The 72,089-nt window shown below is 41.3% G+C and overlaps 1 protein-coding gene and 1 long non-coding RNA gene across 3 annotated transcripts in view; one reads left to right on the top strand and one right to left on the bottom strand.

Annotated features, from left to right (window-relative positions):
• The window catches only part of ZNF704 (zinc finger protein 704), an 86,711-nt gene extending 52,126 nt beyond the window's left edge, over positions 1–34,585 (top strand). Inside the window, exons 3-9 of the mRNA XM_054641840.2 lie at positions 11,068–11,171; positions 15,272–15,504; positions 18,939–19,039; positions 21,341–21,602; positions 26,213–26,317; positions 31,956–32,050; positions 33,666–34,585. Of these exons, the coding sequence (XP_054497815.2) occupies positions 11,068–11,171; positions 15,272–15,504; positions 18,939–19,039; positions 21,341–21,602; positions 26,213–26,317; positions 31,956–32,050; positions 33,666–33,777 (1,012 nt within the window). The 3' untranslated portion in view covers positions 33,778–34,585. The remainder of the gene's footprint in view (positions 1–11,067; positions 11,172–15,271; positions 15,505–18,938; positions 19,040–21,340; positions 21,603–26,212; positions 26,318–31,955; positions 32,051–33,665) is intronic.
• Positions 34,586–37,403: 2,818 nt separating this feature from the next.
• On the bottom strand, positions 37,404–69,076 carry LOC143695335 (uncharacterized). 2 transcript variants are annotated; one of them, XR_013184436.1, is made up of 3 exons: positions 68,888–69,076; positions 51,506–51,737; positions 37,404–38,905 (listed from the first exon to the last, which is right to left on the bottom strand). It is a non-coding gene; the product is annotated as an uncharacterized LOC143695335 (long non-coding RNA). The 2 variants fall into 2 exon arrangements; XR_013184437.1 differs by lacking the exon at positions 37,404–38,905 and adding an exon at positions 39,658–39,791.
• Positions 69,077–72,089: the final 3,013 nt, after the last annotated feature.

Raw genomic sequence — 72,089 nt, 5'->3', positions numbered from 1 at the left:
TAGATCTGAAGGTCTGATATAGATACTATAATGTCACATAGTTTAAGTGAACTGTGGCATCTTGCTTGATGGCCTTAGTACAGTGTAATGGAAAGTAGAGGTGCTTGGTACTGTTTTTCCTTTCATGACAAACGTTTTCAGTTCATGCTGTCACAGCAAGAATGATCATTCCCAGCTGCAACATCACTAGATCTATGTGTGAAACATCCCTTTTCACATTGGGACTTCTACCCATGGTATAGTTTAAATCAAAGCTCGAGGTCTAGTGTCGGGGTTTTTAACTCTCATTATTTGGGATGCTGGACACTTAACAATACTACATGAATGAAAAAAAATATGACTTACCTGCAACCACTTCTCCTTGTAAACACCTATCAGTTAGAAAATTGTACCCTAGGAGAACATCCTGAGCTGGGAAATACAGAAGGATTTTTTTTACAGACTCAGAAGGGGCCTTCTACCTCAGATTATTTTAAATTCATCTTCAGTGGGGTTACTAAGGAGGAGCATCTTCAATGCAGTAGTTAGTGTTGAGTGGTGAAGAAATATATATGGTCATGGAGTCTAATACCTGCTATCAATGAACACTGGCTGCTGTCTAGAATAGACAGTCTAGATGGTCCACACTTTCTCATTTTCTTGTTGGTATTACTCTGCTGTACATAAATACATAAATTTTGGTGCAGTTATTCCTGCCTGGGATTTCTTTGACAGTCACATGCACATGCTGTACAGTGTACATGCAGGGGACAGTGATCTTGGAAAGCCCCAACTTCTCCACACACCAACTCTGCAGGTGGCTTGCTCAGCCAAAAAGAAAAAAGAAAGCTGCCAACCATAGTGATGCTTTAACATGGATGTGTAGGTAGTGTCAAGCACCTTTGGCTCATGCCTGATAGGTCCTACTCTGCCCAGAAGCTTTAGTGTCATTTCCTTGCTGTTCATTCATCTACTTGAATCTTACTGTTTTTCTAGTGTCTGTTTTCATATCCATCGTTTTTTAACGTATCTTTAGTTCTTAACTGTTCAGGAAAAGTTTAACTCATGGGATGAGGAGATGGCTCTCTAAGAGATTATATTTGACTCCTTTGGAAGAAACTAAGTTGTTTGGACCTTTGAAAAGTTTGAGGAGGAGTTTAAAAAGCAAGAAGAAAGATGGATGTTTGATTTGATGTATTTCTTCTTTATAAGAGATGTGTCAGTGAAGAGATGGCTTTGTGCCCGAATTGTTTCAAAGTCAGTTGTCCTTATTAAAAATACTGTTTTGTTTAGACTTGGAGATTATCTGGCGGTGATACTTCACAGTTCAAAATGTCCAGTTGAAATTTCAAGTGCTAAGGAAACAACAGAAACCTCTCATCTGTAATTGTGAGATTTTTTGTTTTAAAAGCAACCTATCTGAAAAATCTGAAAGACCTAGTGGTAAACTGTGTGTCACCCAAAACAAGTTTATATGGTGTAGAGTGTGGTGATGCTTACTGCACAATGTATTTTTAATGTGGTGGGATTTATTTCAGTTTGTAAACTAGCATTCTCTTTCCTAAAACAGAAGGACTCGGGTCTCCTTTAGCTCTTCAACACATTGCAGTGTGTTGTCAGAACATCAGTTTGTCTCTTGAGTCATCATGGCATAAAATTGGTGAAGGCAGTTTCTTGACACTGGAATAGCCTCGGGGGCTTCACTTTGTATCTCTGGTGTGTAATTCAGTAAAACTCTGGGTTGCTACAAAGTACATCATTCACATCTCTAGCTGACTGAGACATTTTCATTCCAAAACTCCTTCTCGTCTCAGCAATAGTTCAGGGTGTATCCTGAACTGTGGTTTGATAAATATGGAAGGAGCTTGATGTAAAGAAATGCTGAAGTTACTGGATATATCACATCAAAAAGACAATTGATAGGAAGTGATGTCATAACAAATAAAGTAATGATGAGCTTGGATCTTCTGCTCTCCATGTCTGGTAGCTTGAAAACAGAACAGTTGCAGAAGTAACTAAATCAAACCTGCTACAAGGCACTGTTTGTCTCCTGAACAATGTAACTAGATTTCTCTGCTCCTTGCCCTGGAATGTGACTGAAGCCCAGACATGAGGACAGTCTATGGAGGAGGGAGAAAATGAGGAAGAGTATAGCTGATAAAAGAAGAGCCATAGCTGATAGAAGATGTACTGAAATATCTAAAATGTTCTTTTTGTGCTTTTTTAATCTGGTCACAGAGTGTAAGAAAATTTGTAGATCATGGGGATAGGATGATGACATCAATTGTGGGAATGTCCCTATTGCATCTTCCTTTGACACAGTCTGTGCTGGCTGCAGGTACTGCAAGTGGTCTTAGAGTCCCACATATAAGGTATGAGAGTTTATGTGGTTTGGTATTTGTACCATGCATCCTACTGCTCTACCTGAAAAGTATCTGGAAGTGCTGTTATCTCAATAATGATCTTGCCTGAGAAAATGAAAACCAAGAAAGGAAAAGCATTAAAATCTGGCCTGTAATTAGGCTGGGTGTAAAGCTAAGTTGTGTATGTTACTGTATTTAGAAAGAAACATTTTCATCACCTGTTCAAAACAAAAAGTTGATTAGCACCAAATAATTCCAACATCATTAGTTGTAAACAAGTGATGAAGTGAGCACCCGTGGGATTCTACTGTTCCTTACAGGTGACTGAGCTATCCTTGTGAGTCAAATCATAGATTTCAACAGGAAAAGGAAAATAACAGTGTTCTTGTAGATGATGTTGACATGACCATGTTAACAACACTTGGAGCAGCTTTCATGATGGATGTACTCTGATTAACAAGAGATGAACACAGACTTGTAGGATGGTCAGGGAAATGGAAGGAGAACCCATCTGAGAGGTGTACCTGGATGCTCTCCATGAATGTGTGCATAGACAAAATAGCTTTGAATTAGCTGCCACAGGTACTGTAATCTGTGTAGCCTTGCAGAACTGGCCCAAGGACAGGAGATGAAGGGAAATCAGGACTGGAGAGGGCAAAATGAGCTAACTGTGTGCCTTCCCTGTTCTGGAGCAGGTTTCTAATGGATGGAGAAGGACAGAAATTTGGTTTATGGTGCTGTGACTGTTTGGCTTGTGCATGCCATAGAAACGATGGCTTAATGGTTCCACTCTTTGGGAGGTACAATCTCACTTTGGCAGGAAGCAGGGGATCCTCTCAGAGCTGTTTCTTGCCTGGAGTCTCCAGATCTCTTTCATCATTTTCCAGAGTCAGTGGCTTTTTATTTACAATTTTCTTTGCTTCTTGCTTGAAAAAAAGAATTATTTCCAAATAATTGGAAAGCGCAGAAAGAATGACATGTAAATATTAACAATAAACAGAAACTGACCCTTGGGTCATTTTTGAGACTGCTAGATTTCAGGAAAGTGTTCACATTAGTAGCAGAACAACATGCCTGTGGCTCTTTGATTTGGTGAGATGAGGATTTGCAGGTTTTTTCAGGTGTTTCATCAATGTATATTTTATTAGAAAAAAAATATACTTTAATGTGTGGCAGAAAAAAGTTAAATATTATTTTAAACTTGACTTACAGCAGCTGTTTAGAGACAAATTGTGCTAGGCAAATCACCCATGTATGTGCATTAGGACTGTGTATATGCAGTAATATTATAAAACATATTTAGGGAATATTCATACAGTGTAGGAATCACACTGTTTACAATAGATAAGGGGGGAAGAAGGAAAAGCAAAACATTTTTTATTGTGCATTTTCTCTTTGGGAAAGACAAAGTTCCTGTAGCATCTGCTGTAAGGATATCTTCAGCTAATCATTCTTCTCAAAAACTAAGAAGATTTATGGACTTTTTGTTTTGTTTCTTTTCCATATTTTTTCATGTTCAGCATGTAATTTGTATTGCATTGAGCAAATGGTCCAGCCCTTTTCCCTGAGGAAAGCATCAGAAGTGTGAAGTTTTCTTTCTGTAAACAGTACCCTGTCAAAGTGATCTCATTTATGAGTGGGGATGTACCTGTGAACAAACTAGAACAGTAGCATAAGGCACAGGCAGGAAAGGCATGGAACATGAATATTTTGGATAAATTTGGAATAACTGGTCTGTTGCTTCAGGGCACTATTGAGGTCTGGTTTGCAGACAGAGTTATTTGTTGCATCAGCAAGTGGCCTTTAAAGTAGAAAAAATGGAACAGAAAATCTTCCCCAAAAATCCTTAAGATTTGTGGATGACCATAAGGGATAACCGTTCTCTGCAGGGTTCTGTTATTCCTTTCTTAATTTAATTTTTGCTTTGCACTCATAATCTATAAAGAGATTACCCTTTATTTGGTTGTTCTGTTTTGAAGCAGACAATTTCTGTGTCGTACTTCTACTTAATCTTCAGTCATTGCCCCAAGGGCTCTTCACCAGATAAGTTTTCCTGATAGGTTGCAGCTGTTTGAAAAGTAAAAATTATTCATTGGATCGATCTTTTCAATATATAGAATAAATTGTTCCTGTAAACTGCAGCTTATCTCCCAGTGTGGAATTTGGCTTGCCTCACTGTTCCTGTTTATGCAGGGCATTTAAAACTGGAGATCTTATCACAAGCCAATAATGAGAGCAGTGTTTTACTACCCATCCTCTCCCTCCCTACTCCCAGCACACTGTATCCCATATTTTGTAAATCAGATAGTAAGATCTAGAGTTCAATCCTGTTTCCATATGGATAGGTTTGAAATTTCAGTTATCTTCAAGGAAGTCAGACAAGTTGCTCAAAAAGCAGTAATAAAAAGGTTTCTATGAAAAGGGCATTTTCCATCTGTTTTGCAAAACTTAAGCAAACTTTTCTGGGCAGCCTTAGGATGCAAAGCAGCTATTCCTGCCACTGGACTGCAGAGGGGGCAGCAGGAGCATGCCCATGGGATGTGTTTACATCAGAAATCACAGTAAATTTGACATCCTGTTTATTGCTGATGCAGCTCTGCCAGCACTCACAGAGAGACCTGGTGTGGTGGTAGCCTCCATGGCAGCTGGGTGTCATCACTGGATTGTACCTCCTCAGGGGAGGAGGGCACTGGGAAAGGGTGCTCCAGGTGCTCCTGGGGACACACCTGGCCTGGGAAACCATCTAGCTTGAGGAGGTGGCTGGAGCAGCAGAGGGAGAGACAAGGGAGAGCCCTGTGTGTGGGAGAGTCCGTCAGCCAGCCCTTGGAACAAAATACTGCAATTTCTTGGGTATCTACATCTACAAATTGGTAGTAAAAATGAATGGATTGTCTTCTGTCAAGTTTCAGTGGTTTTAGTGAAAGTGGAGACAGTGGAGAAATAGGTGTTTTTAAAAACAGGCCCATTCTTTGTGGAGCAGTGCTAGATGCAAATTCTAATAAAACACTTAGAGAAGCCTGCCTGTGTTACACACCGCTTTCTCTTCAGTTCTGTTAAACTGTATTTTCTACTCCAGGATGCTGAGAACCACTCTGTGAATGTCTTCCATCTCTTAGGACTGATGTGCAAAGGCTTTTTATTCTCTTTAAGCCTCACAGTCCAAATGGAAAGTCAATGTCTCAGTTACTGAGGACTCTGTCAAGTGCTCTCAGGTTCTAACACACCAGCCAGATTTCCAAAGGCCGTTAGGATGACTGAACCACAAAATCCATTAGCTTGGCCAGGAGGAGGTGGGGAATTTTGACGTGGTCTTTGATGCATTTTTCTTTTTTTCCTTGAGAAGTTCATGTATATATGTTTTTTAGGAAAAAAATTCTTATATTTGTATTTTCATCTGAATTAATTCTATTCACTGTCAGTATTAAAAAAATTGCTTGTGTATAACAAGGACAGCAGAAACAAAGAAGGGCCTCCATTCTGCATACGAATTAGTCTGCAAATATGAAGCTAGCATGGAAAATGATAATTTTATGTTTGACCACAATAAGCAAAGGCAGAAATCCCTAACTTCTAATTAGTGCATTATTAGTGTATCTCTCTTTTAAATATCAAACACTAGTTCCCTTTTTAAATATGTAAACAGTAATGCTCTCAATGTTCTGAGATATATCATTCTAGTACTATACTGATTTTATATAATATTTGGAAATATTTTCCTTTGCTTTTTGCTTTATTGTGAAAGTTGCGGCTTTTACTAAAGAATGCTGAAGACCTTGGACTATTTGTATGGATTATTCTCTCTGTCATTTGTGGGTTTGTGTTTGGCAAGTGAGTAATTTTTAATCTCCATAATCATCAACCAAACACAAGAGCACAAAGTAAGATAATTTATCTGTACTGTCAGTATTTTGAGTTATTACATGGTAACCAAGTATTATGGTAAATGCGAAATCTTGTATGGACTAAGAATATTTTGAAGCATAATGTAGTTCTTTATAGAAGAGTGGTTGTAGTTACTTGAGATACATGGAGTCACAGTCATGTACATGGATTTTCTTGCTGGTTCTTTGTTGGGATGTTGGTTTTTGCCTTTAATGATGAATTGAAGAAAATGAAAATATTTTTATTTTACCTATAAAATGTGATTTAGGATTTTTACTTCAGAAGTGCTTCTGTTATTACTCGTATACTGATGACAATGATTCATTATATAATGAATCAGATTTTTGGTGTCGAAAGCTTCTAACAACGTGTTTATCAGTATTGGTGCAGTGCTCAGTATGACATTATCAGTGTGATGTGGCTGTAGTCAATTGACCAGACTCAGGTTTCAGAGGTTTCTTTATGAGAATTTAGCACATGTAAGTATGGGAGGGAGAGAGCAATTTAAATATAGTTTTATTTTGTCCCAGTTATAGCTTATTAATGCACACATATTTATATGGTACTTCTTACAAAAGGTCTCCAGGTGTTTTGTGAACCACTGTCATAAGCTGAATTTTGGGTGGAGGACAGTAGACAGTTAACATGGAATAATAGCATTTTTGTGCTTGACTGCTTCTCTTCTTATCAATCCTAGTTAATGATTTTTTTTTTTCTTTTCTTCAAGTAAACTTGGTTGTGCTCTTCAATAGGGTCAATTTTATCAAAAGCACCTGCTACCACTTTCTCTGCTCTGAGAATATTCTCCAGTACCCTTAAAATATGCTTAGGTAAAAGCATTAGACTTAAAATGCAGTCTTTCCAAGAGGAAAGACTGTAGGCTTTTTGATCTAAGCCAAGCAAGTAATAAAGAGTAGTGTAAAGACTGAAAAACTAGAATAAAATTTGTATTTCTAAAGATTTCTTTGAGAGCAAGCCTGAAGAATAGAAAAAAAAAAAAAAATAGAACTGTCATATAGGTGTGTCCAGATGGGAATAATACATAGGAGGGAGTTTGAAGGTAACAGTGGCCAGGAGCTGGCAGAAGAAATGGGACAGCAGGAGATTGGACACTGCATTGATTTGGAGCATTTGCATAGCCTCGGACTTGTCCGGGACACTCTTTTTCTCATCTCTTGGAGCTTAAACCCAGCCTTTCCTTGTAGATAGCTTTGACTGGGGAAACTGTGTTAGGTGGTTTGATTGATAAATTATTATCAAAAAAGCAATCAATCCATCAGAAAATCAAAGAAAGGATTGATCAAGGGTAAGTGTAGTAACCAAGTCTGATTGGCCTTGACTGTTAAAGAAAAGGACACTTAATTGCCAGGCTGGCTAGATCGGTGTGTTGCAGGGATCCAGTGAAACCACTCCCCCTGCTGAGGAAGCAGGGAGACATGAAACAGAGACCTGGGGTGGTGGTAAAATGTCTACCTCAAGGACCTTTAACTTCTACTGCTAATATCTCAGCTGATTCATTGTAATTCGGCTATTTCATGTGTTTGGATTTACAAACACTTGGAAGGAAAGGATCCAAAACTGCTTGGTTCTCAAATGCAGGCTGGGCTGACACAAATGCATCCATCCAGAAGTTGGGAGATGGAATTTGGAGACTGGGATGTGAGTTAGAGAAAAGAACAAGTCTTCATAATTGACATGGTACATGATCTTAAAACTGATTTAAATTTTATTACACCTAAAAACAGTAACATCAGGGCTTATGATTTCAGTGCACAGAAAATCGCCTTAGCAATGGTGAGATAAATGTTTTGGGAACAATTGATGCATAACAAGTTATTCTCCCCTCTGAGTCCAAATAGTGTTGAACAGCTGTGTGCAGGTTCAGCTTTCTAGTAGAGAAAGCTGGAAAATATTGGGAAAATCTTAAGGCCTGAACTCACATGTGATGCTGACTAAATGCAGATGGCTTTAGTGGTTGCTGTCTTCAGTTTTATGCCTTGCCTATATCTCAAAGGCTGCTGCTGCAGTACTGGCTGAATGATTTATGAAATATGTGTGTTTACATCTATGAGCCAAACTGTAAAAATGGAACAGAGTCACATAAGCCAACACTTGTAGATGCTAAAATTCTTGTGGCTGGGAAGTATGAGCAGAGTGTTCTTGCTTGCTGGATGCAGTTGAGGAGCAGTAAATAGTAAAAATGACTGTCATTCAGAATGGGCAAAGAGAAAGCCCAAAGTTCATTTGGGCTGCTATCCTGGTAAATTGGATCAGGAAGAAAAAAGGATTCCAGTAATTGCAAGAGTGTAGTTTAGCATGGCTGGAAATGGCAAGGATTCCCATGACTATTCCTAGTCTTTGCCTGCTTGTGAAAATTTCCCCTTTAAGTACAGATGCCAGTGCTGACAATTTTGGGACATTGTAAAATTATTTGGAGCAAGGGCTGGATTTTCAGAACAGCAGTGATTATCATTGTAGAGGGGACAAAAAAAAAAATCAAAATAACTAGAAGGTAGTTATAAACTGCTTGGGGAAACTTTGTGATTAGCTCCGGGTCTAGACTCTGACATCTTGACTCCAACTTGGCAGACACTTGCAGCAACTGCTGTAGTATGATTTTGCAATCCTGGAGAGGCCTGGATGGGAACATGTTAGTCCTGTTGCCACACAGACAGAAGAGCTTTGTTGGAAGGCTGATTGCAAACACTAGGGATCAGCTTCTCCATCTTATCAGGAACTTTTGCTCATTTTGTCCTTGTATGTTGCAGAAATGCAGATAGTAATGATTCATTCACAGCTGGATAGTCACAGGGACAGTTGGTGTAGTCTGGCAGGAATGGGCTACAGAGCAGGTGAAGCCTTCTCAGAAACTAGATTTTCATACTGGGATATTAGGCAACTGGAAAATCATCTGGCAGTGTTGGTCTTGAGAAAGTGTAGCATCTCCATGTCAGCCCTGAGGAAGGGTCTTCTGAGCCCAGAGGAATTTGGCATTCTGAGTGAAACAGTCCTCTGCAGGCATGAGGAGCTAATGGGTGACAGATTAAGAATTCAGCTGATTATAGCAGACATTCCAAGACCTTTCCAATATTTGATGATGACCATATGGCTGCTGTGCTCTTTGCAGAAGCCTTGGCTGGAGGAAAGAAGGGTTTCTACAGATATAATCAGAATGTAGCAGGAACCATCATCAGTGGTTCAGCTCCAGGCACTGATGTGTTGCAAAAGACAGTTGTGAGAGTTAAGCTGTTGTGCGGCGTGGGAGAGTGTTCATCAGCATCTGTGTGTGTCCTTGCATCAGCCAGAAAGCAGCTGTGAACCTTTTCATGGGCAAGGTCAAAGTTTGCTCACTAAAATACCAAGAGCCTTTCACTGTAGTATAGTTTCCAGTTAATGAATCTTCCACCTGATGGGTGAGATAGGATTCCAGAAAAGGGAGTGCACCCAGCACATCCTGTTCCTCTTGGTGACTTACTGACCAACAGTTGATGGGAAACAGCAGGTACTGGCCACTTATTATCTTGGGCTTTAAATTAGACTCAGCCTGATCTGCTCAGTAGAGCTCCTGACAAGGCACAGAGATATCTCCAGAGACCCAGAAAGCAGAATATGGGCTGGGGGGGAAGTGTCCTTTTGTAAGAACAAAATTAACTTGATCTCTAGGAATTGAGAAGATGATTTTGGATGATCAGTCATATGTTTGAAAGCAAACGTTTTCAAAAAATTGTCTGTTTTGATTCCACCCACAAGGTGGAAATCCCACAAGGATTTCCAGCCCACAAGGGTGGAAAGCAAAAGTCTGCTAATATAGTGGGATTGGTAGTTTTATTTTGGTGCATTGACTTCTCAGAAATTTTACATTGTGAGAGAGTTACTCTTGGGTAAAAAAGACAGAACATAATTTTTACAGACAAAAAAAAAATTTCCTTCCTTGCTTAAAAAACCCCCCATGACTCCTTGAGCAATGGATCACTGTATCCTGGTTCCTGGTGGCATTTACCATTGTCCAAATCTTCTCTTCCTTTCCCTGAAAAGCTGGCTGCTCTCCTTTCCCTTACTACTCCTTCTCCATGTCCTTTCTTCTGACTTACACAGGTTCCCATGGAGACCAGGCTGAGGCAGCAGTGGGGCCCCTGTGCCATCATGCTGGTTTAGGCACCCATCACACCTGCAAAACAACCTCCTCTCCCTCTCTCCCTCTCTTCTTCTCCCTCTCTCCCGTTCTCTCCCCTACCCTCCTACCCTTCCTGCACCATTTTTATGCCAGTTTCCTAATTTCTTAAAATATTTGGTTTTTGATCTGACCAGGAAAAATTTAGGATCAATCTTTTGCAGAGAGCATGGGAATGTTAGTAGTTAAGCAGAAGCAATGAACTCACATCCCTTAGTTCCAGTTCACAGTTTTTCTTTACCCTACAGAGACTAATGTATGTTGATAATGTTGCTAGTAATCTCACCCAATTTGCATCTCTGTCTTCATCCAAGAAAACCACCTTAAGAACACACTTCACTCTAAGAATATGAATAGCTGAAATTCTGAAAAATAAAAAAGGAACAAAGTCAAAGTTAGAGAGTCACAGTAATCCTGAAAATTTTATACAAAGATGTATTCTCTTTTCCTACTTCTTTTCCTGCTAACACTGAGTTAGTTTGCTTATAGAAGCCTCTTGATATGCTCAGGTTGCCAGAAAACCAAGGTTTGGAGAACTCTGTGCAGTGGCTTGTTTTGTTACTGTGCTGTGCTGGCTTAGGATTTGGGCTGGTATTTAAAAAAAAAAAAAACACTAAAAAAGAGTTAAATTTTTGTTGATGTGTTTCCTGCCTCCCACTCACTGTGTTTCAGGAAATCTTTGGAAGAACTGGACATGGATAAAGTAACAGCAGCCATGGTACTCACCAGTTTATCCACCAGCCCTTTGGTCCGCAGCCCTCCTGTCCGACCCAACGGTAAGCCTTTGGAGCCCGGGGCTGCGGGAAGGGGGGCTTGTTCCCAGGAGCTGTGCCCATGGTGGAGAGCAAATGGTGAGTGGCTGGCTTCTGCTATGTTGGGGATCATACTGAGCTTTGCTCCAACCTAGTCCAAGTCTGGTGCAGCACTGGCAGAAATGAAAAGAAACATTTTCTTTAACTGTAGAGCAGCTCTGGTTTATGAAATGGGAGATGCCCATTCCATAAATGGGATATGAGCACTTCAAAAAGTCTCTTGATGCCTCTGAAACACTTAATTTTTCAAAGAGTTTGTTTGCATTTGCACACTTACAGTCCTAGAATTGTAGAATGGTTAGGATTGGGAAAGACCTCTAAGATCACCAAGTCCAACCATCAACCTGGCACCACCACCATGTTCACTTCTAAACCATGTCCTGAGTTGCCATATCCAGGAAACATGAGAGCAGTTGTTCTTGTCATCCACTCCATGGAAATGAGATCAGATTTTACCCAAAGCCACAATAAGGCAAAGAACTTCCAGATCTCTTGGCTGAGAGGCTGTGCAGTAGCAATCTGCACAGCAAGCAGTCTGCTTCTCTGCACCTCCAGTTCCTGTGCTCTGTGTAACTCTCTGATGGTCTTCCATCAAATCTATAATTCCTGTAAAGACTATTTCATTCATGGTATAGCAGAAGACACCCAAATTTCAAAAAATGTAAAAAGTTTCAGGTAATGAGGAGATCGATTATGAAATATAATTGATCTATGCAAGATTGACTGGAGTTACAATTTTTATTACATTTATTACAAAATACAAATTTTTAGGAGTGTTTTATTTTAAGGAATTATTGAATTAGGATACCCTTGTTAAGGTACCTCAGCATTGTTTGTATGACTGAGTTTTCTTAATCACTTGTTACTGCTAAAAAACCACTAGATCCTCTCCTACTGTCAGTCATTGGAAGATTGAGAAATACTTGCTTTTCTTCGTGGAAACAGGCATGATCCACAGTATGATGTTCTTAAAGGAATTCATAGCAAATGTCAGTGCTGTGTTTTTTCCATTTATTTTCAGAAAATGTAAGTTTTATCCATTTAGTTGGAATTCTGGCCGTGAACACCCATGGCCTTTGTTCATGTGCTTTCCAGTGTTGAAAGCCAGAAGTGTTTATTGGAGTGCCACTGCTCTGAGGAGCCCTGGGAAACCTCAGGCAGTGACATCCCTGTGACAGTCACACCTCAGGACAGGATGTTGCCAGCCCCTGGGAAATGCCAGCAGAAGGGTAAAAGCACACCTGCTCTCCAGCTGCTCAGCTCACAGACAAAACCACAGCTGAAGATGGATCTGTGCTTGATGTGGCAAGCAGGGATTTGGTGTGGCCAAGGCATACACATGTGCCCTGCTGCATCCCTGTCCTGGGGAGCTGCTCTGCTGTGGGTGAAGCAGTATCTGCCACCTTAGGCTGAGCAGGTGACACTTGTCAGGAGCAGCAGTGCACATTAGCTGCAGCTGTCGATTGGCAAGATCTTCCAAACAAGCCCTTTTGAATTGCTAATAGCAAATGGTGGCTGTTTAACTGCCTTTGATATTTCTCAGCATAGTCTGAGTGCTCTTTGATATTTCTTCATTTAGCTTGTCTGCTTGTTTCCCAAAATCTGGGAAGACTAGCCTGAAAGTGTAGTTCACATGTTTTCAATAGCTACAGACAAGATTTTGAAGCTGGTTTTGGGCACCTTCTCCCTGAATATCTTAGTTTTGCCTTAGTCAAGGCCTACTAAAGACTTGAATAGAAGTATAAAGACTGGATAATTTAAAGCTTATTTGGTCTTGCAAGGCTAGGCTCTGATCCTAGTAATACAAGCAACAAATGTATTAGTGATTAGTTTTTTCTACACGCTTTTCCAAAAAAGGGCAATAAGTAGCAGTATAATTAAAGGACCATTTGTTAAAACAAATGGAATTTTGCCTAGAAGTAAAAAATAAAATTACATTAGCGTTAATATTAAAGTCAGATCCATGCTGGAATTCCTGGGAATGATCACCCATGTAAACTGGATCAGAGTTTGGCCCTTGTTTCTCTGCAGTTGAATAATATTTGGTCTGGTTCTCTTTCACGCAACTCCAGCAGTGTGAAAAGAGCCCCAAAATAAGAGTAAGTTGCATTTATTTATATATTAAACTTCTTTACATTAACAGATTTGTTAGTATGAATGAGAACCAGTGTTTGGTTTTTTCCTGTTGTTAACCTCATTCAGTATTTTCCAAGCTACTTAAAAAATGCTCTTGATTTACATCTCTTTCTCAGCAAGGTGAGGAGAACTGTACACACTGAGAATACAAGTAGCACCATAACTGTTTCAGAAAGTAGTTGAAAGAGTGTTCCTGTGTTTTTCTGAAGACATGAAAATTTTAAGCTATGCTAAGGTCACAAGTTGATACCAGATGCAATTTTTGGCTTTGGCACAAGACTGAAGTACCAAATATATAAAAGAAACAAAACCCACTTTCATTACAGTCACATGAAGGTTGTAATCATGAGACAAAACATGACATTTTCATGTTAGCTTCAGAGCTGCCAGAACATGTATGTTTGTCCTTTTCCAAAGAAGAATTGGTCAGGCTGGAGGGAGAGGATCAATTCCATTTATGCTGTGTGGTCCTGATCAGTAAATCAGTACTACTGGAGCAGCTGCCTACTCAAGGGGGCACTGTGTTCTGGTTTTTTGAGCAGCTGATGTTAGTCATTAAGGATTTTGTCCAAAACCAACTCAATTAGGAGAAAAAAAAAAAAATCACTGGTTTGGGGGTAAGCTTTTGATAACTCACTTTCTTGCCAATATTATTAGTTAAATTTATCTGTAAGAAATTGAGAAGGAATGACGGAGTGACTTCTGCAGATCTTTTAAAGACAGGCACCGGCTTGAAAGGACTTGTCTCACACTTAAATACTGTTTCATGAACAGCTAAGATGTTACTTGCTTGCCAGTTCCAAAGTCAGGTGTTGCACAATACTCAGGCACCCACGGTGTGATTGGGAAGAGCTTCCAGTGCCTGAGTTAGGGAGAAGCTGCACCTAAACAGTCCCTGCTCATTTGCCCAAGCCCTGTGAGAACCTGAGGGCTCTGGCAGAGCTGCCTGTGGCTGCACCCTGGGTGTGCTTGGGCCATGGGTTAGGTGACCTGCATGCTCTCTGCTGCCAGCAGCCCTTTAGGGACAGTGAGGGTGACATGCCAGCATCTAAAGCCTGAGGATCTCTGCATGTGAATGAAGCATTGCTCGAGCTGTGCCTCAGGCTGCACAGGCAGTGCTGGTGCTCCCAGCCATGGTGCTGCATGCAGAGTGTTAGTGTTAGTTCCAGTGTCTTCTTAGCCTGTAAGGGATGGGGAGCTGCAGCACTGAGGAGGCAGTTCCTGCAGTGGGTGTGCAGGTGATCCAGTGTCTGTGTGGTCACTTCTGAGATGTGCAGATGCCTGCACAGCTGTGGATCCCAAGGGATACATACCCCACCTCGTGTGGAGGCTCAGATTGGGCAGAGGCAGGTGTATTGAGAGATTGTAAGAACAGAGTGTAACTATGGTTTTCTTTGGTGTTTTAGTACTGGGACAATGGTCATGTTTTTGTGGATCTGCTTAATGTTTTGGGGCTCAGAGTGTGTGTCCCCTTCCCAGGGGATCTCCTGTTGGCAGTATGGTGGCTTGGAGCTTGCTTTGGTGCCACACCAGAGTTCTGTGTTCCTGTTGAAAGTTGAGGATGTATTTAGAATCATAGAGGTCAATTTAAAGGTCAATTTAAATGTTTTCCTTAAATCATGCATGCAATATATGATGGTTTATCACTGTTTATGCTTCAGAACAGGTTATCTTTTCAAATGCAACATTTCTTTTTAGAAAAATACTTTGCTGCTTTTGTTTTTTTGTTTTAAATAAAAATCAAATGTGGAATTTAATTCGTGTGCAGTGGGTTAGATATGGTTGTCCTCTCTACATCCAATGCTTTCACATTCCTTTACTGAATTTGCATTTAATTACCAACATGGCATCTAAACCTTAGAAAAAAGAGCTCCTTAGCTCTCTCACAATGATACGGTTGTGATAATAGCTTTTGTTGTTCTTGACAGAATCCCTGAATGGATCTTGGAAAGAAGGAGGATTTGTGCCTTCTAGCACCAGCAGCAGTGGATACTGGAGCTGGAACGCTCCCAGTGACCAGTCCAACCCATCCACCCCATCTCCACCTCTGTCAGCTGACAGCTTCAAAGCTTTTCGGACGCCTTCCCAGGCAGATGATGGTATTGATGAAGGGGAAACAAGCAACCTTCTCTTTGATGAACCCATTCCTAGGAAGAGAAAGGTTAGCCTTATGTTAAATTCCACATCCATGGGTAGATAGGATGTTGGTAGGTTTATTTTGTTGTGAGAGAGGAACAGGTCATCCAAATAGCTCTGCTTGTGTATCCTCCCTTGGCATGCATTTAACATAGGGACTTCATGTAGTCACTGTGTCTCATTCAACGTGGTCACCTCCTGCACATACATGCTGCCTTCAGCACCACATATTTCCTGCCAGATGGTGAGGTGCTACAGAGCCTCCTGCTCAGAAAACACTAGAGGGATTTCCAGAAGGTGTTGCCTCTGGCCATTCAAGGGTTTTCTGTCCTACTTTGACAAATTCTCTGTGTTCAGGATGCAACAGGCAGCCTTTACATGTCATCACAAAAACTGACTATGGCCTTAATACTCCTTGTTCCCTGAAAGTGCTGTTTGTCTGACAGTGTGTCAGATACCTTAATACTGTGAAGGTTTCTCTGTGCAAACATATGGAGTGAAAATGGAGAGAGAAAGCTCAAACCCGATGGCTTTTGGTATAGTATTAGCATTAGCCAAATTTATCCTCAGTTGGAGTGCAAAAGCAAGCTAAATAAAACATGACATTAAAAAAAAGGTCCAAAACTAACCCCAAAAAAGCACCATTGCTAGCCAGCAAGCTTCTCTGGAAGAAAAAGAAAACAAAGAGATGGCACTAATCCAAGTTTCCTTCCCTCCCAACACAGCAGGATAGATTTTACATAGCAAGATGTAAAAGGCCTTTTGTAAGGAGAAAAAACAGAGAATTTTTTCCCTTAGTGAATTTGTTTCTGGCTCAGTCTGTGACAGTTAATTGCTTCATCACCAGCAGGAAGAAGTTTTAATGATAGTTTAAACCTGTTCAGATTATCCTCTTGCTCCAGAAGCTGCTTATTTGCTGACCCATGCAATTGTTCCCTTGTTCATAGGAAAGGGTTGAAAATGTTTGTGCATCTTACTAAGAAGGAAAAAATATATTTTGGAGGACACCTTTGTTATAATAAATTAGAAGTTGGAGCTGAGCGTTGCATTAAACAGAGAGACAATTTGGGGGGGGGGGTGTGGGGCAGGAGGAGTAGGAGTGCAAAAATGTCCTGGTTTGCCTTTTACTTCTCAGTTAACCTTCATCTTATTAGCCCCACTCTTACTGCTCAGCTGTGATGAGACAGATGGGTTTGCAGCTGCCATCTTTATTGTTTTCTAAGTTACTTTCAAATATTTCTATTTATGCACTCACCATAGGTCTATTACACTATCTGCTCTGGTTCATAAGGATCTGGCTTTATTTGGCAAATGTTTTATTTAGATAAACAGTAACATTCCATGACAAACTTAGTTTTATAAATGAACTTGCTTTCCTGCAGGTTTTTTCTTCATTCTGGTTCCAGGTGGTACTTGATCTGAGTACATATTAGCACCTTTAGAAGCTGAAACAAAAATGTTCAGGTTATTTCTTCTTCAGGGCTGCAAAAGTCAGAAGGAGTAAACCTGGAAATAGAGTGATTGGTAACCTTACTATTTGCTTCAAAGTTTCCTCTAAGGTAGTTATTCCTCACCAAACCATTTATGTTCCATTATTTTCTTAAATAAAACATTAAACCTGAATAGGTAATTTTTGGAAAGGAAATGGAAGAAATGTAAGCATATTCTTTATTTCTACTAAGTGAGCTTTCACTTGATTATGTTAAAAGCATGTGGGTTTTTGCAAACTCCTACCAGTGACAATAAATCCAAAAACCGCAGATTTTATCATCAAACTGGGGATGGATGTTAAACCATTCTGTGCTCATAAAGATGTGTATGGTGTTTATGATGTCATATTGGAATTTCTAGGATATCAGTTATAAACATGGCCTTCATCTTTTTGACATATTTGGTTGTTGGTTGTGTGGTTTTGAGCTGATAATAGTATTTAGTATTGTATTATGGAAATAAGAAAAGTATGAATCAGAATTGCTAGATAGATTATATTTAATTTGAGAAAAGAAAGAGTTCTCTCTCTGTTTGACTGATAGTTGTATTATCAAATAAAAAATGGGCAATTTATGTGCAATTTATTCCAAACAGAAGTTTTTGTACAACCAGTATGATCAGGTACCTCAAATCTCAAAGCCTTAAGCATTCATACTTTAAAACAGGGGATGTTAGACTGCAGGGAACTGTGACAACATGTTACTGCAATCAACTTGTATTTTAAAAAGCCCATCCACTGAGATTATTTTTTAAGTTATATTCTAATCATCATCTTTCTAACAAATGCTGAAACCATCTACTGGCATGCAGTTACAAAGGGTCCAAATTGAAGGAAGCACCAAGTCAGCTTTTGTTCAAGGCACAGTGAAATGTACTTAACCCTAAGGATGTTCTTGTTCTCCCCCTTTTTTAAAATTTAGTTTTATATGAATATATTAATTTAATCTTATATGTAACAGAAATTATAGAATTGTAATACAGTATTTTGATTTTTGAGGTAAAAATAGCTTTTAAATATCTCTAGGGTTTGTTACAGCTGTGTTGTTTTAAGCCTACTTGTCTCCTGAGTCTTCAAAATGTTGAAGATTGGCCTAGTGATAGCCTTGTTGGGTGTGCTCTAAATCAATGATAACTCAGTGGGGATCAATTAAGTTATATTAAAGAATATAAAAAGAATATTTAAATGAGATTATATCTGTATTTTTAAAATATTGAACACAGACTGATAACTTCTCATTCTCTTGTCTGGATAAAGTCCACAGCAGCTTCTGAGTGAAACAAAAGCAGGTTGTGCCAGCTCATGGCAAATATGGACGTAACAGAAGCTATGTTTTTCTAGCACAATATTTTTTTGTGCTGCAAATACCATGAGCAGAAACATTTACAAGAGCTTTGGAAAGACCTTAATTTAAGAAGGTGCCTTGGATTAAGTGAAAAATCGTCATCAGGGTTTTTTTTATAAAGTATAGGAAGTTTTTATATCATCTACCTCCCTTAGTGGAGGACCTGAAACTTAAAAATGGAAAAGTGTTGCCAATAAACAGAGAGAAGTAAAATTTTGTCACAAGCTGCTACTGCAGCTTTTCACTGGATTCTCTTGAATTCAGTAGGGTGACACATTTGATAAGAGACTATTAGGTCATTATGAATTTGGAGTCAAAGGCTCTGAGTCTTTACAGGGTTTTGTAACTGTTTATCTGGTTTGGGTAGTTTGGGGTTTTTTCTACCTTCCCAGAATTACAGAGTCACAGAAATTCTCAGCCCTGAACCCAGCACTGCCAAGTCCAGCACTAAACCATGTCCCCAGGCAGCACATCTACAAGTCCTTTAAATACCTCAAGGGTTGGTGACTCAGCCATTTCTCTGGGCAACCTGTGCCAGTGCTTGACAACCCTTTCAGGGAAGAAACTTTTCCTAATATCTGTACAACTTCCATACAACTAATGTTGCTTTACTCATAATTTTCAGAACTCCATGAAGGTGATGTTCAAATGCCTATGGAAAAACTGTGGGAAGGTACTGAGCACAGCTGCAGGGATTCAGAAACACATACGGACCATTCACCTTGGGTAAGAGAGTCTTTTTGGGTCTAAAGGATTTGGTATAAAAGAGGAGCAATTGCCCTTGGCTGGACAGATGAACTAGGGGACTAGATTGCCCTTGGCTTCTCTGTCTCATATCCCTGTGTTTCTGAGGAAATTGTGGAATAGTGCATCAAGGTGAATGAGCACTTATTCCAACAGCAAGGCACTTTCTTTCCTGAAATTCTGTCAGCTTTGCTAGGTCAAATGGAGCTCGAGGTTACACTGCACTTCCCTGTCAGATGCACAGCTCAGTGCCATTACATCATATGTGCTGTCTGCACATCATGTCTGGGATGACACTCTGTAGCAGACAGGTTCAAGGTATTGCATGAATACTTTCCAGCTTTGTTTCACATAAGGTCAGGTGCTTGTGCCAGTTCTGAGTTGAATTAATGCCAAAAGCCACACCAAAACCACAAACCACATAAGAAACCTGAAAATAAAAGGAAACCGAGCTGCATGTTGTCAATGGTTTAAAGTATCACAAAGCTGTTCACTCACTATCCCCTTCCTTCCCTGGAAGAATCAAAGGAATAAAGAGTAAATCTCATGGGTTGAGACAAGAACAGTTTAATGGCTTAAACAAAACAAAACACTGATGATAATAATAACAGTTATACTAATGACTCTAATACTTCTAAGGAAAGGGGAGAGACAGAGAAACAAAACTGAAGAGAAATGAGTGATGCACAGTTTACAGTGATTACAGTTTCTCACCACCTGCTGACCAATGCCCAGCCTGTCCCCAAGCAGTGATCAGCACCTCCCAGCTAGCTCCTTCAAGGGTATTTACTGGACATGACATCCCATGGTATGGAATATCCCTTTGTCCTGGCCGTGCTTCCTTCTAGCCTCTGATGCCCCTGCTCAGTGCCAGAGCATGGGAAACAGAAAAGTTCTTGATTTAGAGTAAGCACTGCTCAGCATCAACTAAAACATCAGTGTGGTATCAACAATCTTCTCATCCTAGATCCAAAAGACATCTCTGGGCCAGCTACTTGGAAAAAAGTTAACTCCAGGCCAGACAAAACCAGAAAACACATGTATGTTACTTGGACTAGAAGCAAAAGCAAATTGATCTTTTAGGAGACAAGTTTATTTCAGAGCTGTAGTTTGCAGCTGAACTCTCCCATGTAATTCACTGAGTGATGTACCTGTCTCATTTATAATTACATTTGGGACTCATGGTCTTCACCTGTTAGGTGAAAATACATCTCTGTTCTGTAGATCTGTGTTACCCACAGCTTAAAAATTAAAGCCACCACAAGAAAGATCTGGAGCTCAGGATGGTCTTGAAGAGTCAACAATTACCATTGGGCTTAAGAGTAAGGCTGTGGGTGGGAAACAGAAAATCTCTCTCAAAATGCAGTGAGGAATGTTAATTTGTGCTTTATATTATGGGGACATCCTCTTTGTGGTGTGGGAGAGGCAGAAACAAACAGCAAAACCTTTCTGGAATTTGCTGGAGCTAGAAGCTTTTCTGGAAAGAGTAGTTTTGGTGAGTGACTGGCTGCATTCTTATGGATGGTACCTCTGACAGAGCCTTTCAAACCTGCTGGACGTGTTTTCTCTCAGCACCTTCTGGTTTGGACTTCAAGATAACGTGTAGTCTACTGGGAGCTACTGCTTTGAGTGGGTTGTTCACTGTTGGCACTTGTGCTCAAATGCACATCAGATGAAACTTCAAGGCAATTAAACCTCCTACATGCCCTCCTTTAATAAGTCTGCCTCTGGAGAGCAGAACTAGAAAGTCCTGGCTGTGGCAAGCCAGCCTATATGAGTGCTTTCTTTGTGTCTGAGTGAGTTGTATGGTGAGACTGTTGTCTAGCAAATTTTTCTGCTATGTTACAGAAAGTTACAGTGAATGGCAGCCATAAGTATATTTTGTATAATTAAGTAACTTCTGATACAATTGCATATTGTTTGCTGGAACATGAGTGAAGTATACTTTGCCTGTGTCTGTTATCTTTGCTGTGACTTTCAAAGACAGAGTGCATTGAGATTCTTGTTAACTTTACAATAGTTGCAGATGAGAAACTGATACTTGATCTCAGAGAGTCAAACATCTACTCCAAGGTGAAAGAATTGGTCAAGAATAACACATAAAGGGGAAAAATGTAATTCCTACTTCTTTTCCCTTCAGATTAGATTATTTTCCTCTTCCCCTTACCTGCAGTCAGAATGCAGAAAAAGTAGGAAGGGTTGAAACTGCAAATATTAATTTATTGACAATATGAATATATTCATATATATTCAATCAATTCTTACTTCTTTCTCTCGATACAGACGTGTAGGAGAGTCTGACTACAGTGATGGAGAGGAGGATTTTTACTATACAGAAATCAGGCTCAACACGGACTCAGTAGCTGATGGCTTAAGCAGTCTTTCCCCAGTGTCTCCATCTTTAGCATCTCCTCCTTCCTTTCCCACCCAAGACACAATCCGTCCTGAAACTTCCTGTGCCAAAAGCGAGACTAAAGTGATGACACCTCTGAGCCGCTCAGCTCCTACCAACCTCTACCTCGTACACACGGACCATGCTTACCAGGTAACACCAGTGCTGTCAGCTCCAGGGTTACACTTATCTCACTCATGTGGAAAGAAATGTCACAGCACAGTGTTTGGCTTTTCATGGGCTGAAAGGTTTTCAGAGCAGTCAAAGGCATTTTTTTTATTTAAACTGAGATGCATTCTTCTGAGCTCTTTGTTGTTTGTTTATGTGCCTGCCACAGCTGGTTTTGGCCACACATAGGTGCATACTTCAGGTTGAGAAGAGTTGATCTGTGTATCTCACTGCCCTACATCAGTTCAATTTTCACTGACCATAAGGAGAACCCTGGGTGATGTACTCAGATGGGGTTTCCTGCATTGTAAAAATTCCCATCCAGTCAGCTGAATCCCTCCCAGAGTCTTCATTTCAGCTTTGTTTTTATTGAGTAACTACAAGCTCTGCTTGAAGAGTCAACAAGTGTAAGACTGATTTCAAGGATGCCAGGAACAATTCATTTCCTGTTTTTGTACAGTGTAAGATGTCAGTTTGCAGTTGTAAAGTAGAGCAGGAAGAATGAAAAAACAAATATGGTACCTTCCTATTTTTGGAGGTGATGCTTTCCAAATGGCAAAAACTGCTGTCCTAGAACATTCCAGCTAAGTTTTGACAGAAAGTATTAATTATAAAACTGCACTAAAACTTGACATGTTTTGGTCTGGATACCATAAGATAAAAGAAGAATAGAGGCTTTGAAGCAGTGTGGTCCATGACCTGTGTATGCACTGTAGAACTCTGTTAAATTTATCAGATTCAATAACTATCATATATAGCATTGTGCAGATAAAACTTTTGTAGTGTGTTTGGAGCACACCTACTAAAAGGTCAGAGGGGGCTGTAGAGAATTCATAGGCTTGTTTTAGACTTTTGTGCTTGTTGAAAAGCATGGGGGGAAGCTTGGCATTGCAGGTGGAAGCTGCATCAGGTAGCATGCCAGCCTGGGGGCTGATGAAACCAGCTAGGAGAAAGACTTGCTTCTCAGTGTAGCTTAAGCCCTGCCTCAGAGAGTGAGGCAACAAGTCTAGGCTGATGACAAGTTTTGTTTCATTTGGGATTTGTAGTCATGACAGTCTGCCCTGCTGTTCAGAGACCCACTCAACCCTTTTTTGCAAGCAACCTCTGAGTACAGCACTTGGCCAAGGAAATCCTAATTCAAGTGTTTAAAATCCTTGAATTGGATTTGAATTGATGTATTCCATGACACAAGACTACAAGTGCCTGAGCCCCGTGGGCTTTTCAGGTTGCTCTGGTTTCAATGCTTAATTTCATCAGCAAGGAGTGACACAGTCCCCACTGTTCACAGCTTGTTAATTGGAAGCAGGAGGCAGGGTCCCTGCTCAAGCATTCAGGCTGTCCTGGCAAAGGAAGCAGCTTCTGTAGAGGTCAGTGGCATCCTCTGCCAAGATCCCTTCTGCCCTGAAAGAAGGGCCAGGAGGCAGGGTGGAGATTCAGATCTCACCAGCCAGAGGAGAAAGTGGAGATTACTTCACTGGGAGCAGCTTGAGGAACTTGTGTAAGGGAGGCTGAATATTGTTCTTCACAGGGTTCCTGTTAAAAAAAAGGGGGAAAAATACAGAACCCAAAGTTTGGTCACAAGAATCCTAAAGAGATCTGTTAATTGCCATTTCCTCTATGACTGGAAAACATCAAATAGACTACTTGTAGTGAGAAAGATATGAGGAAACTGAGGAAAGTCCTGATGCTCTTCCCTGACCCCATCCTATGGGCGAGAAATTATTCAGAAAAATAATTGAAGAAATTCTGGAAAGTACAGCAGTTGAGGCAAACTGCACTGGGGGAGCCCTGGAGAAAGGTGATGCTGGAACAATACAGGAAGCAAAAGAAAAATCCCTCTGGATTCAAGGAGAGCATTTGATCTTAAAACATACAGGCAGTATTTGTTAAGCAAGAGATTAAATTTAGTGTAGGAGAAGGAGCTGGAAAGTCACAGAGAACAGCAGTGAGTTATTTTGAAAGGGCCTTTGAATGTCATTAGTGAAGTTAAATGAAAAGCTGTTCTTGGCCCTGATCTCACTTTCATTAAATTATTTTGGTAATACACAAATACTATAATAAACTTCACTGATAACAAACCTGGAAGACATCAGCAGTAAGGGAGTTACAGATCAGGCTTACGTGACTGGGTGACCTTAAGAATAATAGGTTTTGGATGCAGTTAAATGTCAGAACATGCAAAGTCCTGCATTTAAGGAACTAATGAGATTTTTCTGCTATAAACTAGAGTAGTTAGAAAATTATGTAAGAAGGAAGCCTATGTTCATTAATCAAGCACAGAATGACTGTGAGCCAACAACAATAGAGCTGTGAAGGGGGAAAAAATAGTTGTCAGCTCTCTTGGATAAGAAATACCTGGGAGAGAGAGGGATTTTTAATGCCATTATACAAGACCCCCATATAACTTCAGCTGAAATCCTAAATTAGAATTCTGGTCAGCCAAATTTGATGTGATAGGCTCCAACCAGAAGAAGTAGAAAGAGGACGTAGAGGACATGGGCAGCCTCTCTAGTCCTGGGACTGATACCTCAGGCAAAGCAAGGGACAAGAAGAAGATGGAATTGCTGCCTGGGAAGAAAGTGAAAGGACAGGCATGAGCTAAAGAGGATGAGCATGGGCTATTTCAGATATAAGAGTAATGTTGGCACAAATAAATGCAAATTATTCATTAACATATCTTGATTGGCAATTAGATGGAGGTCTCTAAGCAAATTAAAGTTGGGGTATAGGAATTCTTCCGTTGGTTGTAATGTTTTAGTTGCTTATCTTATGGAAGAGATTGACTAAAATGTTAGCCTGAAAAAGTGGACTGTGCTTGATGAGCAAAGATGCACATCTGGAAACAAGTGAACAAGGTGATTGATATCTAAGTCTGATCATGTCTGAGGTAGGTATTTAGGCACTAAGAAAAAGGAATTGAGCACTATGGTATTTTAAGCAACTGCTAGTTGCATCAGTTTTAAACTTCACGTTTCTTTACAAAACTATTGCCTGTACCTGTTAAATTTAACTACAGAAGAACTACGGACAGGCTCTTTCAGCACCTAGGATTTCCCTTCCAGGTCTTACTCAAATACTTGAGGAAGTTGCAGAGCAGACCCTGGGTTTGAGCTGCCATCCTTGTGGGATGCTGAGCAGAGGCAGTGCTGCCTCACTGCTCACGCACCTCTCTCCAGTTCTTTCTGTCTGGAGCTCTATGGTCATTCACTCCTTCACATTTGAACAACTCCTGGTACCATCTGAAGTTGCCAAATTGTTCTTGACACCTTTCAGAGAGGTTTTTATATTTTATGGAGCTCAGTGGATGTTTGCTCTGCATGTCTGTGTGGATTTTCTTGGAGCTGTCAGCAGCTTGGCAGCCCACAGAGCATCGCTGTCATACACAGAGGCATCTGGTGGCCTCACCTTCCTTTTCCTGGAAAGGCTGTAGGGGATTGCTTCAGCCCTTGTTTACTTGTAAGACTATCTTTAATGGGGACTATCAGGTTGTGGTTTTTCATCACTTCTCTCTGCCTGGTGGCTCAAGGAAGCACTCTCTTCCTGAACCAGTGAGACAATTTCAGCAGCCCCAAACACAAGCACTGCTTAAATGAGTGTATTGTGTTATTGTCATGTACTGACAACTGAAAGGCAGAAGTGAAAACTCATTTTAGCAAATTCTTTGTAAGTTTAAACCAAGGAGGGTTCTTTTTTGTTGTGACAGCTTGAAATTCAAGGGTCAAAGTGAGCCTTTGTTCATGTTGGCTGCTCACGCTCCCGCTAGGCAGGGTAGCTACACAACTGTGAATTTCATGATTCTGAAAATTAAATGGGATTAAAAAAGAGACAGGGAAGAATTCGTGGAAATTCATAACCCAGTGAGAAAACCAAAGGAAAGACACAAGATGAAAAATGCTCAACAGTCTAAGCTCAGGTTATCACCCTTGTACCCCAGGGCAGCACTAGGTATTACAGCCCAGATGGGAAGAACATAGGAGTTCAATGAGCCCAAATACTTGCTTCAGTTTAGTATTTCAAGAGCTGTTTTTTGAATCCAAAGGATGATTTACAGCTCCTTGTTCTTAATAGGAAAAACTGTTTTAATTGGGATGACTCTAAACATTTTTCTGATAAATAAGAAATGGCCAACACTTACTCTTAATCGCTTCCATCCAAGAAGCCTTGCTGTCCACACTAAAATTGTGTAAAACAACTGCCATGAGTTTAAGTATGGCCTTGTTTATCACTGTGGAACAAGTGGTCATCTGTGAAGTAGTTTTTGCTTCTTGCTGGCATTATTTTAAAAGTTACTTGTATGTGCCGTTTGATTTTGTCTGGTTTTTTAGCAGATCTAGCTCTTAAATTTTTTCTTTGGATTCTTTTGAGAGCAATCATCTTTCTCTAAACATGGTTCAGGAACAGTGGTGTATATATATAGCTCTGTCCCTTCCTTACTAGCTTATCCATGATTATCCCTCTCACAAGGGTAAAATGCTTGTCACCATGGAGCTTTTTTATGCCTTGGAAAATCTCTCACATATTTACCATTTCAAGGAATGAAAGATCCTTTGGAAGAGGAATGGTTCTTGCTGGAATAATACTTTCTTTTCACACAGGCCACTCCTCCGGTGAACATTCCAGGGTCAGCCAAATTCACTCCCAATGGCAGTAGCTTTAGCATCTCTTGGCAGTCGCCTCCAGTTACCTTCACCGGCATTCCAGTAAGTGCACATAAAAAAGGAAAGAAGGGGAGAAAAAAGGGGTTTTAGATCTTTTTGCTTTGTTTCACACTGTGTAATTATGGAATTAAATGTGACACAGCAGATACCAAAAGGAAACAAATTAAACACGTGCCTGAATTTGCCAGCTGTTTTTAACACCTTTGTAACTCTCTTTATCAGTGCAGTTAGGTTATTTTTGCATCAGTATCTACAAACAGGCAATTGAATCTATAGTATATATATTTTTTTAACTATATGCTTACAAAAGAACATTCTGGTAAGTGCAGAGCTTGGCACTATGTGCTTCATTTTTGTGCCACTAAGAGATTTCTTAAAAAACTAGATGGAAAATCAGCCTGGTGACGGTTATGCTAACAGGCCAGTTGGATTCAGGCAGTGGGGCTGTTACCTAAATGAACTCTGAAGGTGAAGCATTTTTGAAAGGCAGCTGAAAGAAACAATAAAATGAACTGCAAAGTCCTGTTTTAGGAGGCTGCAAGTATGTAGCCCCTACTAATATGAGGAAAATGTTGTTTTATACAGAAAACATGTTCAGTATCTATTGCATTTTGTTATGAATACATATTGCAGTTTGATAGCTTTTTAATGAGGATGTATTAGATGGAAATTCAATGCTGACCCTTTCTTCAAAACAACTGGCATACAAGGCCTAATTCTGTGAACAGTGATGCTAAAATCCTAAGGCATCAACAGGACTGCAGAAATGTGATATTTGCTTAAACACAGAGTTGCAATGATTCTAAACATATAGTACACCACAGTGTGTAGGTGTGGTACTGTGGGGGGAGTGAAAAGCCTTCATGAAGAGTTGCAAGGGATTCAGCTTGTAGTGTCTGGTGTGGGGACTGCTGAAAGTAAATGCAAATCACTCTTTATAAGTAATGGGAAATTTTCTCTATGATTAATAGCAATAAATATTAATGTAAAGTATCTTCATTTATTGGAAAGCACTGTTTTCGTGATAAATTGATATTCTCTAATCATAAACCTTTTTGATATCATAACATCTCATTTAATATTACACTTTATGAATTTATGAATTTTTAAAATGTGTTATATAAGGCACATTGCTCATCCAAAGAACCATATAGCCTTTTTTCTCCTGACAGTGAATATTAGACAAGGCGATAAGAGATAGTTTTTCCCTCCCTTCTCTTCACCAAGTGAATCTCCAAAGCTTCTTACTGTCAACCTTTGGCAAATCTTGGAGATTTTCTGCAGAAGCTGTGGCATCCTGCAGAGCTGATAAAAATGAAAGTGACTGAATCAATTACACTGCACTCTGCCAATGAATATTTATTAAATTCCATCAAGGAACAACTAACAGTGAAAGACATCATGCTGGCAGCAATTTCAACAAGAGTGCCATGACAGAGTGTGCTATCCGCAGAGTTCCCTGAGAATTTGATTTCCCAACAATGGGGTTGATACGGAGTAATTATGAAACTGGCTCCTTTTGTGAAGTAGCAGAAACTGGTGCCAGGAGTGTTGGGAATCTAAAAATGCAATTAGTCACATTGTAAATCAGACACTTAATAGGGCAGGATTAGACACATACACGTTGAGTTTACTTGTTCAGGCAACAACGCTGATCTGTGGCTGTAGAGTGGAGAGTTCTCAATAGAATTTAAGAAATGGTAAATCACTTTCTGAGAATTCGGTGGAGATGGCAATGATTTAAGTACAATTTGAAGGTAATCCCAATACAAAAGCCTGGGGAAGCAGTGATGCAGAATTATAAACTGCTCAGGGAACTGTTAGAACTGCCATTATAGCTCTAACAACATTTCTAAGGCTGTTTAACAAAGAAAAAAAATAATAAGAAGAAAAAAATCTTCCAGGTTTGCACACATTTGACTACTTTGTCATCAGTGTGATCATTTATGAATTACAAAGGCTTGGCTGCAGTGAAAAATTATGTGCAGTAAGTGATGGTACAAATGCAAATTTATGTTAAATACTTGTATTTAAATTAAAGTTTTACTTCTGTTTCAAAGTCAATTAGGAATTGCTTTACAAAATCAGGGATCTGCCAGTTCCCACCCTTACACTGAGTGTAGGTACTTCACCTACATTCAGACTTTCTCTTTCTCTGATGGGGTTTATTTAAGACCAGACTATGTGACAGAGCCAGCATAACAAAGTCACACAATTGTGACATACACAGTCCCTGAGATGAGACACAAATCTGTAGCACCCAAGGGAACCTCAGAAAGTAAGTCCCAACCATTACTTTTTGTCTGACCCTTAATATTTAAGCAAGCAGTTTTCTAAAATGGCTTTGGAATACTTTTCTGGCCTGGACAAACTACTGAATAGGAAAAGGTTGGGTACAGATTTGAAAAAGTGCATAGATCTACATATTTTCAATATAGTCTCCTTTCACATTTATTTTTTGACACATACTGTTTCCCCCTTTCATTCTTGTGGACAATGAATTTCAATGACATGGAGCACTTTCTGCTTTCTGTCCTGGGAACTGGGGTGTTCAAACACCAGGAGTTGTGTTAAGTCCTTATTTTCAGAAAGTCTTCAGCAGAGCAGCACTGAAAGGCCTTTGTGAATATGGATGTACTTATCAGCAAGTAACTGAGCACATCAAAACAACCCATACCTGCTGCTGGATCAGCTGGGCTCAGTATGTGGCTGCTCTAGGCTCAGGAGGGTTCACAACATCTAAACCCAGGCATTTATTTTGATGTCTTGTAGTGATAAGGGAGGAGAAATGGCCAAGGTAACTTGGTCTGTTCATCCTGGAAAAGAGGAGACTGAGGGGAGACCTCATTGCAATCTGCAACTTCCTTGTGAGGGGAAGAGGAGGGGCAGGTACTGATCTCTACTCTGTGGTGACCAGGGGCAGCACCTGAGGGAATGGCCTGAGGTTGTGTCAGGGGAGGTTTAGATTGGATATTAGAAGAAGATTCTTCCCCCAGAGGGTGTTTGGGCACTGAACAGGTTCCCCAGGGAAGTGGTCACAGCAGCAGCTGGCAGAGTTCAAGAAGTGTTTGGACAGTGCTGTCAGGTACTGGTCATGGTGTCATGTGTGACTCTTGGGGATGTTCTGTGCAGGGCCAGGAGTTGGACTCAATGATCCTTGTGGGTCCCTTCCAACTCAGGTTATTCTGTGGTTCTGTAATTAGGGGAACCTCCAAAGCCTTTTGTGCTCTGAATCATGCACAGGTTAGATTCCAAGGCAGATGGGAAATACACTTTTTCATAACATTTTTCCAAGAAAACTTTGCAGGTGAAAGGTTGAATGTTGGAACAGTTATGAGTTACTGTGAGGTACTGTTCTTTGCATGAAGCAGAAAGGACAGACTGATTTTCCTACCAATGGAGGCTGAATTAGGAGACTAAATCAGCCATACCCTAGGGATGTGTGAGGAGAGTGAATTAAATGATGCAAATGGGATGTGCCATGGTGAAGTCCATATGTCTTGGTACTGGAGGACTTAACATAATGACCATGTACTTCCACTTCTGTGTAGTGTGTGGTAAAAGTCTTCCTGAATGTCAGTATGATCTCCACCATCTGATACTTACTTACATCTGCCTGCTGTAAGACCCAAAAAGGTTGAACAGGCAAGATCTTTGATAATCTGATCTTTACAGGTCACAAATCTTCTCTCAAACCACAATTTCCCCCCCAGGATTTGTGACTGGAAACTCCAGGACCTTGCTTGAAACAAACAGCATTATTTCACTCTGATTCAACAGTGCTTCAGACATGAAAAGCCTCCAAGGGCAAGGATTGCCTTCTCAGGGCTTGCTCTTAATCTGCTCTCAGTGTTCCCTGTAGAGAGCAGCTGTCTGGTATTGGTTAGACCTGCTGCAAAGCCTATCAGAATACACTCCAGCTCAGCTTCAGTGCTGTGTGGCTGCCTTGGTGTGCCAGTCTGTGGAACCATTGTGCAGAGACCCTCTCAGGAGAATGCAAGGGAGGAGTCTGCATGCTGTAATTACTGCTCCAGCCTGATCTCTGTTTGGAAGTAGCAAGATAATTGCTTATAACAGGAGGCCATCCAAGTATTCTTCTGTTCAATGACAAGCAGCTAATATATTGAGTGTCAGTTACTAGTGGTAGACATAGAATAATTTCTGCTTTTTAAAATATTTCTGAACCCTAGCACAATGACTGGAGTTCTCTGGTTACTGGTAATGACTGGAAGACTTGTACAGTGTTTGGTGAATGCCAAATACTACAAAAATGCTATTGCTTTGCATTTTGTCTTCAGTGTTTCAGTCATTCTTAGGTAAAACAAGAAAAGTGGTTGATAAAAATTTGGAAAAAAGTAGCAGGGAACAAGCTGCCCTTAGTATTCTGGAGGGATAGAACAAAAGGAGCTAATGTGGTCTTTGGATGTACAAAACATGATGAGCTGGCAGAGAGAGAAGAAATTTCTTCCAAGTTTTGCAGGTATATTTTGTATATCAATAATGGTCTAAGTTTGTTCAGAGCGTGAGCCACATACGCAGTTAAATCAAAAATTTCTCCTGCTACCAGCCAAGAGCAAAGTTGACACGAGTGTGTGCACTCAATTACAAGCATTAGTTTTTTACTACTATGTAGTAGCTTTAAAATAGACTTTGTATCAAAAATCAAAGCACATACAGTAATTCTCTTCAAGTGAAGTCAGTTCCCTCTCTTCCAGATATTGTAAAACTTGAAAAGGGCAGGAGGGAAAAGTCATAGCAGTGCAGAGAACTATGACCATATCTGCAGTTCCTGGCAGCAGGAGGCTGACTGTGCACTAGATGCTACATTCAATATACAACAAAAAAATGAGTGTTCAGAATTTTTTTCTGGTATTTTAGATGTAAAGTGGTTGTGGCCTTCACACAGGAGCAAAACGAGACCATAGTAAAATAATGTAGGTATCATTTAAGGCCAAGCTTTATGCCGTGTGATCACTTGAATGATGTTGCCAAGCCCCATGCTCATGTAGGAGACTTCTTTGGAAAGTCTCAGAAGACCAAACTACACCCTTCCCTTGGAACCATTCACAAAGAGGACACCTGCTGAGAAGGTTTACTGTGTTGAGTAAGGAGATACATCTTGTTAGCAACTTTGATCAGAAGGGCTGCATTGTGCTCCCTGCCTGTTAAACCTCGAGGGGCCCCACTGGAAGTGCTCTTCAACAAGCTCTCTTCTCCAAGGGTGTCTCTCCACAAAGAGTGCCAAGTGACAGACAGGTGCAACAAGTGAAATCCCTTTATTTCATAGGAGATTTTTGGTATTGATCTCAGCACAGAACAGAGTTTATTTTTCCAGTTATTTTCTTTGCTTATTGGAGAAAGTTTTCATAAGAGCTATTCAGAGTTTTTAAATAAGAATGGATGTATTTATTGTCTTTTTCAAAACCTTCAGTAATGCTGATCTGTATTTTGGATTGCTCTAGAAGGATGACTAGGAATACAGAGAAACAAAGAGAAGTTAATGTAATGTACCTAATACTAAATTAATTTTTCACTTAATTATGTTTGTATGTTATATAGTCACCTTTCCTGGGTATCCTTGCCACCATGCAGCATAATTTGCATTTTCTTGGAAAAAGTATTTCTACTGCATTCATATGTGTATGTTCTTTGTAAGCAGCTTTTTTGTCTGTATTGACAGGTCTCACCAACCCATAATCGTGCTGCAGGGAGTGGAGAGCAGAAACAGTCCCACACAGTTCTTTCATCACCGCCTCGAGTAGCATTTGGCTTGAGGTATGGGACCATTAGCTCCTGCTGACACTACAGCCTCACAACCTGGAGGGTATTCTGTAAATAAGTTGTCAGTGGCCAGAGGATCAGAAAAAGCCCACCACCAGCCCTGATTGCACTTGTCAGGCAGGTTCTTGCTAGAGCTCTTCAAAGTAAGCATTCAGAACCTATTTTTTTTTCACTACCATCAAAGGTAAAGTTCGGCTGCACTGTCTGGCTTTGCACTTTTCCCTGAAAGGCTGGACTGTCTTATATGTTTATCACCATTCAGTCAGAATGGCATTTGGCTTCAATTGAACTATAAGAAGCCCTGTCTTACAATAAATTAGATTAAGGCAAAGCTTTTTATGCCTTGTCTTCCTAGACATAAGCTGCATTCATTACCACTAAATTTAACTGATATTTGACCAGAATCTACTTTTAAAGTCTTCAAAAAGTTATGTTAAAAACTCAGACTGTAGTGCTAAATTTCTTACAGTAAAGAAACTCCTTATTTCTCACAGTCCTAAAGGTGACTGTACCCTAAAATGAGGCAAAAATAAGATTTCATGCTTTTCATTTTCTTCATGACTCTCAGATCATTGCATATGGTACAAACCAAACTTGGGATCTTCCCAATTCATGGTTTGTGCCCATGAATTCATGTTCAGTAATCAGAAAATATGTGGGTATGCAGGAAAGGAATCCCATGTGTGCCTTGCAACATATAAATCAGGTATTAAACAGTTCTGTTGGTACAGTTACTTTATTTAAAGATTCTGGGACAGGTGGCATTGCAGTAGTGAACATTGATTGCTTGGTGAAGCATTGCTCCTCAGGTTTGCTGTCTTGCTGTGTGTTGAATTAAAAAATCCATTTTAACAGTTACTTGGGTCATTTTCTAAACTTGTGATCTTTTGAGTGTGGTTGTAAGATGGAAAACAGGACAATTGTTACAGCTTTAAAAGCAGGTGCTGCCCAGCTTGCTGGCTTTGAGGACCACAGAGAAGGTGCACACAAGAACGTGCTGCAAGTGAGAGCAAGGGTTAAAACTTCCCGCTCACTTTGTTGTTTTTCAGTCAATGAGCTCAGAGCAAACTGCAGGAAGGACCAGCAAGGTTAGGAGCTGGTAGCTTTTCTCTGCTTTGGCATAGCTGATACTTCTTGGTGGTCAAGGTCTGCTGCTCTGAGCTATTCCAAATATTTTACCACAGCTCTGCAGCACTTTAGTCTGACATGGCCTGGCCTGTATTGTGGAACAGCTATGGCTGCCCATTACAGCTTGCCACTTCATGTGGCTAAAGTATAATTCATTAAGTCCAGGTTTAGTTGCTGGCTAAAGTCAGGGCAATATGTTCCTGGGATCATCCCAGGAGCAGAGGAGCAGGCTCAGCAGCTGCTGCAGAAGCTATGGAAGCCAGGCAAGGAGAAGGCCTGGTCCCTGAGAGTGATGGAGTCACAGCCATGCATGTGTCTGTCACTTCATCAGCTCCCAGCTGGAATGAAACCAGCCCAAACCCCATGAAAGGCCATGGGTTCTCTGCCTCCTGCACTCTACTGAGTTTGTTGTCCTGGTCTTAGGGTGAAAAGCAAAACTACAAAAGCATCTGGTTAACAAGCTTCCCTTTCTCTCTGACAGGAAGCCTAGAGGGGAGGGGAAAAAGTGTCGGAAGGTCTATGGGATGGAGAACAGAGATATGTGGTGCACTGCCTGCCGATGGAAGAAGGCCTGCCAAAGGTTCATCGACTAACCATTGAAATTATGCAGAGGATTTGGGGAGGGGGAGGACAACAGCAGAAGCAGATTGCTGCAGCTGCACTGTATCACTTCCCATTTTCCCCTCCAGTGATGTGGTGTTGGGGGTTTTGGCTTTTTGGGGTGGTTTTTTTTGTTTGTTTGTTTTGGTTTGGTTTTTTGGTTTTTTGTTGGTTTTTTTTTTTTTAAGCACTTGTAGCCAAGGAGAAGCACTAATTAAAACCTGTGTGGAGCAATAGAGCAAAAAAAAAAAAAAAAAAAAGCAAAACCAAGACCACACAACAAAATCTGTCTCAGTAAGTGTGGAAACCAGAGCAGCTATTAGTGTTCTTCTGTAAAAGAAAGGAAAATGTTAATTATTTTGCTAACTCTGTGAGCTGCTTGCTCCCTAGGATCATTTTTAACCATTTCAGTCTTTCTGCTGTGAACGTCTGTATTTGCTAAACTGAACAATTTTTCTTTTCCTGAAACGAAGATCTCTTTGAAAGCTTTCTAATAAACACTTCAGAGTCATATAAGCTACAGTTTTCTCAACAAAAGCTGTACTAAGACTGGAGACTGCTAAAATAATTCTCCTGATACAAATGATCATGATTATATTTTTGAAAAGGGCATGTGGGGAAGAGTTGGGATTTTCATTTGATTGTTTATAGGAGAAAAGCAAAGCTGATTTTGCAAGAAGGACAAGCAGCACTCCTGGAAGTTTTTTAAAAGAGGCACAGACCAGTGGAGTGGAACAAAGTAATTTAAGTACCAAATTGGATTTTGATCCTCTAGAGGAAGAAAAGCAGCAATGGCAAGTCACCAGCAGATACTGTCACAAGAAGTCTGAGGGAAGAAATACAGTGATGCTTGATTGAAACCCACAAGGATATAAGGGGGCTCCAGTAGCTTTTCTTATTACTCTCCCCTTTCTAAGGGGGGATGAACAGTAGGACCAGCACAGCTGTTGCTGCAGGAGGCCTGTGAAGAACTGGTAAATGCAGCCACTAGGATTATATGTAATACCTTATTCAGGGAAATGATCCAGCCCAGCAGTTCTGCTTTTGCTCCCTTTTCTCTTATTTCAGAGATTGTTGTTAAGATAATGTTTCATTCAGCTTTTTCTTTTAAAGTTACTAAGATTTATTTGATGCAAAAAATTGGTAGAGAAAAGAAAATACCCTCTTTCCACAACATCATCTCAGAAAAAGAAGTACAACAGCAAAGAAGCAGCATATTTGTGGTAAAAGACCATTTCTTAACTCATTTTGATAGATGAATTAATGAGTTTCTCTGTTTGCAGTACTCGGATTGATTGGGGTATTTCAGTTTCTCTGTCCATTAGGAAGTATACACTGGAGTGCGGCAGCCTGGTGTTCTGTGTCCACTTGTATCAAATTACTGTTCATTAATGATTATTTCAAAATGCAAAATAAAGGAAGGATTTACTAGGAAGTGAATGTATATGGTCAAATAATACTTATACACCTTAAAAAAATCAAAGACACAGAAGCAAAACTTTGCCTATTAATAGAGGCTGAAGGGCCACAAATTCCTGGGTTATTTTTTTTCATAACATTTGAACCAATTGAAATTAGACCAAATATTTTTTTATTTTTTTTAATTGTCTAAGATGGCTCATTCTTATAAGAAGACTTTTAAGTATCTAAACAACTTTCTAAAATCTGGTCCAAAGTTCACTTGATAGCTTTATTAAGTGTGCAGGGCTGCTTGTGTCTGTGTAAAAGCACAAAATAACAACGCAGTTGTTTGGAATATACACTGTGGATTCCATAGGGTAGCAGTGAAAAGAAGAATCTATAATAGGAGCTACTGAAGGTTATCATCTGATTTTCTGGGAACAAATTAATTGGGCAATCAGGTGCCTAATTTGAGCATGCTATTTCTGCAGTTATTCACAAATTGTGTAATTTACATGCACAAGTGGCAAGATACGCTTGCATGCATGCAATTACTTGATTTTTTACCCAATTGTGTTCTCTAAGTCACAAAAAAAACAAAGAAAAACAGACTCTGAAATGCAGTAAGACCCTGAGATATATACACACGTGAGTGTGTATGAGTATTTTTGTATGTGTGTGTGTATATACATGTAAAACTATATATATTATATAGTTTTATATGTGTATATAAAATCTGAAATTAACAGGGAAGAGAAAGATTGTTTTCCTTACAAATAGAAAAAAAAGACACTAAGGGTCAGTGGATATACATAGACACTGTATTATCTTCTTTCCTCTTAGTAAAACATGGATTTTCTTTACATGTTCTATTTTTTCAATTTCCATGGTTAAATACCTCATGGTAATTCATCTTCAAACACTGGGTTTGCTGATGGTGTACTTACTTTGATAAAACTTAAAAAATTTGGGACTTTCCCAAGATATTCCTGTCAATTTGTTCCCCGCCTTCCATTTTAAAGGCACTCCAAGACTATAAAGCGTTCCATAATTCGACTGTTGTTGGACTAATAGAATTTGCCTATATATTTGTTGTTCACCTCCTTTTTGCTTTGGAGGATTTTTTTGAAAATAATGTATGAGATTGAATGTTGTTTCTATAATGTCATGGCATTGTGAGCAACTTTCCCGAGGGCACTTTAGGAATTATTGTAATAAGATTATTCTTTATAAATTTCTGCACAGAAGAATGGTTTTGTTGCCAGACCAGAATGCCCACTGGTACAAATTGAATATGGATTACATAAAGGACTAAAGCCACAAACCATCAAAGTTGGAGAGAAAGTTGATGTTAATGAGTCAGAAGTATTGATAAATCCTGCAGGACAAAGCTAAATTACCAGTATTTTGACTCAACCTTTAATCAGTGGTTTATATTAAATCAGTTTTGGATCTTCTGGCTGTGGCATTTTGATTCATGAGCAGGCACCTGTCAAGGTTCTGTGTGTGAGGCAAGGCCGGCGGCAGCCTGGCCGTGCAGAGAATGTTCTGCAGTCACTTTGTGCTCTGAGCTCCAGTTAACTCGTGTTGCACGAGCAGCTCAGTGCCTGCTGAGATCCCCTTTGTGATCCTCACACAGCCAGCAGGAACAGAAATGTCAGCTAAGCCTCCCTTCTGCTGGCAGTACTGATCAGAATCTGGAGTAATCGCTTCCATTTTTCAGTCTCTTGCTTCTGTGTTGCTTTGAGCTGTGTCACTCTCCTCCTAACACCTGATTTATCTCACACTTCTGCACTGACCATTCCAAACCAGTCAGATTTCTTTGTTCTCCTGAGGAGGAGCTAGCCTGAGTGCTGTGGTCATTTATTGTCATCACTACATGTGATGACAGTTCCAGTTTTTGGTTTCTCTGTGGGAGGTAGGTCATTGTCTCTGACCCTCCAGAGAATGTCTTGAACACATCATGCAGTGTCTGTGTGCTACAGGGAATTGGATGGGGGTTCATCTATGTCAAGAACCAGAACTTGATATAAAAATTTAAGGATCTGTTTTTTTGTTAATATTACTGATGTTGGTAAAGAAATTGCCAGCATCAGTATCAGAGTGGAGATCAACCATACTCATCCCAAATATTTTTCTTTAGGAAAAGAAAAATATTTTGTTGTTAAAACAAAGCTATTTCCCAATTCCCCATTCACCCCATTCCCCAAAAGATCTGGAAAATGAGATAATTTTAGAAGTGGGAAATTTTAATGGCAGTTTTTAATACTGACTGTGCTCCAGCTGCTCCTCTATGCAGCTATTGAACATTAAAACTCAGATCATCTTAGTCATAAAAGGGTTTCCACACAAAACTATGTGCCTGATTCTCTAGTGCCTTGCACAAACACAACAGGAAATACAAGATGCAAAGTGAATAAAACTTCTGTTCCAATTTGCAAGTTTACACTTTTAACCAATACCTTTAGTCATCACCTAGCACATACCTATTGGCAGGCCAGCCCTGCTTGTGTGAGTAAGCTGAGCAGAATGCCTGTCTGTCATTTACTTTTCCTACATCCTTAGCCTGCTATGAATGTTAGCTGTCTAATTATCTACAAGTTTCTTGCAGTCATTGGCTATCTTTATTCCTTGTCCCTTTTGTTTTTCACAATAATGACTAGATGGGCAGCAGAACAGGAGGTAAAGCTTTAGCCAAAAGCTCTTGTAGAACCTGCACAATAGATTCCAGCACCATGCAGTGTCCCAGATGTTCTTGGCACTAATTTCATTCTGTCATTCATTCTGATCCAGTACATTGGGATGGTTCTCTATTGCTTGCTGTGGCCTGGAACCAGCTAAAATGGCCCTGTTGAGAATCCAGGACAATCGCTGTAAGTGTTGCACTGCAAAGTGATTTCTTTCTTCTGCTGCCTGTAAATGTGTTGGAACATGATCTTGGAAGCAGGAGATGGAATTAGAGGCTTGGTAGCCATTTGCAGAGATGTTGGAGATTGCCAGTGAGTCTTCCTTCTGTTGGTTCAAAGTTAGAGGCATCTGCTGGAGACAGTGGTGCTGCGCCTTTTCTTAGAAATATTTTGATATGGAAACATTTGTAAAGCCTCATCTTGATCTTACATTTTATTCAATCTTCTTGTGAGGTGGTAGCACTGGAACTGAGAGCAGTGTGGAGTTTGGGCTTTAATCTGCATTTGTCAGGTTTTTCTAGTACATAACCAGGCAGGTATAAGGTATCATAGTGTAGATTTTATTCTAATACACATTCAGCAGAGTTTTATGGCACCTTTGGAAAATACCTAGAAGGAAGTCATGGGCAGAAATCAAGCTGAGCATTGAGATACACTGTCTGTCTGCTAGATGGGAGCAGCCTTTCTTTGCATCCATATGGAGCTGGAAAATCTTAACAGCCAATGTACACCTCCACTTGAGTGTCCACTTGAACTGCTCTTTCCATCTTGGACTACAGTGCTTTCACACTGACCATGCTCTCAGTTCTATCCAAATGGGGGATTGAAGGAGCTGTGTGTCTCCACTTGCAACTTTTATTCCTCAATACAGAAAGCACTCATCATGTTCTTTGTGCTTCACACAGACCATTTGTATCAGCAGTGCAGAAGGACTCTGGGAACAGGGAAATCAGCCTGTTTCTGATGGCAGCAGCCAGAAGAAAGTACAGGTTGCTCTGGTGTTTCCTCACATTCACAGCAAGAATTTTTTCAGCTGATGAAACAGAAGAGAATAGATAAATTTAGTAACAAGCTGGTGTTCTGCTACTTTTTGACACATCTTGACACCTAGAATTTTCTCCTTATGTATTTGAATCTGAATGTGAGATCTCTCATATACCCTTGAGGGAAATAAATTTAGCAATATAAATGCTCTTTCAGCATTAAATCTGAATTCTTTATGTAATTAAAACTAAAGATGGACTTGAACATTCTAAAATGTTTGAGTGTTGGTATTTACTGCTTGCCAATCCTCTTAAAGATTCAGGTTTGATTGTAGAGTCCTTAACATAGTATGTGATACCCAGCATCATTTAATATATGATGTTTAATGGCAATGGCCAGATAAACAAAAGTTACTAAAATGTTTGTAAAAAGCTGTCTCTGGAAGACAGGAAAAAAGAAAACAGTTGAAACAGATTTCCTCAGGGAACGTGAGAGGGCTGTAAAGGCAGGATGTGAGTTTGTTTGAATGGAAGATATCTAAGAGAATGATTTTTTTTTTTTCTATTTTAGGCAAAATGGAAAAAGCAATATGTCACTACTTGAATTATTAAAATTAGAATTAAGCACTAATTGATGAACATGATCTTACTTAAGGCTGTAGCTTAGGAAGTTCCAAATACAAAAAAACATTACATAAAAATACAGAAAATTAGCTTAAAACATAACCTAATTTTAATGTAAATCTATACATTTGTGTAGATCTTTTCAGGATCTAGTGTAAATATAAGGGCTTCTTGTCTACAAAGTTGCTTGGTCAAAACATGCTTTGTCTGTAATTGAATTATTTCTTACCAAATGACTTCAGCAAGCAAAAAAGCAGTATGTCAGCATGATATCCTGGAGAGTGGTGTACTGCACTTTGCAAAGGGCTACTTCTACATGAAATTAAAAGAAAACATGTCATCACATATTTTTGTCATATCTGCAAAGGTATCAGCTTCAGTAAACCAAGGTTTAGAATTGGGCTGTCTAGGGTTTTGAAATTCCACAAGTTTTGCAAATTCTCAATTTTGCTTTATTTTTACACAGAAAAATCCTTTTTGATCTGTAATAATCTTTTCCTATCAATTCTTTTTCCTGTGTCCAGGCACTCTGTTTTGCAACTGCCCAAATGTGTATAATGAAGTGAACAAATTCAGCATCCTCAGTATTAGGAACTACAAATGTAAATAGCATTTACATGGTATCAGAATTTTCAGTATCAGTGTTTAACTGTAGTAATTAATTCTTAAAGTGATGCCAACAAATCTTTCAGGGCAGGGGGGCACCTAGTCTGTGAATTACAAAGTACAATTGCACAGACACAGAACTGCTGGTATTACAAGAACAAAATGTAGGCTCAGGTTCATCAGAGCACTCGAGTGTGTGTTTGCCTCCACCTGTGGAGTTTGTTGATGAGACTCCTCATGTGTGCTCCTAAAGTTTGGCACACATTTTTGAGCTCTTCTGAAATCAGGCTTTGGCAAGAGCAGATACTCCTATAGCTTTGTCTGAAATATGCACTTTGTGAGACAATCTACCTTTTCCTGGATTTATGCAATTTATCTTGTGTTTAGAAGACCAGACAAATTTACAGAATTGTTTTATTATGGTTTTTTGCATTGCAGAAGGGAAGGTGAGAAAGAGACAAGTTCAGCTGTACATTTCACCATGTGAAAGCATTGGTTAAGTTTGTAAAAGGTGTGTATTTGACATCAAGCTCAAAGAAATCTACTTGAGCTCACAGAATAAAAAAATACATGATAAGCAGGTCACAGTAAATAAATTTCTCTTGTTCCATCTGTATTTCCTGTACACTCAACACTCCTCCAGGCAACTGGAGGCATAGGAGCTCTGAGTATGCAAGGAAATAAATGAGTTTACCTAAAAACTTTAGGAATACTATGTTTTTAAGCCACACATGATGTTGCCTATGTGTAATTTTTAGTGTTAGAAGAAAATAGGCAGTAGCCTTATTAACCAGGTGCAATACTTACAAAGGGCTAAATTAGGGAAACAAGTGATGTGTGTTTGTACATCACTGCAAGCATGCACTCTCTGAAAATGAACTTTTATAGCACTGGGATCTTAATACCTCTCTGAAATTATAATGTTGGTATAATTTTATAACTGCTTATTATACATTATGAAACAGGATTTGGGAATTCCTAAGAACCAAAAGGAGGAGGGAGAAATTGTAAATCACATAGACTAGTGGTATGTTATTTTCCATGACAAAAGTTAACTAAAACACCTTTACAAAGCCACACAAATTCTGGATAATTGAAAGAAAAAAAATCTACTCCCCTTGGTTACAGAGATAGTTTACTCTGAAATTTCCCTTGATTTGTCTATTGTATTTTCTCAGAGTTTTGGGGTTTTTTGTATTCTGATGGTGAAAACATTCCTAAATTTACCAGTATTTGGCTTGAATGGTATAATTTTGAAAAAAACGTTTAAAATTGAGTTCTTCATGATACTGTACAGTCTGAATGAGATCATGCAACATGATCTGCTCCAGCTTAAGTAGAGAGTTCATACAAGCAGAAGATTACAGGAAAAGATTGCATTGAGCATTCATTGTTCAGTCATGAGAAAGTTCTGAACAATCAAACTAAAAGCTCCACTCATATATTTCTTCTCTCCATCTTCACTGCAGGGTTGATGGAATACAGGCTGCCATGTACAGTGTATCTGGCTATCTCACCCCTGTTTGGGGATTTTTTGCTGATAAATAATGAAATACACATCATCTTCCCATCTCTCTTACTGTTTTTGTCTTGTGCTATGAGTCCAGAATTAACTGAAAGACAGAAATAATCAGGTCTATTGAACAGAGACTGTTTGGTTCTTTTCCCTGTTTGACAGACTTGTAACAAAGAGCCAAAGTACAAATGCAGAGACAGTAGCCAAAGGGGCTTGAGCCAGTCAGACAAGACCTGAAAAAAATTGCTCAGAATTGGATCCCAGTAGGAGGAAACTGGTCTTAAGCAGTCAATTACAGAAGTTCTGTGGTTGATTTTTGGTGTTTGGGGGTCTTTTTTGTGAATTACAAGTCTGGTAAAAAGTCTTATTCCACAATTAAGAGCAGAATGCAGATCACATTGTAACAAGCTGAGCCCTCACAGCAGTAGAGGTTTTCTCAGGAGAGTTCAGGTATTCCCATGAATAACTTCATTGACCAGGGCTGTTCACACAGATAATGGTTGTAGAACAAAGGCACGTGGGTTTTCCTCTGTGTACTTTCCACTGGGATTGGGAGTGTGAAATTGTGAATCTCCCTTTCTGAGGGCTTGATTGTGCATTCAGCTTTGTGAGAGGGATGGATACAGTGGATACTTCTGCACATGTGCAGGGCTCTTGGAAGAGTTTCTGGTAATACCAAAGTGGCAGCACTCTGGATGTGTTACCTGGTGACAGATTGCAGAGCTGTCAGGCTGGTGGTATTCAGCCTGTAATGTGTCCTGCTGACACCAGCCCCAGGGAGAAGGGGGTTTCTCACTATGGGATCCAGGATAGCCAGCCCTTTGGGAAAGGAGTCACCATCACCACAGTCCCTGTGCTGTTGGCTCCAGGGCTGCCTTTGCTGTGTCCAGCTTGGGGGAGGTTGGTTATCCACTGCATTTATGATGTGTTCATGGAACAGAACACTCTTTTGAAGAGAAAGAATCTCTTTTTCAGCTATTAAAATCAAACTGTGGAATAGCTTTTATGTTACAGAAAGTTGCTGAATGAGTCCCAGCATTGTCAGACTTTGAATCAGGCATGGTTGTGTCCTTTGTGTCCCTCCTTCCAGAGCCATGCTGCTGCAGCTCCCGTGGGGGCTCTCACAGAGCCCTGGAACTTCAACCAAATTTTTCTCGAGCATTTCTGGAACTCAGCACTGAGCCCTAACCCAAGCTGGACCTCCAGTAAAGGAGGCTCTTTCCAGCTCTTTCCCATCTCTTTCCCATCTCTTTCCCAACTCTTAGACTACCTAAGTTAGTATTTCATTAGTAGACCTTTGTAAAGGGGGCATTGCCCCATCGCTTGCCTTTGGCACTTCTAACACAGCACCATCCACTGCTGCATTTGCAAAGAGCCAGACATTATCTTGGTCAGTCATGGAGTTTGGGGTATTATTTTAGATTTAGACCTCTGCATCCTGCATCAGGCTGTAATTCCACAGCAGGTTAAGGTGACATAAGCTTGTGCTGCTGTTGAAAAAGCTCTTCCTACCATCAGCAGAGACATTTCTAGAGAGAAATTTCCTGAGTTATGCTGGCTTGAGCCAGTCCTGTAAGTGTAGGTCTGTGTAAAATGCTATGGCCTGCTGGGTCTGTGACCTGCTCTGTCATGGGGCAGGCATGGTAATGCTGCCTTTATCCCACTCTGTCTTGTCTGGAGTCTCATTAAGGACCTGAACTTGCACATACCCCTACAACATTAAACTCAGGAGGGCTCCACCTATGGCTGTTGGCATTGATTTTGGTATGAAATTAAACATATGGGGGAAAAGAGAGGAATTAGATCAATAACTTTACATCCAATACATCTTAAGACTGCATCTTAACTGCACCATGATTTTGCTAAGTAGATATTGGAGGAGTTAAGGGATGTGAAAAACAACATTACTGGATCCTGTTCCTCCCTGGAACCAGTCTGGAATTATTCACAGTAATCTCAGGCAAGGGGCTGGGAAGTCATGAGCTCTGTAAATCTCTGGGCTACAGAGAACCAGGATATACTTCTCATCCAGACATGGTAACAGCTAGGAATGATCCTCAGCTGCTTTGCTAGTGCAGAGTTTCAGGCTCATTTTTTTACAGCTTCAGTTTAATAGTGATGGGAAAGCTGGGCAAGAAGTAAAGGGTCATCAGGTAACTGGAGAAAGGACCATCAGCACCAGTGGCATTGTGGGGTTTTTTAACTCTGAAACAGCAAACATGTTTTCTTGTCACTTGCTATTTGTGTTGTCTCATGTAAGAAAAGTGTTTCCATCATAGAAGGGGGTAAATTTAGCACAGGGTAAGCAGCTGTAGGAAACTAAAACCCCAACTGCCTAGTTTTTATGAGTAAGGGATTTCTAAAACATTCTGCTTGCAGAAGACTGCAGTATTTATATCCACACATCCTTTTTTCTTGCTTCAGTCACAAGAGGGAAATACCTTACTGCATACATTGTTCTTCCTTTGTTTCCTATCAAATCTTGTTTCAGAGAGTATAAAGTAAGTTCCAGTTCTTTTTTAAAAACATTTTTTCTGAATTATTATTTTTAGAAGCTGAGCATTTCCTCTTTCACTTCAGTGTAAAATTACGGAGCTTTAATTTGCTCTGCATTGCACTTTATATATTTTTTTCCACTTTTTGGGCCATGTATTTTTGATACACAGAACAGTAAACATTTTATTAATCTAGTTTTAACTTGAAATTAGCCATGAAACGAAGATGTTTTTATAAAAATGCAAATTCCCTAAAATTAAGTAAATAATTTGTTTGGGTCAGAGACATTTTTTAATGATACATTGAGAAATATTGTAGCTTCTGAAATTATTTATCATTTGGTAAATTCAATACATTAATGGATATCATGGTTTAAAGTGGAATGTGAATGAGAAGGACACAAAGTTCTAGATGGTAGATTTCCTTATATGCAAAACCTGCATTAGTTTAATTGATAAGGGTTTAAACAAATAGCCTAATCTAGCTTAAAGAAGTGTGAAACTGTTTGATAGGCAAGTTTAAAATGCCAGGAGCTCATAGAAATTTGGAAATGAGTTTAGGTGAAGCAGCCAGGAGCTGTTTCTCCCCATGCTGTGCAGTGGGCAGCCTGTGAGGCCCCTGGGCTCTGCAGGGAGTGAACTCCTCCTGGTACAAGGCAGCAGCAGAAGCCATAGGAGAGTTTGGATTTTCCTCTTTGAACAGCCACTCTCCCAACTTGCAGGGCTACTTCCAGGTTGGCAGTAGTATTTCCATTTGGTTTTTCCTGACTTTATCCCCACTAGTTTTGGGAGCTAGTGTCCTAAAGACAATCCTTTTGTTCCTAAGTGAGTTAATGAACTCATCTTCCCTCTGGTTTTGGTGTTAAGCTGCAGCACTCACACTATTGCACATAGTTTGTCTTAATTTGTAGATGCCAGTTTCAGCATTTTAAACAAAGAACAGCTACTCTGCCCCAGCACAGAATCCTTTTAAATCTTATGGAGCATGCTGAAAAATAAAGACCTTTTTGACTTTTACTTTGTCCAAACTCTTTATTCCAAATCACACGAAGAAAAGTGGGGAAAACAAGGCACACGGCAGTGAAGAGGGGAGGGAGAGACAGCAATGCTCATTTCCTTCCCAGGGTCAATCATTGCTGGGCTCCCCTCTCCCAGGCTGTGTGTGTGTGTATGGGCCATGCACAGCTTGGAAGTCAGGTAAAATCCATCCTTGCAGAAGCTCTTAGTTGGCCACCTCCAGAGACCCCAGCTCCTTTTCAGAGGTTTCCAGACATTCTGCTCATTTCTACATCCATAGGTAAAAGTAAAAGCTGCCTGCTGCTCCAATAGCCTGGGTATAGCTTCCCCTTGGAGTGAAAATGTATCACCTTGCCATTTTCAATCAAGCTGCAGTTCTTCCTGCAAAAGATGGGCACTATCCAGGTATTTGTGTGTGCTGCAAAGCTGTTTTGTCCTTCCAGGGCCCTCTGGGAGTCCCTGGAGCAAGGCAAGCACACTGCCAGTGCTGTGCAAGCCTTGTGCTTATCATCAGTGGTACCCGTGCTGAAGAGAAGTGTGGGCTGATGCCACCTGTCCATCCTGCCCCAGAAATGAGGGCTGCACAGCATGGCTCAGCTCTTGGAACTATGGGGCAAAGCAAGCTTAAAACCTTTATAGTGAGCACAGGGTGTCTGAAAACTCAGTCCATGCTTGGCTGAGGAACAAGAGCAGGGACAGGCCCTGTGCAAGGTGGTTCTGTCAGGCAGCACAAATAGCAGCTCTGTGGTCCAGCTGGGTGCTGTATTTCCATGTATGTTTGAAGGAAGGTTCAGAAGAGAAGATTTGCAGATGCTATTCCTTCACAGTCTGGTTGGATTCTGTGCTCTGGGGGCAGCCTATGGGCTGGCACAGCACATTTAGATAAGGGGCTTCCACTAACAGTGACTTAGTCTATTGCAAAAAACTGTTTCTTGTAAGAAACAGGTGCTTTTCTCATTCTTACAATATTAAAAACACACAGCAAAATGCCACCATTACAGACCTTTGTCAAATTCTCACAGTTTCCTGTAGCACCAGCAACTGGGGAGAACTCAAGAATTCTGAGGACCTTGGCTATAACTCATCAAAAAGCCTCTGCAGTCCATTGCCGCTGAAAATGCCTTGTTTAGTGCTGGATCAAAGCCACCCAGACTTGGGCCCTGCCAAATTCCTCTGAGAATTTTGTTGTTATTTCATAAGAAAAAAGTGTTAAAATCTTTGTGTCAGCAAATGAGTCAATTCTGCCTGCTGAACCAAGAGTACTTCCAGTGGACTTCAGATATCTTGGGAATCATTCTCAGTACAAGTCAGGACTCTCCAAACATTTCAGTTATTTTTCTTAAATTAGGAACATTGCAAAATTAGCAATATGCATATTAAAAGTTGATAAAAATAATTGAGTTAAGGTATATAATACTGGGAAGTATTTGCTTGCACCTGAAACTTTAAAGAATGACTACTGAATTTGTGATGTGTTAAGCATGAGCTCCTGAGTTTCATCAACACAGTAAACCACCTTTGTGCAGAGTAATTCTGTTAGAAGGTTTATTTTTTTCTCAAGTTACTCAAGTAGTTCAAGTAATGAATAATTTGTTTCCGATCAATGCATTTCAGAATGAGCAAATCTTATCCTCTTGCACTTCTAATAATCATTGTTTGTATGGAAAAAAACCCTGTACTACTTTTCCATTTCCCAGTGAATGATCAGTTCACTAAGCAACATGCAATGTTTCTTGACTTTAGATGGCAAAATATGCTTAGATAATTTTACTCTCCTCCATGTGAATCTGGTTATATGAGACTCTTACTTTTTTCTAGCCTTCAAAAATGCTTTTGTGCAATTTCCATAGATACGGTTGAATAAAAATTGCAAAGAAGAATCTAAGTCAAATGCTAAGTAAAAATCAAGTACATGAAACAAACATGAAGGTAAAGTCTCATGAGAAAAGTCAATCCATTGCTGAATTAAATATTTATAGAACACATTGATTAGCAGAGAGTACTGATCTTTGTTACAATTACATTTAGAAGCAGACCACTGTGTTTTAGTGTCACAAGTGACAAAGGAGTTTTTCTTCAGAACAAGTGCAAATAGAAAAAAACATTAAACTAGATAACTTAGACCAAGATTTTCTCAATTCAAGCCCATCCTGCCTGTTACATTACTGTTGTATGTTCAGGAATGCTCAGGACAACAGACATTCCTCACAGGAAGCAGCTAGGTTCCAAAGTGTCAACTAAATGAAAAGAAAGTGAGCAAACTCATAGGATTTTCTTAGTACTAGCTCAGCTATTGCAAAAAAAGGACCAAAAACAAAACAGCAAAAAAGCACTACTCACTACTGAACTAGAATTTCAGCAGCTTAAAAGAGCCCTGTTTTGATCTAGTTCACACACCATAGCTAAACCCAGGTTTCTGTTGATTTGCTTGTTTGTCTTTTGGGGTTTTTCCTTCTTAACGGCCTTCAAAGCAGGGTCTGTCATTGCTGAGATGACCACGGTTGAACAGGAATCTTGAAATCCTAAAACATGTGATTAGAGAAACAACTGACTTCAAATGAAAAACTACTGAAAAAATTATCTCAAAAAAGCAAAAAGAAAAGTTAATTCACTCTTTGGGAAATGCCATTCAGCTACTATTAACTCCCAGGTTGTGTGTCTAACTGACATCCTGTAGCTTTGTCAGCTCACATTTTTGTTAAAAGCAGATGGTGATTAAACTACATAGCAAAGGACCTTCCTTTGGTCTTTGTAAATGAATGTATACATACAAACTATGCATTTTCACACAGCTGCTTACTGTATCTTGAATCACTGCAACCTTTCCCCTAGCTTAGAAACCCCCAAACTTAAGGAGCAGAAGGTGTGTCCCCACCTCCTTGGGCAGATACTTATCTCCTGTCTGGTTTCTGCTGTCCAAAAACCCTAGATGCAGGACAGAGCAATGCTGAGCTGGAGAGCCCAAGGAGCAGAGGGGCTGGGGGCCTGTGGCCAGTCAAGAACTTGGGGACCAGTTTGGGCTGCCAGGCCCAGTGTGGCCAAGCAGAGGTGTGGTGTCTGTGCTCCCCCTGCCAGAGCTGCCCCAGCCCCAGCACCTCTGGCACCCTGGCTCAGCATCCTGGGCAATGGCGCGGCCGAGCGGGGCCGGCAGCCGCTCTCAGCAGGAGTTTGCAGCCACACCCAGAGATCTGTGCCAAGGAGAGGCCACTGCCCCTGGGCTTGCAGGTGCCATCCTGCCCTTGGGACAGCCTTTCCAGCCACCCCAGCAGCCCAGACTCGTTCTGGCCATCCCTCCCCCAACTGTGCGAGGCAGGGATGGCTCTGCAGGGGTTGTGGTCTCACTGCTGGCACCTGCCCCAGGTGATGCAGTGCCCAAAGTGCTCAGCCCTTCATCCTCATCACTGGGGGACTTCAGGGCTGGGGTGTGCAAGGGACAAAGGATCAGAGCTTGGGTTTAGTGTACCTTCTGTTGGAAGGGAGCAGGAAAGATGGAATATGGATGTCTTGATTTTGTAGCCAGTGTAATTAAATATGGGAAAAAGATACTGCATGCAACATTTCTTACTTCAGTTTTGGGTTGTCGCTGTAATATACATCAGCCCAGTCTACTCAATGAAGTGTGTTTCTTATGCTTTATCCTACAGGAAGAAAGACCAAAAAAGTAGAAGTAATAAGAATATCCTTGCTTTAGACTAAAGCAAGCATGGACTCAACAACAAAGAAAGATTTTGTTTATATGCAAACTGTTTAAATATTTGATACCAGTATGAAGGTAGTCATATTCTTATGTATCCAGAGATTTGCACTCATCTAGGTTATGTTAATTAAAAATATTTTTGCGGTATGTATTTGCATTTGAGGGGCCAAGTCTTTAATTTTATATTCTTTACAAGAATTAGCGTGGCGATTATGTTTTTCCATTTCTTGAGCTACCTGCCCACCCATGCTAAAAAATGTTGTTCATTTGCATAAAGAATATTTCCACTACTTCAGAGGTTTTTGGGTGGTTGCTTTCAAAGGGAACCTGCCCCAGAGAGTTCCACAGGATTGTCCAGTGTGAGTGGGAGGCTCTCTGGAGCAGCAGGTCACCCTTCCCAGGACGTGGCCTGTCACTGGAACAGACACACATGGATTCATTTCCCTGCAATCTGCAACTGCCCTGTGGGCCTGGGGTAGCTCCAGCTGCAGTCCCTCAAATCAAAGCTCTGACTGACCCTGTCAGTCCTTTGCTGTCACTTACTATCACAAAGTTAACTTTTTACAATGAGGAAGAGCTTCCAACTCTGGCACTGATGGAAATACTGAATACTTTTAATATATATATATATATTTGGAAAGTATTTGAACAGTGTTTTGTCTTTTTTTATACAACTTTTAGCCAAATAGAAAAATTCTGATTATTACTTCTGTGGATACCTGTCCACCTGTAAATAAACTCATATATTCAGGTACATGAACCTGAAGAAAAAAATAATAAAGACTGTTCAGGGGCTATGCGCTTTGCTAGCTCCTGGTTCCTTTGTACATAAGAGGTAACTGTTTAAATGTTGGGTGGGGTTTTTTTTAATTTACCTGTTGTTCCTCTAAAGAAAGAAGAAGAAAAAAAAACTTTTGACTTAGTTTTCTCTTTTCTGAGTTAATACAAAGATTTTCTAACTTTTTACTGCAGAAATGGATAAATACCTGGTGCTAAGTGAATGTGAGTCAAACTGGCCATAGCAGACACACCAGTTAGAATGCACTTTTCCTGTGGCACACAATGTATTTTCTCAGAAGGGATCTTCAAAGGACTGTCAGATGTTTACATTTCTTCTTGTTGCCCCAAATAGTTTTGAATATTCAAATAACTTCCAAAAATAAAGTCATGGTCCATTACTGATGCGACAAATCCTTACATTTAAGTATCTACAACAGCTTTGTACAAATACCATTTTAGAGATAGTTGAAATATTGGGCTTTCATACTTTGTAATGCTTTGATGTGACAATAAATATGCTGTTGCTATCTAGTCTAACCTCATTGTAGACCTGTAACTCCCTGTTTCTGGTTATGTCATGAATTGCACTGGCTTGAATTCAGCCAAATACTGACTGTTCAGCTGAAATATTCCGACTGTTATGATGTCCACAAAACATTAATTAAATGCACTTGTATCTGACTACCATGGAATATGTCAAATTATTCATGTAATAAATCCCTTGTGTATAACTTCTGTTAGTTGTTTATGTGAACCTCAGTTCTTCCACAGCCATGAATGCCTGTGCCTCAACCAGGGACCAGCTGGAGTCAGTCAGTGATAACCTGTGCATTGACTTTGTTACGAGCAGGGCTGATTCCCTTCCCTTTCATGAGAGGGCTGATGTTTACACACTGTGAGCAAAGACACACAGGACAGGGATGTTGAATTCTGAGTTTTGCCCCTGGCAATTTGAAGTCCAGCCTTTAGCTGGTGACGGTGGTTTCCCACTTCCATGCCCACGCTGCTCCTCCTGATGCATTCTACAAGCAACACTTCCCCTGTCCTGCTCCTGCCTGGCAGCCTCCCTGTGCACAGCAAGGAGCAATCCTGGCAGCAAAGAAGGTACAGAAATTAAAAGCAGGTCTCCTCCTACCCACATATGCCTTTTCTTTGCAGGTTTTCCTGGAAGTTTTGTGCAGGGAGGGAAGGGAAGAGGTAAAATATGACTTGGCTGAGGCTGCCAGATGCTGAATCAGCTGTGATTGCCTCACGTTTTCCTTTCTTTTAAAATAAGGGGTACAGTTTTCAAAAATGCCCATCTGACTTCTCTACAGGCCCTACCCAGCCCATCACTTCTCAGTAAGTCAGTTTTAAAAAATGGTGCATATGCCTCTAAATCACATGGGACTCTGGGTAACATCTCTTATAATGCCTTTCTCCTAGGTCTGGAAATATGATGCTCTGGGATTACAAAGACCTGGTGCAGCTGCTGCAGCTTACCACAGTGCTCATTATCAGCCACACATAGTTTTACCCTCCCAGAAGTGTTCTTTGCAAAATGCAGATCAGGCAGCAAAGGATCGTTTGGCCAGGATGTGCCTTCGCCATAGGAAAGCTGATGAAGCTACTGCTTGAAGCTTGTGAGCTGGAGAGGCATCCCTGAAAAAAGGAGTGGTTTCTTGGGGAAAAAAAAAGTATAAACAAATACCATTTCTGTCCAAATTCTTGACTCCCCTTCCAGCTTTGCTAGGTCATATTTAGGTTTTCCTTTGGCTAATGCGTTCCTAACTCCTGCTGCAATGCCAAGTGCAATGTAAATGAGTGCTTTAATCACTCTCCTTGTGCTCGCATTTTCCTCCCTTCAAGCAGCACCTTCCCACCACCCCCGTGCGCACTCGGTCACCTCTCCAGCAGAGGAAACCCGTGAACAAACCTGTTCTCCGGGCCAGAGGCGGAGCAGCTCTGGCCAGAAGGCTCCGCCCTGCTCCCAACAAGAGATCCCGGTGCCGGTGCCGGGCGTGTCCCTCCGTCCGTCCGCAGGCAGGGATGCTGCAGCCCCAGGCACTGCTGGAACTGCCGCTGTCTCCACAGCCCCGCTCCTGCCCCGCAGGTACTCAGAGCTGCCTCACTTGTACCATCAGAGTGGGGAATCCTATGGCTGACTCCTGTAGATATAAAAAGGAAGAGATTTGAAGTCGTATAATTACCAAAGAAGCATTTAAGTGATATTTCAGACTAAATTCCACTAATTAAATGCCACTTTAAGAGATAATAATCTCTGTTGTAATTGATGTTGCTGAAGACAGATGGGCTGTCTTCAGAATTACAGTTCTTATCATGTTTCTACATTAAAGGGATTCCATTTTAGACCACAATTCAATACTTATGCTTCCCTCCCTCCACTTCTGCACAGGCTTTGTCTCTTTTTTGTCTCATGTACTTCCCAGAGAAAATTTTGAGACCGAATGATTCAGTCTCTACCTGCATCAGTAACTTCCTGTAACCTCATTCCTTGTAGTAAAATAATTCACTAGATTCAAATTTAGACTTCAAATAATCTTAGCTGCAAGAAAACAATTTCTGTTTCAATGACCTGTGTGTTTTGTACTGTGCATGCTGCCATCGTCCTGCTTTATTCTACTGCATTTGAGACCTGTTCTCCAAATGTGGCCTCACAGAATCATTATGTTATAATATTACTTCTGATGTGAGGTCCTCATGGAAATCTGCTGCACCAGAAGCAACTTTTTAGCAATGCAAATGTCACTTAGAGAACAATAATATTATTTTGGTGCCCTTAACCGAACATATTATTTTCCAGTTTATTTGCTTAAACTGCCAACTTTTTTCTCCTTCTCCCACACACTCATCTCTATGATGCCAAGGAAAATATTTATGTTATAAAAATTGTTTGAAGACTAAGCTACACTTCTCTTTCTGGCTTACAAAGTAAAAAGCAAACACTATGTTAAGATTTATGTTCTAAAATTAACGTTGGAGAGGAAAACGAATTTGCACCTTCCTGAATTATATTTTGCCTGTTTATCCCCAGAAGATACCACTGTGAACAGACACAGCTCTTTTTGGTTTTTTTTCCATAATTTCTGGGGAAGGAGAAGAGTTTTCAAACACATTTATTTCAATGCAAGGCAAATGTCAAGCAAATTTCTCATTACTCTATCTCAGCTCTGCCTTGTGATACCTATTGTAAAGTCTTGCTCTGAGACAAGACTTCACTGGTTTTTTTCCAAGTTGTAAAAAGCCAAAAGTTACAGGTGGCGAGAAAGGGAGGAACTACCAAGGACTGGATTAAACCACCAAGATTGTTTTTAACCAAGCAAGGGCCACAGCTCCCAGTGTCTTGTCTGACTCTGACAATCACTAGTCCACCACACATTCCTTTCAGTATTTTTCAGTAATATGTGAACATTCCCCTTGGCTATTGGCTAAAAGCAAACTTACCCATCTTTCCCAGGGTTTCAAACTGTTAGCTTTGCAGGAGTTTTAGCTTTCCTTCTAAATACTATAAGCAGTATAGTATATATATCTGTAAAAATATATATAGATATATAGTATATATATCTACAAAAGTATATATATCTATTTCTTAGTATATATATCTATAAAAGATACATGTGATAATATGTGTGTGTATATATATTTCAGAGATGCTTTTCACAAAATTAGTTTTCATAGTGACAACATCCAGAAAAAGGGGGAAAAACTATAAACTAGCCCTTTTTAGAAAAGATGAGAATAAAAATATGTGCAGCCTAAAACTATATTACATACAACTGATACCAAAAGCAACACCACGTTTGTTGAAGCAGGTGGGAACTGCACAGTCTCGACATCGAGACACATTTTTTTCCACGCATTCAGTGGAAGTAAAAACTTATCCCGTGCTGACCTCCTGTGGTACGTAAGGAATCTGCAGTCGCCAAAAATAGTAGCCAGAAGTCAAGAGCACGGCGAGGTAGGAGAAATAGGGATAGGCTGGTCCTCCATTGCCAGGCTGGGAACGCAGGGAACACAAGGAGCACGTCCCAGAGGACACACATCCCACGCCCCGTTAAACTTTGGTGTTCAACTCTCATGCACACAAAATCCTGCATCTTACCCAATACTTAAACATGGGGAATGAATCAGGTAAAAACAGTTCCTAAGTTTGAGAAGGGTTGTTGTAAATTCCTTGCGAAGAGATATGAGCAGCTTTAGCTTGGAATCTTGTCCTTCATCCTTGCAGGTCAGAGCTGTGTTTGTGTCGTCACCAACACTGAGCTATCTCACAGTGTACAAGGCATGGAGCATCCCTCTCTTACTGCTTGTGGTTGAGACCATTTGACTAATTAATCTGTGGAAGGCCAAGTCTTTTGTCTCACTTCTGGTACCTTTGCTGCTGTTGCATTCCCCACCAGCACGGTGCACACCACAGCTGTCCAAGGGAGGTGACACACATGCTCTGCAGCTCAATATTCACTCCTTGAAGGGCTTGCTCACATCATTCAAATCACTCATTCCATTTAGACTCCAGAGGATCAGAAAATGAGTCAGTAAGTGGGAACCCAAATATATTTAACACCATCCTTCAGTGGTGAGCCCATTTAAGGTCACAGGAAGCAGACACTGCTCGCTCTGCCAGGAGTGAACTGGCTGAGCCTGAGGGCTGGGACAAGACCAGGATTATCATATTCTTACCCCACCCTGAAGTCTGGTTGCACTAGGTACCCTTTCATTTTGGTACACCTATACCTGTGCCACTAGGCCTGCTTCCCTGTCCCTGGATACACCTCACCTACTCTCCAGAGGATGCAGGGCATTCCCTACCCTCACACACACAAGGCTCTGACCAACAGTGCCCATACCAGAGTTCAGTGAAAAGGGAGCTCTGAGTCCTACCTCAGAAGAGGGAGCAAATTTATTCCTGCAGCCTTGCTCTTTTGTCACTGGCAGAAAGAGGCAGCACTGTGTGTAAAGCAGGCCTTCCCAGTGCACCCTCTGAAACCAGAGCACACCGAGGATGCCTTCAACTTACCTCACAGCTGGAACTGCTACTCAAACACAAACACAAAATCCTTCTAGCTGCAGATCCTGTGCTTTCAAGTCCCACCCCCGCACAGTGAGCAAACCACCCCTAGAAATCACTGCCAGATATGCTTTTAAGTCTTTTTCAGGCCATCAACACACCTTCTAGCCATGGAAGAGGAGAAACTGGCACTTTATTTTTGTTTCTCATTATTTCTCCCCTCTTCTCTGCCCTGGTGTCTATCAGCATCACCGCCTTGCTTCGTCGTGCCTGCAGTATGAAGTCAGTGAAGTGGTGACTCACAGAACCAAGTTTAGCCTCAGTTTTTAGCCAAGGCTGACCAGGCTTTCTGCAGTGCTATAGGGCAGAGATTTCTGTTTGGAGACTTAAATGACATCCTCTTTAGAAAAGGGCTGGTTCCTTCCTTCTGGTCACAGACCTCTTGACCTATGAAACTAAACAGGATACAGAAAAAGGGAAGGAAGGAGGAAGGAAAATGTTTTTTTTACTTCCGCAGCTTTGGTAAAAAACAGAAAATCAAAAATATTTGGAAACTCCCACTCCCAGGCTGCTTGTTTCTTGTGTTCTCTTTTCTTTAAATATTTGTGTTTTCCCCCAGAATGGTGGTGAGGGGTTTTGGCATTTCAGGCTGAACTTAGACCATTTGGCTCGCTACATGTGCTCATTTTCTGCACTCCTCCCCCTGCCAGCTTTGTTGCTTCCCAAACTCAGCAGCAAAATGAGAAGTACAGTCCCTCACTGAAGATGTTTCGTATTTAGAACCAGCACTTTATGATGAGGACACATCCTGCACTGCACTGCTACCGGACATGTGGAGAGAGGCAGAGGGGGTATGGTGTCAGGGCAGGGGAACTAGAAAGCTATCAGAGGAAAGCAAGATGAAAGTGGAAGGGAAATGAAGTAAGTGGGTGATAAAATAATTCTGTTATATAGGAGCAAGCCAGAAGGATCAAAGGATCTCTTATATTTGCATTTTATCCTCATTTCTGTTCCTTGCCATTTCCTTCCTCTGCTGTATATTATTATCACCTCTATTATAAAACTTTCTGGTTGCTTGCAATTATCCCCCCTTTAATCTCATGCTAGCTCTTCCTCTTTGATCCATGCCTTTTTGCCATATGAGTGATTGTGTGACTGCTGCATATATATGTAAAAACCTACATTTATTTCAACTTCATTTCCCCATTGTGTCTTCAGTCAAGCTGTGTGTCCTTCCACAATCCTTTCTGCTTACCTCAATTAGGCTTGATTCAACTCCTGATGCCTAAAGAGGCTGCCTAGAACAGAGCCTAGACAGAGTTAAAGGAATAAAGTAGGTATTTATTAAAGGAATAAAGTAGGTATTTATTAAAAGGCTTTCAAAGGATACACCTTGGGCAGTGCAAGAGCCTGGCTGTGGCTCCACCCAAGATGGACTCCGAGACACGAGTTTTCATATTTTATAAGTTTTGGTCCATTTATATATTTGGGTTAATTGTCCAATTACAGCTTCAGGTTATGAAGTCCTATCTTCCTAGCTTGCTTTCATCAATTCACTGTTGTTTACACCCTTTGGGCCTGAAGCTGCAATGGTGTCCTTGGTTCTTGGGCTGGAAAAGGATCGCTTTGTCTGACTAAACTGTGAAGAGAACTTGATAACACTTTATATGAAGTTCAGAGTTACATAATAATGCAGTACAGAATCTGAAAAACATGAAAGCTAAAACTTAAGGCATTACTTCCAGTAAAAATGTTGCAAATGGAAAGGTCCTTCTAATGTCTTCATTTTATTTTTGCACAAGTTACAGTTACAATTTTATACAGTAAAGACCTCCATCTACAGAGAGGAACGCCTAAGTATGCTCTTCATGGCAAGGCTAAGCTGAGAAAATAAAGAAATAAACCTGTGACTGGCAGCCTCTTGATTCTTTCTCTTTTAACTTCTGAAAAAAAAAATCACTTTTTTTTTTTTCTGTTCATCCCCTTGCCTCCCTTCTACCAGCCTGTCCTGGGACCCCTCCATCCCCTGTCCCTGCAAATTGGGCTTGCTGGCAGGGCTGAAGCATTCCCAGAGCTGAGGGAGTTGAGCAGAATAGTTGGAAATGTCAGAATAGAGCAGAGTCAGCTGGAAAGTCAATAGGGAAGATGCTCCTTCTCCCAAGGACAAGCCAGGGCTGCTTCCTCTGGTGGGAAGCAGGAGGCAAATCAGAGCTGCCCAGCCCGGGCTGGCCCCATCCCTCTGCAGCTCCCACACACTGGAGCAGCCGGTCTCACACAGGGCTGACACCAGGCAAGAACACCTGAAGCCCTGTGCACATTTTCTCTCCTTCTCCCTGGTTTTAAGCAACATTATTTTAGCTGTGGTAAATCCTTTTGAGTGTATGAAACACATTGGCCCTGGATAGCAAGGAAATCTTGTCTTCATTCTTCTTCTCTAAAGGAAACATGAAAGGAATGGCCTGGATAGTCTGAAGTAGTCAACTGCATGTATGTATTCTATATTTATGAATGTGATAAAGAGTGTCAAAAAATACCAAACTCCACAAAATATTTAAGAAGCTTGTAGCATGAATATTGTTAATGAAACCTCTTGATTTTAAAAGAAACATAGAACATGATGGAAAAAATATTCTTTCCCTTGATCACTGAAATCCTGACAAGCACCTGAATTCCAAATAAGCACCCCAAGAGCTCAGGGAAAAAAAAGAGCCACTGAAAGGAGCCACAGAAAGGAACAAGGACAGCACCTAAACTGTAATTTTCATCCTGGCCTACATTAATCTTCTATGAAGCAACACATCTTCTAGAAAAATCCAGCTTGTATTCTCCATGGCTTCGTGTCCTCCAGAGTACCAGCCCCATACTGTCCCCACTATCCCCTTGGGAAGAAGAGAGTTATTTGAAATTCTAGAAGAGCAACAAGTGATTTCATTTTGTTTTCCTTCATGTGAGTTTTGTGCTAATAAGCACTCAACAAAGCATCTGCAGAGATGAGAGAGACAAAATGCATTTAAGTTTTTTAGCTTTAAGCTCTTGCACATGCAGCACTGCCTCTCTGGAATTAAATGGGACCGTGGTCTTTTCTTATACTGCTCTGTATTCAAATAAATCCCTTAGTAAGATGGGTTTATTTGAATACAGAGCAGTATAAGATGCAGCACCTCACTGTTTTGTATTCTTAGATCACAACACAACCTTGAACATGTTTCCACTGCCACCCTTACAAGCTACACTGCAGACACACAAATGATTTGCATGTTATTGCATTAGAAAAGAGACCTCAGGATGTTGCTACCTCACATTCTTCACCTGCACCAATCTCCTCAACACACCATCATATCTCATGTGATGCAGCTCAGCATCCTCTCTCTGTTTTAAAATCTTTAACAACAGCAAGTTAATTGATGCCCCCTGTGTTCCCTGCTGATCAATTACAATTAATCACTAAAGCCCCACTTTCCAGCCCCAGTGATTAATTATACTTCCTTCTCAGAAATATACTTCATATATTGCTGAAGATTCTAAGATTGAGAGCAAGAAACTGGGTCTTGCTCTGAAGAACTGAAAAGCCCCGCACTAAAACACCTTTTACAGCTGTGAGTAGCAACACCCACTCACCACGTTGCATTTTCAACCTTCTCTTCAGTAAGGTGCATTAGTCAGCCTCCTGAAATAAGCACCTTCAGGGCTTATTTTCTGTTCTTGTGGTTCTTCTTTGAACTCAAACCAGGCAGTGCCTTCCCAAAACATTAACAACTGTGGTAATAAATACATCTGATAAGAGTTCACAGAGCATTAGCATCAGCAAGCCAACAAATGGCTACCAAGTGTTGGAGAGCGTTATGTGCTGGGGATATATCACAGACCAGGGAGGGCAGCTGCCCTCCTAGGGGGTGTGGATGGGCACAGCTGACATGAATTGACTCACAGAGCTGCATGGCCCAGCCTCAAAGACTTCAAAAGCTTCTAGTTTGGGAGAGGAATATATTGTTTGTCCTGGTGATTCAAGTTCCTTATGATTCACCAGAGAGAAAGAGATAGAAAGCCTGACTGGTTCTGATTTGGTTGGGTTTGTTGTTTTGTTCTGGGGGGTTGTTTTGTTTAGTTTTGGTTTTTTTCTTTCTTTTTGCTGGGTAGTGGAGTTCTGATTTCCTAGGCTTTAGGAGAGAAATGGTGTTTCATGTGTAGGGCTACTGAAATAACAGTGGTAACAGTTATCTCAGTGGGCTGGTCAGAGATGTGCTGAGCAGTCAGTCTGCTGGTTCACAGCATGAACAAGAAGATGTGGACAGATGGTGGAGCTGGACCCAGAATTGGCAGAGCACTGATGAAATGGGTGTGCAAACCTGCTCTTTGTCTGATGTGGTGATGTGCTTCACACCCACAGAGGAGAGGTAGACAGGTTAGGGGTAGTTTCTGCTTTTGTTCCCATGGGATGTGGGCTCTGGGCTTCTCTGCTCAGCCTGCACTGTGCTACCAGTACAAAGCAGAAGGGCTCTGTCTCTCTCAGGCCATTCTTGAATTTCCTGGGGTGTCAGAACTTCCTGGGCAGCCTCCTGACACCAAGAGCCCCAGGTTGTGAACCATTAGCTGCAGAGGTCTGAGTTGGGTTTTGATGTTTTTCTCCTCTGATCTTAAGGTGTGACTGGAGTGTGTGGTGCATATTTCATCAGGGATCAGGTTTCAGGAGCAGATGTAAGGGCTTTTCTTTTTTCATAGACTAAAGACTCAAGGTTGTGCTCAGTCTCTTCAGATGCTGTTTATTTTTCATCAGATACACAAAGGCTATCCACCATCTTCTTGCTGAACTGTATCTCAATCACCCAAGAAACTACATGGCAAGCTCTAGTGGGAAGTGAATTGTGCCCTGTGTCTAGTTAAATCTGCAGAAGGGATACAGACAAACCTAATGTGATTAGATTCCAAAGTGGAAGATGGACAGAGCTTGAGTCCATGACTCCTCCTTGTTACTCCAGGTTTCATCAGGGGGAAGGGGAGAGACTGCAGGCAACAGCAATGCCTCAGTCCAGAAAGGAGGCTCTGCAGTGTGTACTGCTCACTTGCTGACTTCAAACACTGTCAGAGCACAGGTACAAAGGCTGTGGGGGAGAAGGATGCACGTGGACTTCAGAGGAAACACTTGACTATCACAGCTCTTCAGACAGACAGATGGGAAGAATTTCTGAATTCTCATTGTAGGGATCTTAACTGCAGGTGTCACTGGAAATTTAGTGCAGCTGTCTTAAGGCACAGGCAAAGACAAACCAAACTAGAAAAGTGATACCTCCAACTGAGGTACAGTCAGCAGTGAGGTTCTCTGAACAGGAATTGACATTTCTAAAGACTTGTGACAGAAAATGAAAATGCAAGCTTTATGTAGTGAAAGCCACAGTATTGAGGACTTCTGCTTCAATTTCACCCAACATTTCCCTGCCATTTGGTCAATTTTTGAGTAATTTGGGTTCTTGCATCTTCTGAATTGTGTCCCCCTCAAAGTCAGCCCTTCTTCTGGGACTATATTTTTATTCTGAGCTGACAATTTGTGGCCAAGCTGATTTTCTTCTTTCACAACAGAACTCTTTTGCTTGTACTGCAGGCAGTACTCACTGACTGGAGGGGATTATCAACACCGGGGGAGAATCAAGTTGGAAGTGACATTTCCATCTAGGAAAAATATGGTAGAGATTAATCCAATATATAGTAGTACTGTTCAGTGAACATCTGAATACATTCTTTCCTAACCAAAACTTTGAAGAGTTGAATCTGGATTTCTTTAGTCTACAATAAAGTCCATAAATAAGAGGATAATTGTCAAATATATCACATTTTACAGCTGCTTTAAAACTTGCACCAAAACAAATTTTTATAGGAAAATGCAACTGTGGGAAGTTGACTTTTTTTTCCTTGAAGAATGAACTATTTGATCAATGACTCTATCATCTTAACTCAAACATGTCTTGTTGGAACATACAAGAAACAAGTTTGGGATGGTGGTTCTTGTCAAGGTGGGTTTTTCCCCCTCATGTCATTCTCTTTTCTGGCTGGAGTGGAGCATGAGGAGAACTGACAGTGTTGAGTGGATCTAGATCCCAAGGACTGAAAAGCAGCAAAACCACCTGTAAGGATAAATCTCCATGTGAAACAAAGCCAAAATGAACTAGTGTGAATTGGAAGATTTCAAAATGAAACTTTCCACATGAGAAGATTTCTACATATTTCACTGGGGGGTGGGGGTAATTTTTTTTCTCAGTTTTGATCCTGAACATGAGACAAAAACATTGTGTTGAAATACTAGAACTGAAAGTGTTCTGGTTACTTGTTTAGCACAGCAAAGGCCAGCATGCATGTAAACCATTTCTGATAGATATCAGAAGCCTGGCCTGACAGGTTACAGCAAGCAGAGAATTTCATGTTTTAAACTGAGCAAACTACTATCCCTGAGGACAAGCAACAGACCTTTTAAGTTTCTGTTTTTAAATAAAAAACTAGGTCTTTCTAAAATCTGTCAAAGATGTCTGGTGGCAACTGCTTTGATCTGTCCCTGATCAAACACAATTTGAGGTGTTGAATTAAGTCTAGATGGGAGGCAGCGTATGGTGTTAGGGAGAAAGTGGTGATGTAGATAAAGAGGACTAGGGTTACATGTCCTACAAGGTGCCTATCATGTTTGTTCAAGTAATCACAATTATTACTCTGAGAACACTTCTCTTCATTACTCATGCCATTCACATGAATGTAATTCACATCTTAGTACAATTTAAAATTCTCAGTTTGCTTAGGAGGAGAAGGAGGCACCCTTTTGTTGGCCCTGCTTTTTGAAAGGCTGGTGCTCGTTGGCCTGCTGAAAAGATAAATTTCTGAGTCCTTCTAATGCACTTCATTATACCTTAATAGCTGGATCCTGGTTTTGGCACAAGATGAGGAAGAAAACTGAAAAATGGGCTTGTAGTGACAGCAGCCACAGGGAAGGAAGAGAAAAATGATAGGACAGTCTGTGCTCATCAAGAGCTGTGCTTAGATGCAGCAGAGATGTTTTAAACTGGCAACAATTTCTCCTTTGATCTGCCAATGTATAGTTGAGGGAAATGTAAGAAGAGAGGCTTCAAAACTGGAGGCATTCTAATGTAGTAATTTCCAAAATATTTTAAAAGTATCTGAGACATATGGTCAGACTCAGAAGGGTAAAGGGCTGGAAGGTAGTGGACAGCTAACAAGCACCATGTGTGGGTAAAGGGAAGAGAGAGGAGGAACTTTCCTAGGAGGGGCAGGTGAAGGAGGGAAAGACAGTGAAATCTTTGGCTTAGCTGGCAATGTCAGTGAGTAGGGTGGAAGCCAAGATTTTTTAAAGGGTCTGGCTGACAAACTCTGTAAAGCACTGCCACAAAACCCAGCATCATAGAGTAGGCACACGAGTGCTTTGCTGAAAGGGTCTTAAAACAGTTTTCTGTTGGTTTGGGTTTTTTCTTTCTTCAGCCATTCCATACCATCTTTAGCCATCTTCTACATATGTTGGCTCAGTGTAGTGCACTGTAGTTTTTCCCTTTACCATGTTCAGGCCTTGTCTCCTTGCCACTCCCTTTCACATGTCATGAGACTCCAACTCCACAAAAAGAGTTTAACAAGTTCAGCTCACTGGCCTTTTGAAAGAGGGATGGGAGAGGTTGCTACTGCCTAAAATGTGGGCTGTTCCAAGGGGCTGGTGGCTCAGCCCCACGATGTAAAGGAGTGTTATTTCTGTAAAGGACAGAAGGAATTGACTCAGGTCTGAAAGAAGTTGGCGAATAAACAAGATAAACAAAGCACAAGTATCGTTTAGTTTCTTTCCATTCAGTGCCTAATACACTAATTTCACCACACAAAATACAAGCTGTTGCAATTACCCCAGGAATTAAGCAAAAGGAGAAACAGGAGTGTTTTCTTTTAGAAATGGTTTTCATGTGAAGTTACAAAGATAAAGTGCATTTCTAGCTACTGATTAGCTTTAAAACTATGCTATTCAAGAATCCACTCGAATTTTCTGTAAGATACTCCTTAACTTCATAGACAGATTTTTCTACAGTTTTCATATTTGATTACTAGAACTGCTTGGGGAAATTGAACCATATTTCTGTATTCTGAGGTTCTGAGAAAAGAGTAAAATAAAAAGGGGAACAGAGAGTTATGTGGCTGTAGACTTTAGGCTGGAGGTTTTTGACACTTACAAGGCCAGGCACAGAAAGCATTCCACTTAAGAGCAATGCAAAAGCAGTGACAACTCATTTCTGAAGCACCAAAAGTTTCTTTGGATCAAGCCAAGGATGGCCCTGCTTATAAGATAAAGAGTAGTATCAACAAATATTTCAGGGTGCTTTTCCTCCTCCATGCTAATAAGGAAAGCCTAGTACCCTTAAATCCAATTTACCACACAGTGGTTGGAGTTGTTCAAGAATCATAGAATGGTTTGGGTTGGAAGGGACCTTAAAGACTATTTAATTCCAACCCTACTGCTGTGCAGGGACACCTTCCACTAGACCAGGTTGCTCAACACCCCACCCAAACTGGCCTTGAACACTCCCAGGGATGTGGCATTACACCATTCTTGCTGAAATGCTGCACAGCTATGGGAGCTGGGACCACACACTGGCATTGCTTAGAGTCATAGAACTATTACTCAGAATCTCTGAGCTTTTCTCTTTATGTCTTAACAGTAAACCTGTACTTCTAATTACTGCTTTTAAGCACCCTGGTATCACTGCAAATTGAATACCTAAATACAAGAGGCACCTTCAACCATTTGAAACTCCCAAGAAAAATGTGTATGTGAATTTAGCGTGTTATCTGTGCAAATCTGGACTGCTACATCCTGATTCCACAACATCCAACTCTGTGCTGGAAATAGCTCTCCTTCACTATTGTATGCATAGAGTCATAGAGTGTCCTCAGTTGGAAGGGACTCACAGGGATCATCAAGCCCAGTTCCTGGCCCTGTGACCCCTCAAGGGTCACACCCTGTGCCTGAGACCATTGTCCAGACACTTCTTGAATTCTGTCAAGCTTGGTGCTGTGACCACTTCCCTGGGGAGCCTGTTCCAGTGCCCAAACACCCTCTGGGGGAAGAATCTTTTTCTAATATCCAACCTAAACCTCCCCTGACACAGCTTCAGGCCATTCCCTCGGGTCCTTTCACTGGTCACCACAGAGAAGAGATCAGTGCCCGTCCCTCCTCTTCCCCTGACAATGAAGCTCTAAACTGAACTGAGGTCTCCCCTCAGTCTCCTCTTCTCCAGGCTGAACAGACCAAGTGTCCTCAGCTGCCCTCAAGGCCCTTCACCATCACCACAGCTCACTTCTGGATGCTCTGGAACAGCCTCTTTATATTGTTGTGCCCCAAACTGCACACAATACTTCATGCACATTACCTTTTCTTTAACATTTGTATTTTCCCTGCCTTAAAAAAGGTCTATCTTAAGTTTGTAGCAGATGAGCTTGTTACTTGATTTTAAAGGCTTGTCAAGTGCACAACCCACCTGGTCTTGTACAGACAGCTGCTGCAGGCTAGAAGGATACCGCTCTGATGAAGCTTCATGTCATCAACACACTTATCCTAGGAAACTCTATGATTTGAAGTCCCCAGGTATTCATACAGCCTAACAGGAGGTGTGAGGAGCAAAACCTCAGGGATTTAAGGCATTTGTTATTAAGGAAGGCAGTTTTAAAGGTGCACATGGGTCCTCATGTTCTGTTTCCCAGTTCAACTGGACTTTACCATTTTCAGATGTGACAACCCACGGATCAGACTAACTAAATGTCTTGAAGTTAACTGCATAGGCAGACTTTATGCCTGAACAAACATATTCAACCCTAAATCTGGTCTTAGCCCTGTGAAAATGTCAGTAATTGCTTTCAGTCTGAAGTGATGTGATAGCTCAGGATAAAGGACTGCCTGGCTTTTCCCTAACACTCTGCTCAGGCTACTTAGTAAAAGGGCAGCTCTAGGTTAGGTGAGGCCTCTACTCTCCTCTGCTCTTTTTTTCCATTCCCTATTTCTATTCTTATTATCACAAAGCACTGAAGGAACACAGTCATTCCTACAAAATTACTGTGGTAAGTGGAAACTTTGCAAATAACCTAAATGGGTGACCACAGACATTATTTAGGGAGAACCCAGGGGGCTTGGGGAGGGAGAGGAAGCGAAGCTGGAATTTATTTTGTTGTTTTACAGCTAAATCCCTAAGTTTAGTGGCTGAACAGCTGAAGTGACATGCTGAAGGAGACAGGTTCCTGACATCTCCTTTCTTCATCTCCTTCCAAATGGTCTTTCACAGAGAAATGCTGGAAGGCTTAGCAGTAATGTCTGAGGCGTGAAAGTGCCCAGCTGACATGACACTCACTGCCAGAGGTTACAGACTTGCAGCAGGAGAAGAAAACACAAATTACATCCATCTTATTTCTCCCTTTACCTTGTAGTTTATATTTCACAGCCTAGAAGAAACCCACATTTTTTGATAAAAAGAAGACTCCTCAGATATATCTGATGCTGCTGAAATCTGTATTTTTTTTAACTTAAATCACTATATACTCTATAAAAATTCCAAGCAAACAGCTCCATGCACCCTACATGTTCTAACAGCTCGAGACCCTCCTAGCAGATTCTGGAGAGGACCAGGATCACTACACAGGACAGCTAAGTACTTAACGAAGCTGAAATTTGTGTTGGTTTTTCTTCTAGTTACCTGATCACAGTTACATCTGCATTACACTGAACAGGTTTAGTGCCTGTCCTCTGACTCTAAAGGCCAGTGGCACTGCACAGCCTGTGTCCATGTGGCAGTATTTAGCTTGTCTCCTAAAACAAGTCTCCATGATGTCTCCTGGGAACAGTTTCTGGCTTGTGTCTGGGCACTGCTTGAGAAGTATGGGCTGCATGGACCAAAGCCATCCCAAGAAGCATGCTGTCAGCATGAACTCATCAGTCACCACTTGTGCCCTGTTTAGCTCATTATTTTTATATTGTAGTTATTAAAAAAAGGGAAATGCTCTTCAGAAGAGAACAAAGTAGTTATGAAAACAATTCATTGGAATACAGACTTACAGGCAACTGTGCAAAAGGGAAGCAGAGTATGGGGTGCTATGGGGATACAATGACCCAGTCCTTCCAAAACCATGCAGCAGTTCAATCTGCATTTTAGGAGTTTTTAGACCATGATTTTAGGAGCAACTGAAAAAAAAAAAGAAAGAAAGAAAGAAAAAAACCCCAAAACAAAGTAACCATGCCTGGCAGCCTAACTCTTACTTACTGTGAACTGTAAAATAAACTCTGGAGGCAATGTTATGTTCTTAAGGAGTCACTGTCAAATTAAAAACAATAGAAAACACACTTGCATTTCAAATCTATTTGTCTCCTGGTATTGTATGTCACACAAACCTCAAAACAGATGCTATTAGTAGTATTTTATTCTTTGGCCTGGCGTGTTGGCAATCTTCAGAGCTATTCTGGTGGATCTTCCAACCAGCAACAAGAATGAGAAAACATTTTTGAAAGTGTGATTGTAAAACCACAAAATACTGACTTGGGAACTTGGTCACTTGTCCCTGAAGCTGCCCTTATTTCAAACCAAAAGGAACCCAACAGACATGCACTAAACTCTAGATTCCCCACCCTAACTAGTCACCATTTCCTCAGCTGCACACAAACTTAAAACAGTCTGGTTTAAAACTGTCACTGCTGGATGGGTTGTGCTACTCTGTAAATAAGGAGGTTTTCCCCTTCTCTATATCCCAGAACCCTTAAGCCTATTTGCTTGTCTATTTTTTCCACAAGACAAACAGAACAAAGGAAACTTCTGGCTTTGCCAGAGCCTGCTCCCTGGTTTGCTGAAGCATATTGATCTGTGGTTGGGCAAGCCATCCTCTCACAGGGCCCAGCTGCCCTGTTCTCTCACTACCCTCCAGCAAGAGCCTCCCCCAGCAAATCAATAACTATCCCAGAGCCTGCCTTTTCCCGGGGAATGCAGTCCCTCTCTCCATCCCTGCAGCTCAGGGGAGGGAAATGAAGGCAGCAGCCGGGGCTGGCTGAAGCGATGGGCTGGGCTGGGTTGCCCCAGCAACAGATGGCACTTGGAATGCCAAATCAGCTCACTGTCACTCCTCGGGCTCCAGGGTGCGTCTCACAGCCTGCAGCACCCTCCCAGGGGCCTCACTCCGACAGGCTGAAATGGAAAAACAGCCACCCTGACCAGGTCTAAATGGGAAGAGAGGTATTTTTGGATAAACAGAATATCTCAAAGGATATTACTATTTTAGTCAAATGCTGGTTTAGAACTGTGCCTCTTGCACAACTATGTGAAGATGCAGCCTGTAATTACGTGAGATGTTCTAAGGTGTTTTTTTTCCTGTGGGATTCTAGCATCATTGGTGAGCAGAACAGCCAGTGACCACTTGGTGAGTGCCTGCTCAGTAATTTGATTTCTTTCTGTTCTGCCTGTGTTTGTGCATCTTCCTAAGCCAAATGTTGCCCCAGCTGTGTTCTGCAGAGGATTATTCATTGGTGAGCCTCAGGGGCTCAGAGAGCACAGTTTCTCACCACTGCTAATGCAGATGTTGTTAGACACCTTCAAGAGCAGAGGGGCAAGTTTTCACACCAGTGTTACTACTTGAGTGATGATGGACTCACGATGTTGTTACAGGAAAATTCCCTCCCATGGCAAAAGCAGACATCCTCTCTTTCTTGGTTCCTGTCTCCAGCTTCCCACTCCCGCTCTGGCAGCACAGTTGGCTGCCTCCATAGTAGCACTGACACAATCATTTACAAGGCTGGCCTGTAAATCATCTGCACTGCAAGGCCACAGACAGTGCCACTAGTGCATTTGTGGAGCTGCCACACAGAGCAGGGAACAGCATAAGGGCAGATGTAACTGAATTTTGACAGAAAATCTTCATTTAACTAAAACCTTATAGCTGATAGAGAACAAGAACAAGGGACAAGGTACTTTGGATTCTCAATCTGAGACACCTCCAGCTTTTTTTTTTTTTTACTTACTTTTTCAAAGTATTTAGCTTTTTTTTGAGGGGGGGACTAGAAGTCTGGTGACCTCAGCTGTAGCCGTGACAATGCAGGTTGGATATCTGAGAATGGGCCACATACCAGTGGCCAGCAAGCCAGAGTTTAAGCTGCTGCCCAGAGTTGTGTAAGCAGCTCTGTCATGCATGCTAAGTGGCATTTAACTATCTTGCTCCTGAGACCATCCCATCTCCATCATGCCTCCCCCACATCACTCACTGTACATGGTCCAGTTTTTGCAAAACAAGAACAGGAGCCACCCAGACAACATCCCTCTAAGTGTCCAACTACCATTCATCCCCAGAACACCATCCACCTCAAGCACTGAGGAACAGAGGCACCCTGCGGAAAACAACACACAATCTACCATTACAACCTGCAACATGCTGAATATATGCAGGAGGAGGATAAATTAAGAACAAGCCCTGCAGCATAATCTTTCAGATCATATTTAAAGCAAAGGGAGGACACCCATCATCAGAATTCATGTATGTCACCACAAGATCATTAGCAGGCTTGATGAATGCTGTAACTCCACAACATGGCCTTCTGCCATTTGAGCTGGAGGATTAACCTCTGTCAGTGGCAAATTGCCATCTTTTACACTGATGAGCAGTGCAAGAGCTTGATGGTTTCTCACTGTTATTTACTGACAGCAGAGGAATAGCAAGTTGTGGGCGCAGCTCCACGTTTCCAGCCCAGCTGTTCCATGTGCAGAGGACATCCTGCTGCCCTGAGCTCTGCAGCTGGGAGGGATGAGCCCCTCCACCGCTCTGCCTCCTTGCCCTGGCTGTGGGCAGGATGAGCAGAGGGCAGTGCAGGGCATGAAGAGGGATGGAGGCAGAGGTGTGCGCTGCGGTGTCCCTGGGGCCACACCGGCTGTGGGCAGTCGGCCCCGAGGGGTAATGGGCGCTCCCCCAAGCTCGGGAGGAACTGATGAAGAGTACTCCTGCTGCGTTTCTACTTCCCAGGCACACTTAAAATCCCTCCCCTTCAACACACAGGGTATCTCTGCCTTGTTCAGAAACCCAGGTTTTGCATTCCTGCCACCCCCCGCACACCAGGTCCCTCCAGGCAGCTGCAGCCGCCACACTCCACTCTTGCCAGACAGAGGAGGAGGAGACTTGCACCACCATCTGCCTCCAGCGGCTCCCGCCCGCCCTTCCAGCCGCCCTGTCCCGCCTCATGCTCTCTCCAGCCCCGGCACCTCCCGCCCTTCCAGCCGCCCTGTCCCTCCTCATGCTCTCTACCTCCCGCCCTTCCAGCCGCTCCAGTCCCGCCTCACGCTCTCTCCAGCCCCGGCACCTCCCGCCCGTCGGCCCCAGCGCTGCCTCCCCGCGCTCAATTCCTCCTCTTTCACCCAGGGGAAAAAACCCGCCAGCTCGGCCCGCTGCCGCTTTCCTATGTTAATTAAATTCAATAAATATAACAAATGGTTACTAAATGCTGACTGCATTTGGACGATTTCTCCCCACCAGGAAAAAAAAGCACCCTCCCCCAAACCAAACAAAAATACCCCAGATAAAACAACAGAAAAACCCCACCACGCAAAAATCCCCCCTCAGACGCGCCAGCACTGCGTGGCGCTGCTTTCTTCCAGTTTGGCTCTCTCAGCTGAGCTCTCTCGGTTCTCCCAGCCCTGGGCGGGCTCGCTGTGCCCCGGCCCCCGGGCAGCCCCCGGGCCGGATCGCGTCTCCATGGCGGCCACGGCCGCGGCCGCTGAGCCCGCCCGGCGCCTCCCTCCCGCTGCTGGCCGGGAGAGGCGGGAGCGGCCCGGCCCGGCCCTGACGGCCCCCCCGGAGGCCTCTCCGGCGAGCCGGGGGGGAAAACTTAACCGGAGAGATTATAGGGGTAAATCTTTGTTTTTCACCCCAGAGGATTACGCAAGTTCAGGGAATGGCCTGTGAGAGGGGCTGAGCGCCTCAGGGCAGCCTTTCCCAGCCAGCAGTTTTCCCGGTCTCTGGTGGACTAGCAACAGCAGCTTGTTTTTTCCAAGCGGGGGGGCTGGTGTTCCCCAGGATAATTCTGTGTCCCTGTGGAAAGCACAGCGGTGGCTTCCCAGAGCCAAAAGTGGAAAGTCGTGGCCAGCACACAAGGATGCTATGCCAGGGAAAGGGTCTGTGGCCTGCTCCTGAGCCGCTGGGGATGTGCCTTTCCAGAGAGCTGTTTTCCAAGTGCAGTCAATACTCCACTCTCAACCGTTCAAGATTTTACTAAAGTAACATATTCAATGGAAAACTCAGCCATTAGTATCTCCTCGAAGGTACCACTGCTGATCAGTGGGGGGATGACATCATAGTCAAATTGGTCTGAAACAAAAATCATTATTCATTCAAGGGTATCTCCATTTTTCTACACATAAGCAACATTTCAGTCACAAGAAAGACGAGAAACCACAGCAGCACAGTTAATTCTTTTCATTTTGTTCGCAGTTTTGATACTGAAATCTTCCATGAAAATGGAGAACAAAATGTTTTTACAAACACCAGGGTTATTGAAATAATTTAACTTTAAAAAATCAAGAGCATTAAATATCAGCATCAACAGTGCATTGCTAGTGCTATGTAACTGCATGCATTATGTCATGTCTTATTCTAGGAAACTCAAGGAAATCCATTGCTTCCAAATGATTCACTCCTCCAACCTGGCACCCAGTTTCAAGTGAGCAGTACAGAAGAGTAACACATCCTACACATTCCCTGCAAACTTTGTTTAAAAGTCAACTTCAGGAATCCGGGATGGGCAATGCTTTGCCACAGCCAAGCTCTATACAGAGATTGTCTTGTGCAGAAGCCTACTTGGCTATGTAACTGTATAAACTTGTTTGATATTTTGATTATTATATTGGTGCTAAGAACTCTCACCCAAATTAAATAGCTTCAGAGAGTTGCTTTCCAAGCACATGTGAAAATTAGAAGCCCCTTAAGGTTCCATTTATGGGCTATTAATTATTATTATTATTTATGTAATTCTCTTCTGTGCTAAGTACTTGTGACTCCATGTGCTTAAGGAGCTTACTGGAGGGATTCCAAAGCAAGGATGTTGCAAAGGAGGAGAGGGAAGAAAAAGCTCCTGCTGCTTCTTAGAAGAAAGCAGCATGTTGTGTAGGCCTCATGGAAGAAGTTGTTGCATTGGAGTGTATAAAAGGAGGAAAGCATAGGAAGGGACAGTAGAAGAGTTTCAGGTGTGTGCAAAGACAGTAGAAATGAGGAGGTAAATTCACACTGGGGATTTAAAAGATGCCAGCACTCCTTTGAATCTCAGCTTTTAACATATAGCAACCACAGATTTGAAATGAGCCCTCTTCCCTCCTGAAATCCCAAATATCAGCAAATTGAACAGGGATCTCTCCAAAATAGCTGTAGGAAATGCTAAGGAGAGAGCCACAAGTTAACCCCAAGGGGCTAAGGGGCTTAGGCTCAGATTCTTAAAGGTAATTAGGTACCTTTAAATACAAGTTAGACATCTAAATCTTTGAGGCTCAGGATCTTACTTAACTAACTCTGGACTGGAGGAAGTCTCCTTAATGGATTCACAGTCATGAACCCTTTCCTGGATTTGGATCTTGTTTTGTCTTGCAGAAACTGAGCAGGGCATAGTTTTATGGTGACAGCCCAGCATGGTGGGGACAAATACTCTCCAGGAAATAAGAGATAGAAATGTAGGGCGGTTAGGAAATGTATAATCTTGTGGGGGAAAAAAAACTACATGACTTTGGTCAGCAATGAGATTTTCTTAGTATAAGAAGGCCAGTAAAACTAAGGAGTAAAAGCCCTAATTTATTGTGCCATGGAGCAGAATCTCAGAGTTCTCATAGGCCCTTTATTTTGATGGACATTGCTCATTTCACAGCTCTATTCCTATATTCTGGGAACACAGCAAACTTGCTTTTATTCATCTCAGGCATAAAGAGCTCTGAAATTGCAGTAACAATAATTTACACTACACACAGGAATCTTATAGTATTTATAATTAATTCCTTGAAGTATTTGTATGCATTCTTTGGTTTGGGCCTCTGGCATATATTGCATTCCACACACAAGTCTTAAGGGATTCAAAAGGATTCTGAGAGCTACATTATTAGAAACACAGTCATATATTTGCTTCTGTATAATGTTCAGATTTTAATAAATTACCTTCTCTTTGTCTCTTTCTTCTGTCCCTGTTGCCTACTGTCATAAACCTACAGTTTTTGTCTTCAGGAATTTCAACATTCATTGTTTTGACATTATTTGTGGTGTAATACTCAGTATTTATGAACCCTTTCATGCTGTTATGAGGTAAATAAAGAAGAGCTAAATTTAAAAGCATCAGAGCTCATTTTTGTACCATGTGAGAAATCCATAGTAATAGAAAGGCTTCTGTGATTTTAAATCCAATGGAAATAATTTTCTTTCAAGTTCCTTGAAACATTTACAGCCCAAACATTACAGTGTTGCAACATTATATTAC

The sequence above is a fragment of the Agelaius phoeniceus genome, chromosome 1, assembly GCF_051311805.1.
Source record: "Agelaius phoeniceus isolate bAgePho1 chromosome 1, bAgePho1.hap1, whole genome shotgun sequence".
In the NCBI taxonomy this organism is placed as follows: Eukaryota; Metazoa; Chordata; class Aves; order Passeriformes; family Icteridae; genus Agelaius; species Agelaius phoeniceus.
The sequence above is the reverse complement of the archived record's forward strand: the minus strand, read 5'-3'. Positions and strand labels throughout refer to the sequence as shown.